Source organism: Bufo bufo, chromosome 5 (assembly GCF_905171765.1).
Source record: "Bufo bufo chromosome 5, aBufBuf1.1, whole genome shotgun sequence".
Taxonomy (NCBI): domain Eukaryota; kingdom Metazoa; phylum Chordata; class Amphibia; order Anura; family Bufonidae; genus Bufo; species Bufo bufo.
Genome location: NC_053393.1, coordinates 228,369,535 through 228,441,623, shown reverse-complemented (window position 1 = coordinate 228,441,623; position 72,089 = coordinate 228,369,535).

Genomic DNA, 72,089 nt, shown 5'->3' with positions numbered 1-72,089 from the left:
GGCCTGTCTCCTGGTAGCGCCTCCATGCTCTGGACACTACGCTGAGAGACACAGCAAACCTTCTTGCCACAGCTCGCATTGATGTAGCATCCTGGATAAGCTGCACTACCTGAGCCACTTGTGTGGGTTGTAGACTCCGTCTCATGTGCTACCACTAGAGTGAAAGCACCGCCAGCATTCAAAAGTGACCAAAACATCAGCCAGGAAGCATAGGAACTGAGAAGTGGTCAGGTCACCACCTGCAGAACCACTCCTTTATTGGGGGTGTCTTGCTAATTGCCTATAATTTCCACCTGTTGTCTATCCCATTTGCACAACAGCATGTGAAATTGATTGTCATTCAGTGTTGCTTCCTAAGTGGACAGTTTGATTTCACAGAAGTGTGATTGACTTGGAGTTACATTGTGTTGTTTAAGTGTTCCCTTTATTTTTTTGAGCAGTGTAGTTTTCTATAAAAAAAAACACAAATAAACAATATAAGAGTATAAATATTTTTATAAAGTGTTATAATATTTATTTATTATTGCTGTATAGCTGGTCAAGTTTGGTATGTATATCACCCTCACGTGTGTCACGTTACACTTCTCACTTGTCACTGTGTTTTGAGCACTTCACGTATCGAGTGTATATACCGGTTGGGTATCTCCATATCATTATTTATACTGTATGATTGTTTTACACTGCATGCATTTCTGGGTTATATTTTTTTTAAATATGTATAATTATATGGTGTTATAACGGAAATTCCTATGTACTGTAGGATTATATGATTATATATAGCTGCCTGTGAAGAATATATGTAGGGGTTATATATTCATTAAGGATCATATTTATTGCTACATGATATGAGACATTCATCTTAGGCTACTTTCACACTTGTGTTCGGGGTTCCGCTTGTGAGATCCGTTTGAAGGCTCTCACAAGCGGCCCCGAACGGATCCGTACAGCCCCAATGCATTCTGAGTGGATGCGGATCCGCTCAGAATGCATCAGTATGGCACCGTTTGGCCTCCGTTCCAATCAGCATGCGGACACCCGAACGCAGCTTGCAGCGTTCAGGTGTCTGCCTGGCCGTGCGGAGCCAAACAGATCCGTCCTGACTTACAATGCAAGTCAATAGGGACGGATCAGATTTGACGCTGACACAATATGGTGCAATTGCAAACGGATCCGTCCCCCATTGACTTTCAATGTAAAGTCAGGAGTCCCTATTAATATACCATCGGATCTGAGTTTTCTCTTGAAGCGTCCCCATCACCATGGGAACGCCTCTATGTTAGAATATACCATCGGATTTTAGTTAGATCATGAAACTCAGATCCGACAGTATATTCTAACACAGAGGCGTTCCCATAGTGATGGGGACGCTTCAAGTTAGAATATACTGAGAACTGTGTAATAACTGCCCCCTGCTGCCTGGCAGCACCTGATCTCTTACAGGGGTCTGTGATCCACACAATTAACCCCTCAGGTGCCGCACCTGAGGGGTAATTGTGTGTATCATATCCCCCTGCAAGAGATCAGGTGCTGCCAGGCAGCAGGGGCCAGACCCCCCTCCCTCCCCAGTTTTAAATTCATTTGTGGCCAGTGCGGCCCCCCTGCCTCCCCAGTATTATATTCATTGGTGTCCAGTGCGGCCCCCCTCCCTCCCCAGTATTATATTCATTGGTGGCCAGTGCGGCCTCCCCTCTCCCCCCCCTAATTAAAATCACCCCATCATCATTGGTGGCAGCGGAGAGTTCCGATCGGAGTCCCAGTTTAATCGCTGGGGCTCCGATCGGTTACCATGGCAGCCAAGACGCTACTGCAGTCCTGGCTGCCATGGTTACTTAGCAATTTTAGAAGCATTATACTTACCTGCGATGTCTGTGACTGCCAGGGCGCTCCTCCTACTGGTAAGTGAAAGGTCTGTGCGGCGCATTGCTTATAGCACAGACCTTTCACTTACCAGTAGGAGGAGCGCCCGGCCGGTCACAGACATCGCAGGTAAGTATAATGCTTCTCCAATTGCTAAGTAACTATGGCAGCCAGGACTGCAGTAGCGTCTTGGCTGCGATGGTAACCAATCGGAGCCCCAGCGATTAAACTGGGACTCCGATCGGAACTCTCCGCTGCCACCAATGATGGGGGGTCGATTTTAATTAGGAGCGGGGGGGAGAGGGGAGGCCGCACTAGCCACCAATGAATATAATACTGGGGAGGGAGGGGGGCCGCACTGGCCACCAATGAATATAATACTGGGGAGGGAGGGAGGGGGGCCGCTCTGGCCACCAATGAATATAATACTGGGGAGGGAGGGGGTGCCGCACTGGCCACCAATAAATATAATACTGGGGAGCGAGAGAGGGGGGCCGCACTGGCCACCAAAGAATATAATACTGGAGAGGGAGGGGGGGCCGCACTGGCCACCAATGAATATAATACTGGGGAGGGAGGGGGGCTGCACTGGCCACCAATGAATATAAAACTGGGGAGGGAGGGGGGGCCGCACTGGCCACCAATGAATATAATACTGGGGAGGGAGGGAGGGGGGGCCACACTGGACACCAATGAATATAATACCGGGGAGGGAGGGGGGCCGCACTGGCCACCAATGAATATAATACTGGGGAGGGAGGGGGGGCCGCACTGGCCACAAATGAATTTAAAACTGGGGAGGGAGGGGGGTCTGGCCCCTGCTGCCTGGCAGCACCTGATCTCTTACAGGGGTCTATGATACGCACAATTAACCCCTCAGGTGCGGCACCTAAGGGGTTAATTGTGCGGATCACAGCCCCCTGTAAGAGATTGGGTGCTGCCAGGCAGCAGGGGGCAGTCATGTACACAGTTCTTTTAGTATATTCTAACTTGAAGCATCCCCATCACTATGGGAACGCCTCTGTGTTAGAATATACTGTTGGATCTGAGTTTTCACGAAGTGAAAAATCAGATCTGAAAAAAACTGTTATACAGACGGATCCGTTCTGAACGGATGCTAGCGTTTGCATTATAGGAGCGTTTGCATTATATGTGAAAGTAGCCTAAGATGTATTTATCTCCATGCCACTTCGTTTTAACATACCAGTATTATGGTGTTTATCCAGTTGTCTATAATCCAATTTTTAAAATATCTGTAGATCTGTGTCACACAGCACACTGCGTTCTCCTAATTTGGGCATAGTTTTAAAAGATGTTCCTGTTTCCTATTAGATTACTTGTCTGGCCATGTCCGTCTCCTCTTTTAATTAGGGGTCATCTGACCTGTTTTGGTCACGTGACTTTGTCACGTTATCGCAGGTCTTTTGTATGTTTTTTGTGTTTTAAGAAGGTCTTTACTAGTAAAGGACCTTTTGACTATGGGTCATATGACCTGCTGTGGTCACGTGACTCAGTCACATGATCGTAACTTTTATGTATACTGCCTGTGTACCACGAATGTCTCTACCGGTGAAGGATCTTCAGCACCTCCCCCTATGATGTGGAGTGGAGGATCTCGTGTTGCAATTAAACAAGTGGTCATGTGACAAGGAGCCGGACACATCAAGACATGTGCACCAATGACCGCTTAGATTTAGCGGTCATGTGTTGGGGAGTGGGGGATGTGGTTTGGCATGAATCACGCCCCTACTTGTCTCTTTAAGTTCCAATTGGATACTTCTAGGGTTTCAGGATTCTTTTTGCCTATTGATTACATGCTGGGAGGCGTGGCTGTGTGTCCACATAACTTGTGAGTCTCAGACGCCGCACAGGTGTCTGTAATTCAGCATTATGTACTGGATATAAATAAGACATCCACCTCACTGCTCCTCACTTCCCCTGACGAAGCCATTTGGCGAAACACGTAGGGTAAGTGAGGGACACTGGATGGGTGATGTGATGGTTAATAGGTTTGTTTACAATTGAATGAGCTATAATGTGTGGTTCCTGGTTTACCTGAGGCACTATTGCTATGTACTTTACTACGCTCTTTGCCTGTGTGTGGAAACCTGCTATAGTATCTATTTCCTTCATTTTCTGTTGGGGCAACGTTTACACTACATTTGCTGCTTCCCCCTATATGTATTCACATCTATCGGTCCCCTCCCCCCTGTGTCCCTCTTTTATACCTGTTATACTCTATCCAATGATGTAAGACTCCATTATATGTGTTTTATTGTATTGTTCTAATAAAATATATATTTTTTGCTTACATATGGTCGTTTTTTCTTTGGTGATCTGGGTATGCAAATAGTGTTATAGGTTGTGATTTAATCAATATATGTGGCCCTCATAGGTCGTCTGTGTAGGTTTTTGTTTTTTTTAAATATATTATGGCTTAAGTATGCAAAGTTGCATCTAAAAGCACCACGAGAATTATTGAACAATGATATTTGAGCAGGTGAGACCAAAGTGGAGATGTTTGTCCATATTGCACATCAGCACAAACACCTCATACCAACTTTCAAGCCGAGGTGGAGGGGTGAGGATTTCAGCTTGTTTTGTAGCCACAGCCTCCTGCATACGAACGTTTTTGTTTTCCGTTTACGGGCCGTTTTTTTTGCGTTCCGTATACGTAATCATTCATTTCAATGGTTCCGCAAAAAAAACGTAATGTACTTCGTATGCATTCCGTTTCCGTATTTCCGTTTTTTCCGTTCCGTTAAAAGATAGCACATGTCCTATTATTGCCCGCAAATCACGGTCCGTGGCTCAATTCAAGTCAATGGGTCCGCAAAAAAAAAAACACATACGGAATGTACTTCGTATGTCTTCCGTATCCGTTCTGTTTTTGCGGAACCATCTATTGAAAATTTTATGCCCAGCCCAATTTCTTTTATGTAATTACTATATATGCCATACGGAAAAACAGAACGGAAAAATGAAACATAAACAAAAAACGGAACAACGGATTCATAAAAAACACTGAAAAAGCCATACGGTCATGTGCAGGAGGCCTTATTGTGGAATGCAATTATCCAGACATATGCCATAATCCTCATCATCCCAAAATTCAGCACCCATATACATGGCAGCTTGTTTGTTGGCTGATCGGATCCTTCATGTGGGCATAAAAATGCTTGCTGGTTAGAAGCACAACTCCCCATGTAAAAAGTGTGCCACCAACAATATGTAAACTAAACGATCATTCGTCAGCCTTTCAGTTTGCACCGGCCCGCATGAAATGGCCTTTTAACAAGCACCAATTGACTTTTTATATCATCACTCATCATCTATTCTGGGCTAAACTCAGCTCATGGAAAAACATAGGGGGTCATTTACTAAGTGATATGTACTAGTTTTCTGGTGTATATCTGTCGCAGATTGTGTCACAAAGGTTATTTGCGCCACAAGCTGCGACTTTTGCCCTCTCACGCCAGATCTAAAAAAGAGTGCGTGGCACGGGCTGGGAAGGGGACGGGCTGGAAGGCCCATCTCATTTATCATTTTCTACGCCTGTCTACACCGGTCTTAATTTATGATCCCCGTATTTGCTAACCTGGGCATTCTAGCGATTGACTCTACTATTACAGTTATTATGGTATCCAATTGTTGATGCACATCTTTTATTTTTATTTATATTTTTTTTTGCGGTAAAAGCACCAATTCCAGATGTGAGCTGAAGGTCTATGGGAAATATAAAATGCAGGACAAACAAGCATTTTTTGCTACTGGTGTTTTTGTTTATTAGGTCTTGTTTTTTGTTTTCCTGCCTTTATTTTCAAAAATGCGGCACGCTGTAGCACAGGCATTTTTTTTCTGGCAATTTTAAATCTTTTTTTACTGTAGGGAAAAAAAGCTAAAAAATGCAGTTCACAGTTATTTAGAACAAAAAATGCCACTAAAAGAACTACACAAACTGCAGCAAAAACACAGATGCCCTATAGGCATGAGAGTATTTAGACATTTTTTTTTAGAGCTCAAGCACACGAATGTATTTTTTGTCCGTGTCTATTTTTAGTTCTTTTTTATGCGGACCCATTCACTTCAATGACAGCGCAGAAATATGGAAATTACACTATGTGCATTCTGTGTCCGTATGTCTGCCTAAAAAAAATATATATATAGAATCGGACAAGGATAGGACTGTTTTATTGCTGGCTGTTTCGTTCCTCAAAATGCGAAATGCACATGGCCGGTATCCGTGTTTTGAGGATCCGCAATTTGCGGACCGCAAAACAACGGTCTTGTGCATGAGCCCTTACACTGATCAAAAGAACAGGGCAAAATGTATGTGTGTGTAAGGACTTTTAACCCTTTAACGCATAATGCCATACATGTGTGCTATTATGTGCCAGCAATTGGATAGAGCGGTCTGCTGCAGTGAGCCATACACAGAGGGGGGCAGCTGTATAATACAGCAGGCCACAATGACAGGAAATGGCGGTTGTGCCGAACTCTCTAATTTAACTGTTTACATGCGGCGATCAACAGCGGCATCTATGAGGTAAAGGAGAGGGATGCGGCTCCCCAGGACTGTCACAGTAAGCCTACCCTGCTGAGGCTTCCCAGGGCTCTCATAGTAACTTCCCTGCCAACCAGGGAGTATGTCAAAATCCTATTCACCCTAATAGATCGCTATTAGGGTGAATAGGACAAGGGATCACAAGATCCCATGTACTAGCCCCCTAAGTGGGCTAATAATTACCGTACTAAGTAAAAAGTAAGATTTAAAAATAAAACACAAAAATATTAAAAGTTTACTGCCCTTTCCTGATTTTACACATAGAAATATATAATCAATAACACATAATAATAAGACATATTAGGTATTGTCGCATCTGAAAATGTCCGAACTATTAAAATATTTTTTTACTGTCCTGTGCGGTGAACTCCATAAAGGAAAAAAATGAATGAACACATGTTTCGCCATTTTTTAGTCACCTTGTCCCCCCCCCAAAAATTGAATAACAGTGTTCAAAAAGTTGTACGTACCACAAAAATGGTACATATAAAAATTAGTTTGTTCTGCAAAAAATGGTGATGTAAAGAAAATTTCTAATTTTTCCAAAGGTTTTTATTAAAACTATATAAAAACTATACAAGTTTGGTATCGCCCTAATCGTATTGAGCTGCAGAATAAGGATGCAATGTAATTTTAGTGCACATTGAATGCCGTTATGTCAAAACCCCAAAAACCTTGGTGGAATTGTTTTTGTTTTTTTTCCGGAATGGAGTGGATGCGTACAAAAAACATGCGGTCATGTGAATGGCCCCTTACAATGTTGCTATATGTTACCATTGACCCTGTTGTGGAGGCAATTCCACAAGATGTTGAACAGTTATGTGACTATTACAGCTGAGGACATGCCAGCTTTGCACTGTTACGTTTATTGAATGCTATTACGTATATATCCCCGCACATAAGTGCACAATGTACACAGCACAATGTATCATATGCCATATGATTTGGTCTTGTGATGTGCTTTCAATCTGTTGTTAGATGCCAGTAAGGATATGGTAACTATTGTGGGGGAAATACCCTGCATACTATGGCCATGGTAAATATGTCTATTGCTTACACGCTACCTGTGATAGTACTCTGGAAGTCATACACCCAGGGCAGGAGGTTGATGGGTGCTGTAGACCAGAAAAATGTACAGTACAGACCAAAAGTTTGGACACACCTTCTCATTCAAAGAGTTTTCTTTATTTTCATGACTATGAAGGCATCAAAACTATGAATTAACACATGTGGACACATATTGTCACAAGCAGACAGCTGAGAAGTTCTGACAGGAGCCGTTCAGATCCTCCCCCTTGAGTTTCTTTGTTTTGGTTTCTGTTCCTCACCTCGTTAGGCTATCTCAGCTGTCATGCAGTCAGACTCATTACCTCCCTTTATATTCTCCCCCATAAGGTAGTTGGGTGTGGCTGATACAACTTCCTGGAATGAGTGTGCATGCTGTCTTCAGCTCCCAACTACCAGTTCTCAGTTCGTCTGCAGATAAGTGTTGTTTTAGTATTTATGATTTTCTGTTGTCTGGATCCAGGTGACCCTGACTTCCTCCGTGTCTGTGTAGGGAGCCGGTGGTCGTGTCCCCTCACTATTGTAGGGCCTTCAGGTTCAGATAGCCGAGGTACGTGGATATGCGCCCATTCACCTTTAGAGTGGTCGCATAGGCTGAGCAATAAGGGAGAGCGGCAGGTCGATTGCAGGGGTCTCCCTTTTTGTTCCTTAGTTGTGGATCCAGTGAGTCATCGTATGTTATTTGTATCATCTTGTTTCCTGTACACCATCCGTGACATTATCAGCCACCAAAACCGTCTAGCATGGATCCGGTTTCACTTTTGGCTGAACGCTTTCAGGGTCTTGCTTTGGAGGTAGCTGATCTCCGTAAGACTTTTTCTCAGTTTCAAGTGACCGGTTCAGCTTGCGTTCATGGAGTTTGTGCTGAGCCTAAGATTTCGCTCCCGGATACGTTTTCCGGGGGTAGTGAGAATTTTGTACGTTTTAGAGAGGCCTGCAAACTCCATTTTCGCCTTCTTCCCCATTCTTCCGGTGATGAAGAACGAAGGGTGGGCATCATTATATCGCTGCTCAGGGGTAATGCTCAGTCCTGGGCCTTTTCGCTGCCGGAGAGGGCACAACCCCTCCGTTCAGTGGATGAATTCTTTTTAGCCCTGGGTCAGATATATGATGATCCGGATCGTATTGCTCTGGCTGAGTCTAGACTACGTCTGTTATGCCAGGGTAAACAATCCGCAGAGATATACTGCTCTGAATTTCGGAGATGGGCAGCAGATACGGGTTGGAATGATGCTGCACTCCGAAGTCAATTTTGTTATGGTCTTTCTGAGGGATTGAAAGATGCATTTGCCTTTCATGAAAGACCTACCTCCTTGAATTCTGCTATGTCTCAGGCTGTTCGTATTGACAGGCGTCTTAGAGAAAGAGGAGAGATTTCTCCTTCTTATCATGCTCAGTCCCGGGACAGTGCAGCGGTGTCATTCTGTGCACAGGGGTCTCAGTCGCTGTCAGCCCCTTCTGAGCAGGAGCCCATGCAGCTGGGGTTGATTGCCTCTGACAATAGAGGATTCAGCCCGCAGGGGAGGGTTTGCTTTTGTTGTGGAGGTATAAATCATCTGGCAAATGTTTGTTCCTCTAGGAGATTCAGGCAGTTTTCTGGGAGTAATAAAGAGACAAAAAGGAAGAAATCTTTTAAGAATATTCCGTCTGTTACTATTGGCAGGGTTGAGGCGGAAATTGAAGAATTGTCTTTTGCTTGTAGTTCCTGTTTTGTCCTGCCCGCTAGGGTGGCGCTAGAGAGCAAGAGCATTTTTTGTGAGATTTTTGTGGATAGTGGAGCAGCTGTCAACCTCATTGATAACCAATTTGCAATAACTCATGGTTTCCAGGTTTGCACTTTGCGAAAAAATATTCCTGTTTTTTCTATTGATTCAGCTCCACTTTCTCAGAAATCATTAAAGGGCATAGTTCACAATATCCGTTTAATTGTGAATGATACTCATGTTGAGGATGTGTCATGTTTCGTCCTTAGCGGTTTGCCTACTCCTCTAGTGTTGGGGCTACCCTGGCTCTCTAAACATAACCCCACCATTGATTGGCCAGCGAGGCAAATAAATGGTTGGAGTGACTTTTGCAGAGAGAATTGCCTCATAACATCTATTTCTGAGGTTTCTACTAAAACTGTACCACCTTTCCTCTCTGAATTTTTGGATGTTTTCTCTGAGAGTGGAGTTCAGGATTTGCCTCCGCACAGGGAGTATGATTGCCCTATTGATCTCATCCCAGGTGCCAAGCTGCCTAAATCTCGTTTATACAATCTTTCCCAACCTGAGAGGGTCGCGATGCGTGCTTATATCTCTGAGAGTCTGAGAAAAGGACACATACGACCCTCAAAGTCACCTGTTGCCGCTGGTTTTTTCTTTGTTAAGAAAAAAGATGGTTCTTTAAGACCTTGTCTGGATTTCAGGGAGCTGAACAGTATCACTATTCGTGATCCGTATCCGCTTCCTTTAATCCCAGATTTGTTTAACCAGGTTGTTGGGGCGAAAGTCTTTTCCAAATTAGACCTAAGAGGGGCATACAACCTGGTTAGGGTCAGAGAAGGAGACGAATGGAAGACGGCTTTCAATACCCCTGAGGGCCATTTTGAGAATTTAGTTATGCCTTTTGGTTTGATGAATGCCCCAGCCGTTTTTCAGCATTTCGTCAACAGCATTTTTTATCATTTAATGGGAAAATTTGTATTAGTGTATTTGGATGACATTTTGATTTTTTCTCCTGATTTCAAATCTCATAAGGAACACTTATGTCAGGTCTTACTCATCCTGCGGGAGAATAAATTATACGCGAAACTGGAAAAATGTGTGTTTGCGGTTCCAGAGATCCAATTTCTGGGGTTTCTTGTCTCCGCTTCTGGTTTTCGCATGGACCCCGAGAAGGTCCGCGCTGTGCTTGAGTGGGAGCTTCCTGAGAATCAGAAGGCGCTGATGCGTTTTTTGGGCTTTGCTAATTATTACAGGAAATTTATTTTGAATTATTCCTCTGTTGTTAAACCACTCACGGATATGACCAGAAAGGGGGTAGATTTTTCTTCCTGGTCGGTAGAGGCGCGTAAGGCCTTTTCTGATATCAAGGAGAGTTTTGCTTCTGCTCCCATCCTAGTACAACCTGATGTTTCCTTACCCTTCATAGTTGAGGTTGATGCTTCTGAGGTAGGGGTGGGGGCGGTCTTGTCTCAGGGTTCCTCTCCTGCCAAATGGCAACCGTGTGCCTTTTTCTCAAAGAAGCTCTCCTCCGCAGAGAGAAATTATGATGTGGGAGATAGGGAATTGTTGGCCATCAAGTTGGCTTTTGAAGAATGGCGCCATTGGCTAGAGGGAGCCAGACACCCTATTACCGTGTTTACTGACCATAAAAATCTGGCCTACTTGGAGTCAGCCAAGCGTCTGAACCCGAGACAGGCCAGATGGTCTTTGTTCTTTTCAAGGTTTAATTTTGTTGTTACGTTCCGCCCTGGGGTTAAGAATGTGAAGGCAGATGCCCTGTCACGTTGTTTCCCGGGAGGTGGGAATTTTGAAGACCCGGGTCCCATTTTAGCTGAAGGTGTGGTGGTCTCTGCTCTTTTTCCTGAATTGGAGGCAGAGGTGCAGGCAGCCCAGTCAGAAGCTCCTGATCTTTGTCCTCCTGGGAGGTTGTTTGTGCCTCTCGCTTTGAGACACAAGATTTTTAAAGAACACCATGATACGGTCCTTGCTGGGCACCCGGGGACAAGAGCCACACTGGATCTCATTGCTCGGAGATTCTGGTGGCCTGCGCTTCGTAAGTCGGTTGAGGGTTTTGTGGCAGCTTGCGAGACTTGCGCTCGTGCCAAGGTCCCTCACTCACGGCCATCAGGTCCTCTCCTTCCTTTGCCCATTCCTTCCCGTCCTTGGACACATCTGTCCATGGACTTCATAACGGACTTGCCTCGTTCCTCGGGGAAGTCTGTGATTCTGGTGGTGGTGGACCGTTTTAGCAAAATGGTGCACTTTATCCCTTTTCCCGGTTTGCCCAATGCTAAGACGCTGGCGCAGGCATTTGTTGACCACATTGTCAAATTGCATGGGATTCCTTCTGACATAGTCTCTGATAGGGGCACGCAGTTTGTTTCCAGATTCTGGAAGGCTTTCTGTTCTCGCTTGGGGGTTCGCTTGTCATTCTCTTCTGCTTTCCATCCGCAGTCGAATGGCCAGACAGAGCGTGTCAATCAGAATCTGGAGACATATCTGCGCTGTTTTGTGGCGGAGAATCAGGAGGATTGGTGTTCGTTTTTGTCCCTTGCTGAGTTTGCTTTAAATAACCGTCGTCAGGAGTCCTCTGATAAGTCACCATTTTTTGGTGCATATGGGTTTCATCCGCAGTTTGGGACTTTCTCTGGAGAGGGCTCTTCTGGTTTGCCTGATGAGGACAGATTCTCCTCGTCTTTGTCATCTATTTGGCAAAATATTCAGGATAATCTAAAGAATATGAGTGAGAGATATAAGCGTGTGGCGGATAAGAGACGTATGCCTGGTCCGGACCTGAATGTTGGTGATTTGGTGTGGCTGTCTACCAAGAATATCAAATTGAAGGTTCCCTCCTGGAAGTTGGGTCCTAGGTTTATTGGGCCTTACAAGATCCTGTCTGTCATCAATCCTGTTGCCTACCGTCTTGATCTTCCTCAGACTTGGAAGATCCATAATGTTTTCCATAAGTCCTTATTGAAACCTTATGTTCAACCTATTGTACCCTCACCTTTGCCTCCTCCTCCGATTATGGTTGATGGGAATCTTGAATTTCAGGTTTCTAGGATTGTGGATTCTCGTCTTGTCCGCGGTTCCCTCCAGTACCTCGTTCATTGGGAGGGTTATGGTCCTGAGGAGAGGATGTGGCTCCCAGTGACGGACATTAAGGCCTCTCGCCTCATCAGGGCTTTCCATAGGTCCCATCCTGAGAAGGTGGGCCCTGAGTGTCCGGAGTCCACTCCTAGAGGGAGGGGTACTGTCACAAGCAGACAGCTGAGAAGTTCTGACAGGAGCCGTTCAGATCCTCCCCCTTGAGTTTCTTTGTTTTGGTTTCTGTTCCTCACCTCGTTAGGCTATCTCAGCTGTCATGCAGTCAGACTCATTACCTCCCTTTATATTCTCCCCCATAAGGTAGTTGGGTGTGGCTGATACAACTTCCTGGAATGAGTGTGCATGCTGTCTTCAGCTCCCAACTACCAGTTCTCAGTTCGTCTGCAGATAAGTGTTGTTTTAGTATTTATGATTTTCTGTTGTCTGGATCCAGGTGACCCTGACTTCCTCCGTGTCTGTGTAGGGAGCCGGTGGTCGTGTCCCCTCACTATTGTAGGGCCTTCAGGTTCAGATAGCCGAGGTACGTGGATATGCGCCCATTCACCTTTAGAGTGGTCGCATAGGCTGAGCAATAAGGGAGAGCGGCAGGTCGATTGCAGGGGTCTCCCTTTTTGTTCCTTAGTTGTGGATCCAGTGAGTCATCGTATGTTATTTGTATCATCTTGTTTCCTGTACACCATCCGTGACAATTATATACATAACAAACAAGTGTGAAACAACTGAAAATATGTAATATTCTAGGTTCTTCAAAGTAGCCACCTTTTGCTTTAATTACTGCTTTGCACACTCTGGGCATTCTCTTAATGAGCTTCAAGAGGTAGTCCCCTGAAATGGTCTTCCAACAGTCTTGAAGGAGTTCCCAGAGATGCTTCGCACTTGTTGGCCCTTTTGCCTTCACTCTGCGGTCCGGCTCACCCCAAACCATCTCGATTGGGTTCAGGTCCAGTGACTGTGGAGGCCAGGTCATCTGGCGCAGCACCCCATCACTCTCCTTCATGGTCAAATAGCCCTTACTTTCAACGTTTTCCCAATTTTTCGGCTGACTGACTGACCTTCATTTCTTAAAGTAATGATGGCCACTAGTTTTTCTTTACTTAGCTGCTTTTTTCTTGCCATAATACAAATTCTAACAGTCTATTCAGTAGGACTATCAGCTGTGTATCTACCTGACTTCTCCTCAACACTACTGATGGTCCCAACCCCATTTATAAGGCAAGAAATCCCACTTATTAAACCTGACAGGGCACCCCTGGGAAGTGAAAACCATTTCAGGGGACTACCTCTTGAAGCTCATCAAGAGAATGCCAAGAGTGTGCAAAGCAGTAATCAAAGCAAAAGGTGGCTACTTTGAAGAACCTAGAATATGACATATTTTCAGTTGTTTCACACTTGTTTGTTATGTATATAATTCCACATGTGTTAATTCATAGTTTTGATGCCTTCAATGTGAATCTACAATTTTCATAGTCATGAAAATAAAGAAAACTCTTTGAATGAGAAGGTGTGTCCAAACTTTTGGTCTGTACTGTATATTGCATGGTTTTATGTGTAAATCACACTTTGGGCAGGAAATCGAAAAAAAATTCTGTCATGTACAACGGAACCAAACAAAACTGTTATGTGTCCCCATAGACATGTATTAGGACAGAGCAAAACTGAATGCCTCTTAAGGGCTTCTGTTATGCATTTTGTCCTAAAATTCTGTTATATTCAGTTGGATCCTATAACGGAATTCCGTAACATCAATGCAAACCCGCCCAAAGTAAAAACCTTTAGAAACAACAGTTTTGGACACGGCTGCGCTGGTTGGAGGACATGTACAGTTCCTTTGCACATAGCATATGATAGAATTCTAAATATTTACAGATGAATGACGTCCAGATATTCTTTTATGTGCTGAATAAGCCTTGTGTCTCCTGCACTTCTTCCTGCTCAGCATTAAGATATGCCATTCCCATAGATTATAAGCCCACACATAAATTCTACATATACAAATGAAAATAATTAATGACTCAATTATCTTAACTCACAATGGCAAAGCCTTCCTTCCGTGTTTTCTTATTCAGATGCAGCCAAATGGTCACACGTTCAGAGATGTTTTGTGATCTGTATTAGTGATGAGCACTAATTGGCCTATACTGAATAAGCAATGTCAAATTTTGGCACCATTTATAAAACATAGCCGGATGTCTTTATTGAAAAAAAAAAAATGGTTAACTTTACATTAATAATTAGCACTATCTAAATGTTTATGCCTATGTGTCAAAATATTTACAGTGTAGTAAAGATATGACATGAAAATCTAGAGAGTCTATTTAGCAACAAAAGCACATCATTTTTCTTGCAGACTATTGTGAGCATAAATATGATAGAAGTCAGAAAGCAGTTGTCATGAATATTGCATTTTTATTCAATAAAAAACTACAAAATAATTCATAGTCAGGACATAACCATGAAATCATTACCTATGTGGCCATTACTTAAAGAACATCTGTCAGCATGCTCAACCCTATTAAACCAGGCCTATTGCCTGGTACGGTTGATTATACTGAGTAAAATGATACCCATATTTTGTCTCGTGGTTCAATAGCTGCAGATATTTAATACTTTTTATAGTTACAAAAACAACCTATTTCAAGCACGGAGGGACTGGCCATAGCGCTTGGAGCGCCGCAACTGCTACGCCCACTCGATGCCCTGTGTACTCCCCCCTTCCCTTTGATTGACAAGGCTAAACATCTTGTCTCGCTCTATCCTCTGATGCTTCTGCTTTGGTTCACTTAGTTATTAGTGGTCCAGCATTATTATGGTTTAAAAACAGTAATTTGCATCAGTGTGTTTTAGCAAAATCATGCATTCATCTAGGAATGCATGATTTTGTTAATGTGCTGTGGCCAAAATGTAGGTGCTGGTAGCACAGGAGCTTCTGGAGAAGGGAGAGAGCACTATACGGGGAGAGGAGAATACATACTGAACTTTCTATCCTCCTAGTGGTTGCGCTCCTCCATTGTCTGTGAACTTGTCATCAGTCCACCTAGAAGTGGTAGTGGTGCTCCAAGCACACAACTCAGTGCTCGAAATAGGTAATTTGCACAAATTTAAAAAGTATTATATCTCTGTAGCTATTGAACCTAGAGACAAAATTAGTGTATTATTTAAATCAGCATGATCAATCCTAACAGGCAATGTGCCTGGTTTAATAGGGATTATGCTGACAGATTATTTTAAAAGGATGTCTATTTTGGACCTTTGGACAATAACATTTTGGCTACATGCACACAACCGTGGTGTGTTTTGCGGTCCGCAAATCGCTGATCCGCAAAAACATGGATGTTGTCCGTGCGCGTTCCGCAATTTGCGGAACGGCACAGACAGCCTTTAATATAACTTCCTATTCTTGTCCACAAAGCGTGGACAAGAATAGGACATGTTATATATTTTTTGCTGGACCATGGAACAGAGCAACAGATGCAGACAGCACGCGGAGTGCTGTCCATATCTTTTGCGGCCCCATTGAAGTGAATGGGTCCGCATCCGAGCCGCCAAAACTGCTGCTCGGATGCGGATCAAAACAACGGCCATGTGCATGAGGCCTAAGTCACAAGCTGATGAGAAAGTGTCCTGCTACTGAGACCCTAGCTGAGAACCAAATGAACAACCGTAATCTTTGTGGAAATATCATGCATTTACTGTGTGACTCCTCCACAGTACCACCACAGGAGAATTTAAGCATTAAAGAAAGCTTCTTTTTATAGTCTCTCTTGACAAATTGAGACCTAGGATCATATTATTTAACCATAAGAAGAAAATGAACCAACTTGATAACATGAGGGCTACCTGGATAGTGCATCCTATGGGTTAGAGGGAAAAAAGAGACAATGCAGCAGCACCCTGCAAATCAGATAAAGTACAACAATGCCATAGTCACAAAAATAATGATTACAAAAATTATGGTGCTAATGCTACGCTTATTTATAAAGTGAGATGCTTGGCCAATGCATTTTGTACAAAACCATCTGAGCCCGTCTGCCATACGTCAAGGCGATCTCTGTTAGACGGGTCCTAACACTAAATACTACCTGTTATGCGCCATAATGACCGCCATAAAATTCAGGGAGTGTTGGATCCACTCTGCCTTTTTCCATTTTTTGTGCCATAATGGCCTCCATTACAAGGGATGCAGGTACCAACATGCATGCTGAGCCCACTCTATACCCTTCCTGGTGCTAGACAGCTTCCAATGAATGTAGTGAGAGCAGGCTACAGCTTTATACTGAAAGTATTTACAACAATGCCATAGTCACAAAAATAATGATTACAAAAATTATGGTGCTAAATCTGTAGCCTGCTCTCACTACATTCATTGGAAGCTGTCTAGCACCAGGAAGGATATAGAGTGGGCTCAGCATGCATGTTGGTACCTGCATCCCTTGTAATGGAGGCCATTATGGCACATAAAATGGAAAAAGGCAGAGTGGATCCAACATGCATGTGGATCCAACACTCCCTGAATTTTATGGCGGTCATTATGGCGCATAACAGGTAGTATTTAGTGTTAGGACCCGTCTAACAGAGATCGCCTTGACGTTCGGCAGACGGGCTCAGATGGTTTTGTACAAAATGCATTGGCCAAGCATCTCACTTTATAAATAAGCGTAGCATTAGCACCATAATTTTTGTAATCATTATTTTTGTGACTATGGCATTGTTGTACTTTATCTGCAGGGTGCTGCTGCATTGTCTCTTTTTTTCCTCTAGGTCTTTGCCTTGGCAGCGTGCACCTGCGCACTGGGAGGTGCTGACTAACCCCTTTTTTTTGCGCATCCTATGGGTTACCACAGATGGAGGACAGTGCCTCTGGTTTTGAGTCCATGGTCAACAGCTGATGTGAGTAGAACCAGCTCACAGTATCAAAATCAGGACAAAATTTTGATTTTCAAGTAGAAAGTCAGGGAAGGTAGAATTCATGCAAAAACAATAATCCAAGTCAAAGGCAATTGTCAATCCCAGCAATACAGGCGCTAACAAACCAACCTGGTTGCTCAGGAAAAGAGCAGAAGGGAGAGAAGTCATTAAATATCCATAGAGTTTAGTGCTGCATGAGTTAATGACTGTTTAGTTACTGAACTAGGTGGGGTCAAATAACGTAGTAATGTCAGTGAGCACAGAAATCAAAACTGAATTTGATGTATGACATCCCATCAGAGGCAACGGACATACTGGGCAGAAATTGTGACAGTACTCCAAACTTTAAGACCCCTCTTCTAATGGCCATGAATAAATTTACAAATGAGATCAGGCAAATCGATCTTCTGCACAAGTTGCCAGGATCTGTCCACAGAACCAGAGTTCTTTCAGTCCACAAGATGGAAAAGTTTCCCCCTGTATCTTTTAACATAAAGAATGTCTTTAACTTCAAATTCAAAGAATGCCATAATCCAGCAGTTTTTTTGTACATTTTTTGTTCAAAAGTTGTGCAGGCTGCAGCAAACTTTGATGTCAGGAGCCAACTTATGCCACTAATAATGGTAAGAGACAAAATTCAAGGTCTTGCATAATCCTGGTTGACCTGTTAATTTAGAGGAGTGGCCCGGGAATTTAGGGACAAAAATCTTTCCTGGAGGGATGTCACGAACTTGGAGTGGAGCAAAAGGTAAATTGCAATTTGGATCAAAGATATACTGAGGTTCAGTAGTCATACCAGACAAATCATAGAATTGAAACAGTTCACGGCCCTTGACATTTTTACCTGCAGGGTGAAAATGAAGATAAAAGTCATCAGGAGAAAACTAAAGACCAACAGGCTTGACAGCGATGGTGATGAGCAGACTATAGATATGGTAAATTTTTATGGTCTGTATAGATGGTCACTGAGTGTGAGCAGCTTTCAACAGGTGTCTTCATTCTCCCAAGGCCAAAAGCAGTACATTGTCTCCAATACTATAATTCTTCTCTGCTGGAGAAAATTCTTTTAGAGAAGAAACCATAGGTAAAGTTTCTCCCGTTTTGTGACAGAACTGCTCCGACACACACAGAAAAAAACATCAGTCTCTACAAAAAAGGGCTTAGTGGTATCAGGACAATGAAGAAATGATGTAGATGAGAAGGTTTTAATTAGCTCTAAAAAGGCAACTTCAGCTTGAGTTAGTTCATGGAGTGAATTCCTTTCTTGGTTAGAGTAGTAATAGGTGCAATCGGAGAATAATAATTAGCAAATTACAAATAGCATTGTATCACCCATAGACACAGAGGATGAGCCCATTTGAGAATAGCAGACAGTTTTTCTGGGTCGATTTGCAGGCCCTGGTCAGCAATTCTTCCTACAAAAGGCAGTTGAATCTTCTCAAAGAGGCATTTCTCCAAATTAGCATAGAGGTGGTTTTAAGGAGATGCTGTAAAACAGAACAGACTTACTTGGTGGGAATTTAAATAAGGAGAAAAAACTAAATATCATCTAAGTACACAACCACACAAACATAAAGAAGAGTTCAAAATATGTCATTCTAATGGGGCAGTTGGGCATTTACCCACTGTGCTAACTAATCCTTTTGTCTTTGGGCTTAACCTAAGAATGTTGTCCTGGTGGTCACCCTTTAACTTGTATACAGGCCCGAGACCTACAGTGCTTACAGAAAACACTGCTGGACCACCACCGGTAAGATGGAGACAGAGAACCAAACCGGGCCACAGGTCAGTAGGGGAAGCAGAGCAGAGTGGCACCCATACCCGCCAGTATTAGCAGAGCAGTGGTGGGCAAGGGACACCAGTGCAACAGTTATTGAGGAACTCTTGAAAGATCCTGAAACCAAAGGTAATTACCAAGTACCAAAAAGTACATGCATGTAATGAAGGCTGTCTTACATTACTTTTATCACAGATCCATCCATCCTTTATTTTTTAGTTAAAAAAGACTAATGGGCATCTGTAAAGCATACAAAGAAATATGTTCTTTGTGGAGGGCCTGTACATACAGGGTAAGAGGAATGATGGTAATTTAAATTACCTTAGATAGAGCTTTACCATTCACAGAATCAGTGGATAAGAATTGTTTGCAAAGAAGTAGTTGGTATATTGAACTTGGAGATCAGGGACTGATGTAGGACGTTCTTAATTGACCCAGAATCCAAGAAGACTTGTACAGTAAAGCTAAATCCAGGAACAGACAGGGTGATAGGAATTAAGAATTTATGAGTGGAAGAGTTTCCAACTTTTCCTACTAGCACTAGGAACTGGAGTTTCCTAGCCTAATGAGGCAGTCCAGGAGAAAATGAGACTTATGTCTGCAGTACAAGGACATCGTGACACTTGTCTACACCTCTGCTGGTGCTCTTCTACAGAGAGATTCAGCCAACATCCATAGGTTGTTCTTAAGAAGTAGGTACAGAAAACTGAAAAGGTCTTTAGATATTTCCGAGGCATGAAGAGTATCATCAGGTTCCTGTTTTCTTTCATGGAAACTGATGTCAATACAGTTGTCTAGAGATACCCGAACTACATAGTTTGGGTCCGTACCGATCTTTGCAAGCTCGGGTACCCGGACCGAACCCGAATTTTGCCGCAAAAGTTCAGGTTCGAGTTCGGACATTTAATAAAGCTTGTTGAAGGGCTGAAGAGCAGCCAATCAACAAGCTTTTAAGCTGTAGGCAACAGGACTTTGAGCGTTATTTTGTAGACCTGAATACCGGTGTACGAAAGGCGAGGCCAGAACAAGTAGAGGCGGTAATAGATTGGATGGCTGACAGTGCCACCAGTTCCTTCACATTGTCTCCCACCTGGTCCCCTGCTGAAAGTGAAGAGTTGGCACCAGCAGCCCATGGGCATCTGTCTTTCACCTCACCGCCTTGCAAATCAGCCAAGCAGTCTTAGCCCCAAGTCATGCAGCAGTCTCCTATGCTTTTTGATGACTCTGCTGGTAGGGTGACCACATTTCCTAACTGCCATTCAGGGACACTTACTTTCACAAGTGCATTTCGTCAAACCTATACTTGAGACTGGCAAAAACATATCTGCCTATGCAATTTTCAGTATTTCTGCACACATTAACTGGCTACTTAGACATCTCTTAAGAAATATATTTATACTGTATACTGTATATTGTGTGGCACAGTGTAGGCTATATGTGTATAACCTAAACATATGCCACATGGAAACTTACAGTTACTTGGCTTGGCCCTTGGGGATCTCAGACGCCACTTCAACACTTGGCCGGGGACTCGGTGTAGCTGATGTTGTGCTTTATCCTAATGAGAAAGATTTCATAATAAGGATTTGGAGAATGGGCAGAGGGATAGCAGAGCAGGGAGAGGCTGGTCTTGCTACTAGGGGGTCATACCATGGGGGAGTAATAAAGCCCACCATAATGCCCCCCCAGTAGAAATAATTCTCCTTATAATGTGCAAAACATACCCCCTTGTAATGCCCCCAGTTGAGCTAATGTTCCCATAATGTGCCAATATAAAATACCCCTTCTTAGTGGCCCCGTAGATGACTGCATAGTGCTCCTCTCCCCCCTTCCCCATAGAACCCACCATAATGTGTCCCAGTATAAAATGCCCCTATACAGAGCCCCCCATATAAAATACCCCTTCTTTTTAGCCTCAGTAGATGCCCCTATAGTGCCACCCAATAATGTGCCAGTAAAATGTGCCCCCATAGATGCCCCCTAATCATGTGCCAGTAAGATGTGCCCCCATAGATGCCCCCAATCATGTGCCAGTAGCCCCCTTATGTGCCAGTCGCCTCCCCTATCATGTGCCAGTAGCCCCCCTATCAAGTGCCAGTAGCCCCCCATATGTGCCAGTAGCCCCCCCTTATGTGCCAGTCGCCCCCCCTATCATGTGCCAGTAGCCCCCCTATCAAGTGCCAGTAGTCCCCCTTATGTGCCAATAGTCCCCCTTATGTGCCAGTAGTCCCCTTATGTGCCAGTAGCCCCCTTATATGCCAGTAGCCTCCTATCATGTTCCAGTAGCCCCCTTATATGCCAGTAGCCCCCCTTATGTGCCAGTAGCCCCCCTTATGTTCCAGCAGCCCCCCTTATGTGCCAGTAGTCCCCCTTATGTCTGTGCCAGTAGCCCCCCATATGTGCCAGTAGCTCCACTTATGTGACAGCAGCCCCCCTTATGTGCCAGTAGTCCCCCTTATGTCTGTGCCAGTAGCCCCCCTTATGTGCCAGTATTGTAATTTGTACATATATATATAAAAAAACAAAACGTATACTTACCTCCTCCAGGATGCGATGCAGGCCTCCTCTGGCCTGTGTCCCTCGCTGGCTCAGGCGGCGCGATGACGTCATCGCGCCGCCTGCACCGGCCTCTGATAGGCTGCCGGCCTAGTGCTGGAAGCCTATTAGAGGAACAGGGAGGGGACACACCTCTCCCTCCCTTGCCGGCTGCCGCAGCACAGACATTTGTGTCGCCATCCTGAGGACGGCGATACAGATGACTATAGGGATGAGTGAGCGCTTCCACAATGGAAGCACAGCACTCATCTCCTGCTGTGCCCTGCCGGCGCCCCCCTTCTGACAGCACCCCAGGTCATTCCTGAGGGTGACCGGGACCCGGGACAGACTCTCCAAATGCGAGACTGTCCCGGGCGATCCGGGACACGTGGTCACCCTATTTGCTGGCAGGGTTTCCGTGAGCCATCCACCTAGCCCTGCCCCAGAAGTGGAAGAGATTGAGTGCACTGATGCCCAACCACTTATGCTTCAGGATGTGGACATGGGAGGACCACCGCAGCACATCTCTGATGATGACGAAAAACAGGTGCCAACTGCTGTGGCTTTCTGCAGTGTGCAGACCAGCAAGGAGGGCAGGGGTGAGGAGGATGGAAGATGATGTGGAGGATGATGAGGTCCTAGACCCCACATGGAATCAAGGTCATGCGAGTGACGTGTGCAGTTCGGAGGAAGAGGTGGTGGCCAGCAGCACAGCAAAAGAGGGAGCAGGGTGCAAAGTGGCCGTCCCCTAGCCAGTATGCCTTCTGCTGCCCACCGCATCTAGGGACAGAGCACGCCAAAGCCAGCTCCAAGGAGTTCCTTGGCTTGGCAGTACTTCAGACAATGTGCTGATGACAAGACGTGAGTGGTTTGCACACTGTGCAATCAGAGACTGAAGCAAGGCATAAATGTTCTAAACCTTAGCACCACCTGCATGACCAGGCATCTAAATTTAAAGCACGAGCTGCAGTGAAGTACACACCTGAAAAAACACAAAAGATTTCAGGCTCCTCCTGCTTTCTTCTTCTGCTGAAGTCTCAGCCTCTTCCTGCCCTTCTGGAGTGACAGTGGCACTTGCCACCCCGCAAACAGCAACACCATCACCAAGCATCTCCACACTGTCCCATGGAAGCGTTCAGCTGTCCATTCCCCAAACACTGGAGAGAAAGAGGAAGTACCCCCCTACCCAACCGCAATCCCTGACATTTCAAAATTCCTGGCCTTTGAAATGCTGTCATTCCGTCTGGTGGAGAAAGAGACTTTTAAAAACCTTATGGCGGTGGTTGTCCCACTGTACGTGGTTCCCAGCCGCCACTAAAATCAGGTGTGCACTGCTCAAAGCCATCTGTGGCAAGGTCCACATAACCACCGATACATGGACCAGTAAGCACGGGCAGGTACGTTATATCTCCCTAACTGCACACTGGATAAATGCAGTGGCAGCTTGGCCTGAGGTGGGTAGCACTTTGGCGCATGTCCTACCGCCACCAAGTATTGCAGGACGTTTCTCGTTGCCTACTGTTGCCTCCTCCTCCTACTCCGCTTCCTCCTCTACTGCCTCCTCATCCGGTCAGCATAACACCCGCTCCACCAACTTCAGCACAGCCAGGGGGAAACGACACCAGGCTGTTCTGAAACTCATCTGTTTGGGGGGGAAAACCCACACCGCGCAGGAGCTGTGCCATGGAACCAGGGCCGTCTTTATTATTGATTGGACCCTGGGCAAGAATTTCCTTGGGCCCCTGAAATGCTAAGGTCCATCCGTCTTCATGAGTGATTATCGCAGGGAAGGCAGGTTAGTTAGTGTACCCGAGCATTAGATTTGAAGACGCCTGTGGCCACCAGGGGAGCACGGGAGACAGAAGCACAGCTCCCGCACAGCCCGTCTCCCCTTTTCAAATAGAAGACGGGTGGCCCTTAGCAATGCTCATTTCAGAGAGCGCTGCTAAGGGCCATTTCAGCCACAGTTTTCTACAAAAATTAAACGTTTTGGCTAAATAAACTAAATTCTAAAAATGTTACCTATTACTTGCCCTACACTTTAGCAAAAAAAATTATTAAATGGCAGTTACACTTTAAGCTCTTCCAAGCGGCGGTCGTCCGGAGGATCGGTGATAAACGCCTGTCATACGGTTGCTAATCACTGCAGTATTATTTATTTAGGGACTGTAAGCACATGCAGTCTCAGGAGCGGGTCCACACCACACCCCTGCCTTGCAGCCTCACAGGAGTACAGGACCAGTATCTGTACACGTATGTATGGCATAATTAATGGAATGACACATCGCACATGACATGACATGAGTGACACAGGTCATAGACAACAAGTGAATGTGGGAGTCGGGAAACAAAGCTTCCTTGGGCCCCCAGGAGCAACTGGGCCCGGGGCAGCTGCCCCTTTTGCCCTGTGGCAAAGACGGCCCTGCATGGAACAACAGACCGATGAGTGGTTGGTGCCGCTGAGCCTCAAGCCCAGCCTGGTGGTGTGCGATAATGAGCGAAATCAGTTAACAGCTCTGGGCCTAGCCAGTTTGACGCACATCCCTTGCCTGGCGCATGTGCTGAATTTGGTAGTGCACAGGTTCCTGAAAAATTACCCCGATATGTCAGAGCTGCTGCAGAAAGTGCAGGTTTTGTGTGGGTGCTTTCGGCGTTCTCACCCTGCTGCTGCTCGCCTGTCAGTGCTGCAACGTACTTCGGCCTTCCCGCTCACCGCCTCATATGCGATGTACCCACAAGGTGGGGAGACTGGAGAGACTGTGCGAGCAGCAGCAGGCCATAGTGGAGTTTCAGCTGCAGTACCCACGGGTGAGTCGCTCTGCGTTAATAGCACCACTTCACCACCAACTAGTGGGCCTCCATGCGGGATGTGTGTAGTGTTTTACGCTGTTTCGAGTACTCCACCAACAAGGGCAGTGCCGATGGCGCAGTAGTCAGCGTTACTATCCCACTTCTATGTCTCCTTGAAAAAATGCTTTGGGCGATGATGGAAGATGTGGCACAGGAGGAAGAGGAGGAGGAAGAGGCATCATTCCCATGTTCATCAGGCTAGTCATTCACAAGTGGCTCGGAGGGTGGTTTCCTGCACCAACAGAGGCCAGGGCACAGTTCTAGAGGATGTAGGGGAGGATGATGATGATGAGGAGGAACCATGTTCACAGCAGGGTGGCACCCAAAGCAGCTCATGGGCATCACTGGTGCGTGGCTGGGGGGATACAGAGGACACAGACGATATACCTCCCACTAAGGACAGCTTGTCGTTGCCTCTGAGCAGCCTGGCACACATGAGCGACTATATGCTGCAGTGCCTGTGCAACGACCGCCGAGTTTCCCACATTCTAACCAGTGCTGATTACTAGTTGGCCACCCTGCTGGATCCCCGCTACAAGTACAACGTGCCGTCCTTAATTCCGTCACTGAAGCATGATCGGAAGATGCACGAGTACAAGTGCACGCTGGTAGACACGCTGCTGGTAGACGCGCTGACAGCGGGGGCTCAGTGAAATCACAAGGCGAAGGCAGAGGAGGAGGAAGAAGTCGCCAACGCAGCTGGGGCACTGCCAGCACCTCAGAAGGCAGGGTTAGCATGGCCGAAATGTGGAAAATCTTTGTCAGCACGCCACAACAACCAGCACCACCAGCTGATATGGAACGTCTTAGCAGGAGGCAGCATTTCAGCAACATAGTGGAACAGTACATGCGTATGTATACACGTACTGACTGATGGGTCTGCCCCATTCAACTTTTGCGTATCCAAATTGGGCACATGGCCTGAACTTGCCCTTTACGCCTTGGAGGTGCTGGCCGGCCCTGCGGCCAGTGTATTGTCTGAACGTGTGTTTAGCACGGCAGGGGGCGTCATCACAGACAAGCGCAACCACCTGTCCACAGCCAATGTGGACAAGCTCACGTTCATTAAAATGAACCAGGCATGGATCCCACAGGACTTGTCCGTACCTTGTGCTGAATAGATAAGTATACCGGCCGCACCCAGCCATTGTTATACTCCAGCACACTTTCTCTTTGCGTTCTCTTTTCCATTTCCCAATGTTTTAGGGCCTTCCCAAATAAAAAATAAAAATAAATGTTTTGGCTACCTTCACCTCCTCCACCGCCGCTTCCACCTACTCTGAAATGAGATTGTTGAACAATTCTTATACCATTTTGTAATAAAAAAGGTAAATGAGGCGCACAGGAACACACAAGGACCAAGCAGAGGTGCACTCAGTAAAGTGGACTCACCCAGTCCACTAAAATAACGTGAAACTTGTGATAAATGAACTGGGCACTCTCAGGATACAGGGATCACACAGATATTTATTAATATATAAGGCAATAAAAACGACAATAAAAGAGAGAATATGGCCCTCCTGTAGGAAAGCTATGTATAAAACAGCACTTGCTCACTGTAGCTGGCACTCTGAATCTAGATGGGTATTATAACCTACACATGGCATATTCCTGCAATAAAACGACAATAAAAAGGTACATCACAAATTATTCACACAAAAAAAATCGCACAGTAAAAACGCATACATATCGCAGATGCTGAATGTTCACTGGGAAAACTACAATGCGAGTTGTTCCCCAACTCACTGACAAAGTTCTGAAGCTCCAAGGTAACAGTTAGAGGCACCGTGACGTGATAGTCCCACAACAAACAGGTATAGCGGCGTCCCGCTCTATATTCAACCAGTAGCGTCCCACTGGGCTAATAGCATTTAAGTCTTGTTAAATCTCCTGTCCGCAAATATTTGATGAAAAAGATAGTCTTACCGGAAAGGTTCTCCTCACCACTTCGCTGCACACCGTCGCTCTGCTGGGTCGTGTTTTTAATTACCTCCAGACTTTTTTGAGCGGTCAGGTTGTTGAAATCCCACGTAGGTAAAAGTTTGGCATGTGCAGCCCGGTCTCTGCTGTAGGCTGTCACGGATTCCTTATACTTGAACCTTATCGTGGTGTTGAGCAGTATAGTACGAGGTTCCGGCACTATCTGTTGGTCCTCACTCCTTAAAAATTCGGAGTCCTGTTAGAGCTAGACGCGTTTCGGGGCTTAAAATTGCCCCTTCCTCAGTAGCAGAGGAAGGGGCAATTTTATACCACATCTTATACCATTTTGTGTCAACAGCTCCTACTCAGACCCATGTTTCTCATGATTACAGACTACAAACAAACCCTGAATAGCCTGATCCAGCAGTCACGTGTTACCCATTTCCATCTCATCATTCCTTCTTAGGGTATCCGGAAACAAATGATATTCGTTTGCATACGGATTTCCGGATCCGGCAGGTAGTTCCTGCCGGATTCTTCTAAGTGTTAAAGTACCCTAAACCTACTGTCTGTCCATTTTATTTATTAACTGTTCACCTAATATCTTAATATGTTAAAAGGGTTTCCCAAGTTATGAAAAAAAATCAGCAAAGTCAGCATTTGTCAGAAAAATAAATATACTCACCTATTTAATCCTCCACCACTGCCATCACTGCCATTCTGATTCTGCCTGCCACTGCAGCTATGGCATCAACTTCATGGCTACATTGGTGACCTATATCCTGGACATTGCAGCAACCAATCACACCTGGCACATGAATGCTGAAGCCACTGATTGGCTGCAGAATTCGTGGTGTGTATGAGGAAGTAATTACATAGCAAAACACATACAACCCTGCAGGAAGGGTTGGATTTATAGTGCTGGAAGTGGCAGGGTGTATATGCTATTTTATGATTATATAACAGATTCTACATTAGCTGACTTTTTTAGTGACTCAGAAAAACACTTTTACACTATTATACATGCTATGTGATCTAAAATATTTAGGTATATGCTATTTATTTTTTGTGTATGTTATTCAATAAAATTTATAAAAACGTGTTATTTTTTTCCCCTTTACCATTTGCCTATAATATACTGGCATCTAACCCAGCTGTGCGCAATCTGCAGCCTGTGGGCCATATGCAGCCCACAGAGCCACGGTTTGCGGCCCTGTCCTGCAGGACAGAAAAACATCTGATCATGCGATCAGCTATGTTTCTGACGGGAGTGCCTCACAGCCCTGGATTCAAGGTCCTGATCCTGTACTCTATGAGGACCAGTTCGGGTTTTATTGCTTCTGCCTTCTCCTCTATTCGGTGACGAGCGCTAAATAAGGGATTGCCGGGTGTCTCGGAAAAGAGCAGACCTGCAGAGTCTTATCAGATCCTGATCAGCTCTGCCTTGAATAAAGGCGATACTGGGTGCAGAGTGCTCATTGAGGGTTTGCCGGGTGTCTCGGGGGCAGAGCAGGGCTGCAGGATCTTATCAGACCCTGATCAGCTCTGCCTTGTACAAAGCCTCCACTTAATTTCCTTATAACAGGGGTTCCTTTAGATGTCTCAGTTACAGTGGAAATAGTGCAAAATATAAAAAAAAAAGTGTCAGTGTCCCCCAGAGGTCTTTTAATGACCTCTTGGGGGACATATTATGTGGCAAAAATATATTAAAGTAAACAATTATAAAAAATAAAATAAAAAATATAATAAAATAAAAAACAAAAAGGAAAAAGTGCAAAATAAAAATAAGTATCAGTGTTCCCCCAAAATAAAAAAATAAATAAAGAAAAACAACCAAAATCATTGCCCTTATCATACTGTTCACATGAAACTATAAATATAATACAGATGAAACTCGAAAAATTAGAATATTGTGCAAAATTCCATTTATTTCAGTAATGCAAATTAAAAGGAATTGCATTAATGCAGCTTAGAATTTTGTGAAAAGGTTGAATATTCTAGGCTCAAAATGTCACACTCTAGTCAGCTAATTAAGCCATACCCCCTGAGCAAAATTGTGACTTTGGGGTTTCATAAGCTATAAGCCATAATCATCCAAATTATAACAAATAAAGGCTTGAAATATCTCGCTTTGCATGTAATGAGTCTATCTCATATGTTAGTTTCACCTTTTAAGTTGCATTACTGAAATAAATGAACTTTGCACAATATTCTAATTTTTCGAGTTTCACCTGTATATCAAAATTACCAAAACAACATAGGAAACAATTTATTTTGGGGTCAGATTGCATATTTAAAGAATAAGGAGTAGAGTTGAGCGAACACCTGGATGTTCGGGTTCAAGAAGTTCGGCCGAACTTCCCGGAAATGTTCGGGTTCGGGATCCGAACCCGAACCGAACTTCGTCCCGAACCCGAACCCCATTGAAGTCAATGGGGACCCGAACTTTTGGGCACTAAAAAGGCTGTAAAACAGCCCAGGAAAGAGCTAGAGGGCTGCATAAGGCAGCAACATGTAGGTAAATCCCCTGCAAATGTGGATAGGGAAATGAATTAAAATAAAAACTAACAAAAATAAAAATGACCCAATATCAATTGGACAGAGGTCCCATAGCAGAGAATCTGGCTTCACGTCAGCAGAGAATCAGTCTCTTCATGCCATAGCAAAGAATCTGGCTTCATGTCAGCACAGAATCAGTCTCTTCATGCCATAGCAGAGAATCATGTCACCCACCACTGGAACAGGCCACTGTCACACATTTAGGCCCAGGCACCCAGGCAGAGGAGAGAGGTCCCGTAACAGAGAATCTGGCCTTATGTCAGCGCAGAATCTGTCTTCATGTCATAGCAGAGAATCAGGCTTTACGTCACCCACCACTGGAACAGGCCACTGTCACATATTTAGGCCCAGGCACCCAGGCAGAGGAGAGAGGTCCCGTAACAGAGAATCTGGCCTTATGTCAGCGCAGAATCAGTCTTCATGTCATAGCAGAGAATCAGGCTTTACGTCACCCACCACTGGAACAGGCCACTGTCACACATTTAGGCCCCGGCACCCAGACAGAGGAGAGGTTCATTCAACTTTGGGTTGCCCCGCAATATAATGATAAAATGAAATAAAAAATAGTATTGAATGAGGAAGTGCCCGGGAGTAGAATAATATATTGTTAAGGGGAGGTAGTTAATATCTAATCTGCACAAGGGATGGACAGGTCCTGTGGGATCCATGCCTGGTTCATTTTTATGAACGTCAGCTTGTCCACATTGGCTGTAGACAGGCGGCTGCGTTTGTCTGTAATGACGCCCCCTGCCGTGCTGAATACACGTTCAGACAAAACGCTGGCCGCCGGGCAGGCCAGCACCTCCAAGGCATAAAAGGCTAGCTCTGGCCACGTGGACAATTTGGAGACCCAGAAGTTGAATGGGGCAGAACCATCAGTCAGTACGTGGAGGGGTGTGCACAGGTACTGTTCCACCATGTTAGTGAAATGTTGCCTCCTGCTAACATGTTCCGTATCAGGTGGTGGTGCAGTTAGCTGTGGCGTGTTGACAAAACTTTTCCACATCTCTGCCATGCTAACCCTGCCCTCAGAGGAGCTGGGCGTGACACAGCTGCGTTGGCGACCTCTTGCTCCTCCTCTGCCTTCGCCTTGGGCTTCCACTGGTTCCCCTGTGACATTTAGGAATGCTCTCAGTAGCGCGTCTACCAACGTGCGCTTGTACTCGCGCATCTTCCTATCACACTCCAGTGTAGGAAGTAAGGTGGGCACATTGTCTTTGTACCGGGGATCCAGCAGGGTGGCAACCCAGTAGTCCGCACACGTTAAAATGTGGGCAACTCTGCTGTCGTTGCGCAGGCACTGCAGCATGTAGTCGCTCATGTGTGCCAGGCTGCCCAGAGGTAAGGACAAGCTGTCCTCTGTGGGAGGCGTATCGTCATCGTCCTGAGTTTCCCCCCAGCCACGCACCAGTGATGGGCCCGAGCTGCTTTGGGTGCCACCCCGCTGTGAACATGCTTCATCCTTATCCTCCTCCACCTCCTCCTCATCCTCGTCCTCCTCGTCCTCCAGTAGTGGGCCCTGTCTGGCCACATTTGTACCTGGCCTCTGGTGTTGCAAAAAACCTCCCTCTGAGTCACTTCGAAGAGACTGGCCTGAAAGTGCTAAAAATGACCCCTCTTCCTCCTCTTCCTCCTGGGCCACCTCCTCTTCCATCATCGCCCTAAGTGTTTTCTCAAGGAGACATAGAAGTGGTATTGTAACGCTGATAACGGCGTCATCGCCACTGGCCATGTTGGTGGAGTACTCGAAACAACGCAACAGGGCACACAGGTCTCGCATGGAGGCCCAGTCATTGGTGGTGAAGTGTGTCTGATCCGCAGTGCGACTGACCCGTGCGTGCTGCAGCTGAAACTCCACTATGGCCTGCTGCTGCTCGCACAGTCTGTCCAGCATATGCCAGGTGGAATTCCACCTGGTGGGTACGTCGCATATGAGGCGGTGAGCGGGAAGGCCGAAGTTACGCTGTAGCGCAGACAGGCGAGCAGCGGCAGGGTGTGAACGCCGGAAGCGCGAACAGACGGCCCGCACTTTATGCAGCAGCTCTGACATGTCGGTGTAGTTGCGAATGAACTTCTGCACCACCAAATTCAGCACATGCGCCAGGCAAGGGATGTGCGTCAAACCGGCTAGTCCCAGAGCTGCAACGAGATTTCGCCCATTATCGCACACCACCAGGCCGGGCTTGAGGCTCACCGGCAGCAACCACTCGTCGGTCTGTTGTTCTATACCCCGCCACAACTCCTGTGCGGTGTGGGGCCTGTCCCCCAAACATATGAGTTTCAGAATGGCCTGCTGACGTTTACCCCGGGCTGTGCTGAAGTTGGTGGTGAAGGTGTGTGGCTGACTGGATGAGCAGGTGGAAGAAGAGGAGGAGGAAGCTGAGTAGGAGGAGGAGGAGACAGGAGGCAAAGAATGTTGCCCTGCGATCCTTGGCGGCGGAAGGACGTGCGCCAAACAGCTCTCCGCCTGGGGCCCAGCCGCCACTACATTTACCCAGTGTGCAGTTAGGGAGATATAGCGTCCCTGGCCGTGCTTACTGGTCCACATATCTGTGGTTAGGTGGACCTTGCCACAGATGTCATTGCGCAGTGCACACTTGATTTTATCGGACACTTGTTTGTGCAGGGAAGGCACGGCTCTCTTGGAGAAGTAGTGGCGGCTGGGAACAACATACTGTGGGACAGCAAGTGACATGAGCTGTTTGAAGCTGTGTGTGTCCACCAGCCTAAATGACAGCATTTCATAGGCCAGTAGTTTAGAAATGCTGGCATTCAGGGCCAGGGATCGAGGGTGGCTAGGTGGGAATTTACGCTTTCTCTCAAATGTTTGTGAGATGGAGAGCTGAACGCTGCCGTGTGACATGGTTGAGATGCTTGGTGACGCAGGTGTTGGTGTTGGTGGTACATCCCATGTTTGCTGGGCGGCAGGTGCCAACGTTCCTCCAGAGGCAGAGGAAGAGGCCGAGGCGGCGGCAGCAGCAGCAGCAGAAGAGTCCGAGGCGGCGGCAGCAGCAGAAGAGGCCGAGGCGGCAGCAGCAGAAGAGGCAGCAGGGGGAGCCTGAGTGACTTCCTTGTTTTTAAGGTGTTTATTCCACTGCAGTTCATGCTTTGCATGCAGGTGCCTGGTCATGCAGGTTGTGCTAAGGTTCAGAACGTTAATGCCTCGCTTCAGGCTCTGATGGCACAGCGTGCAAACCACTCGGGTCTTGTCGTCAGCACATTGTTTGAAGAAGTGCCATGCCAGGGAACTCCTTGAAGCTGCCTTTGGGGTGCTCGGTCCCAGATGGCGGCGGTCAGTAGCAGGCGGAGTCTCTTGGCGGCGGGTGTTCTGATTTTGCCCACTGCTCCCTCTTTTGCTACGCTGTTGGCTCGGTCTCACCACTGCCTCTTCCTCCGAACTCTGAAAGTCAGTGGCACGACCTTCATTCCATTTGGGGTCTAGGACCTCATCGTCCCCTGCATCGTCTTCCACCCAGTCTTGATCCCTGACCTCCTGTTCAGTCTGCACACTGCAGAAAGATGCAGCAGTTGGCACCTGTGTTTCGTCATCATCAGAGACGTGCTGAGGTGGTATTCCCATGTCCTCATCATCAGGAAACATAAGTGGTGAAGAGCTAGGTGGATGCCCTTGGGAAACCCTGGCAGCAGAGTCTTCAAACAGCATAAGAGACTGCTGCATAACTTGAGGCTCAGACAGTTTCCCTGATATGCATGGGGGTGATGTGACAGACTGATGGGCTTGGTTTTCATGCGCCATCTGTGCGCTTTCTGCAGAAGACTGGGTGGGAGATAATGTGAACGTGCTGGATGCACTGTCGGCGACCCAATTGACTAATGCCTGTACCTGCTCAGGCCTTACAATCCTTAGAACGGCATTGGGCCCCACCAAATATGGCTGTAAATTTTGGCGGCTACTGGGACCTGATGTAGTTGGTACACTAGGACGTGTGGCTGTGGCAGAACGGCCACGTCCTCTCCCAGCACCAGATGGTCCACTAACACCACCACGACCATGTCCACGTCCGCGTCCCTTATTAGATGTTTTCCTCATTGTTCCCGTTCACCACAATTTTGAGAATGGCAAATTTGGAAATAGTTTTTCAACCCAGAACAAAAAATGTGCTTTTACGGTCACTACAAATAACTTGACCAGCTAAAACAGTACAGATTTGGTTGAATAGAAATGTGAGGCCTGTTTTTTTTTTGCGCTGTGTGACAGGTATAGGTTTAATCACAGAATTAGACTTCTATCTGCACGGTAGCGTGTGTCTTAGGTTTTTCTGAATGACACTATCAGCACCTTCAATGTAAGATATCCTTTTTGGGATAGATTTCAAGTAGGCCTCATATACCAGAAACTAGTTATTTTGAGAATGGCAAATTTGGGAATAGTTTTTCAAGCCAGAACAAAAAGTCTGCTTTTACGGTCACTACAAATAACTTGACCAGCTAAAACAGTACAGATTTGGTTGAATAGAAATGTGAGGCCTGTTTTTTTTTTTGCGCTGTGTGACAGCTATAGGTTTAATCACAGAATTAGACTTCTATCTGCACGGTAGCGTGTGTCTTAGGTTTTTCTGAATGACACTATCAGCACCTTCAATGTAAGATATCCTTTTTGGGATAGATTTCAAGTAGGCCTCATATACCAGAAACTAGTTATTTTGAGAATGGCAAATTTGGGAATAGTTTTTCAAGCCAGAACAAAAAGTCTGCTTTTACGGTCACTACAAATAACTTGACCAGCTAAAACAGTACAGATTTGGTTGAATAGAAATGTGAGGCCTGTTTTTTTTTTGCGCTGTGTGACAGGTATAGGTTTAATCACAGAATTAGACTTCTATCTGCACGGTAGCGTGTGTCTTAGGTTTTTCTGAATGACACTATCTGTAACAGTACAGCCTGGATCGCAGCGGCTCCCTGTGACTCCGCCCACTTACCTCCGGGCCTTAAATAGAAGACAGGTGCTAAGCAGGGTGTTCCACTAATGGAGTGCGCACCCTGCTAGCTCCATTGCATCTGAGGACTCTGTCCACATATCCAGACCTGGATCCCTAACAACATTGTGAAGGACTGCCTACCTTCTTGCCACTGGCTTCCCCACTGCTGGCTTCCTAGCCAGGACCAACTAACCGCAAGTATATGCCTGTTACCTGCTCTGATTAAGGTCCTGGAACTCAGAGTGGGGTGGTTCCTGCTGGTGTGAGGCGATATTCCCAAACCAACACTGAACTCAGGACATGCTATACAAACTCTGAACCTACTGCATATTATATACTAAACTGAGGACATGCTATACTAACTCTGAACCTGCTGCATATTATATACTAAACTGAGGACATGCTATACTAACTCTGAACCTGCTGCATATTATATACTAAACTGAGGACATGCTATACTAACTCTGAACCTGCTGCATATTATATACTAAACTGAGGACATGCTATACTAACTCTGAACCTACTGCATATTATATACTAAAACTGAGAACATGATATATACTAACCCTGAACCTATGGCATACTATAGACTAAACTGAGGGCATACTATATACTAACTCTGAACTGTGCACAAGCTTATACTAACTTGTGACTCCTGTAATACTGGGGGACCTTCCTTTCCAGCAGTAACTAATTAGATGGATAGCGGTAAATGATTTTGTTACCCCAAACTCTCCGCCCAAGACTGAGAGAGACGCCTGGGGTACATACTGAGTAACCGCGAATCCCACAGCCAAAAACAAGGGCGGTGGGATAATAGTGGATGTCCATTGCTTCTGCAGTTGAGATCCTAACTGATCAACTAGGTGCGTTACATATTAGTGGAACCCACATGGATCCAGCGGAGGTTGCAGGTCACCTCGCCACCCTCACTAAGAGGGTGGAGACCCTCAACGTGACTGTACAACATCTCCAGCTAGAAAACCAGGCACTACGGAAACTTGTCACTCAGGGGCCAGGACACCCCCGTGATGGACCAGAACCCAAGGTCAGCCCACCTGAGATATTCTCGGGTGACCGAAGGCAGTTCAGGGATTTCCTGAACGCGTGCAAACTAATGTTTGAGCTGCAGCCCCGGACTTACCCAACTGACAGAACAAAAGTACTTACCATGATCTCTTACCTCAGGGGGGAGCCCAGAGCATGGGCCAATACTTATTTAGAAAAGGAAGACCCAGTCCTGGATTCCTTCCCTCTGTTCCTTTAAAAAATGGCCCTTCTCTACGAGGACCATAGTAAACAGCTGACCGCTGAGACCGCTATACGCAGCCTTAAACAAGGGAGACGACCTGTAGAGGACTTTATTGCGGAATACACTCGCTGGGCCCGGGAGACTGAATGGAATGACCTCACTCTTAGGAATCAGTTCCGCCTAGGTCTTTCCGAGGCCCTGAAGGACGAATTAGCCCAAGGAGAATTACCACTTACACTTAATGCCTTGATGCAGAAGGCCACCACCATTGACAGACGGCTGAGGGAACGCAGAGCCGAGAGAGTCTCAGGCTCACACCCAACCCAAGACCATCCAGCCAGGGTCCTGCTGTAGAGATGATGGAGATTGGGGCGATCCGAGGACCTCTGACCGAGAGAGAGAAAGCCAGGAGACGTAACCTCAACCTCTGTTTATACTGTGCGTCTGCTGACCATACCGTTGACGGATGCCCCACGATACGTAAGAAGTGCGAAGGTAAGAGCGGCACGTTTTGTACCTTAGGCAGTACAAAAAATAGTACTGGTGGTTACATATACACGTCTCTCACTTTACAGTGGGACCAAAACCGGATTATCGTTGAAGCCATGGTGGACACGGGAGCATCGGGGAATTTTATCGACATGCATCTGGTTGAGCGAAATAAAATTCCCCACATGAGAAAAAACGTTCCGATATCCGTGAGTTTTATTGACGGTACCACTTCTAGTCCTATCCACAGTCAGACTCAACCCCTCATGGTGACATGTGAAAATAACCACACAGAATTCTTATCCCTTGATATCATACACTCTCCATTGTTTCCCGTGATTCTTGGGTTGCCATGGTTGCAAATACACCAGCCAACCCTCCTATGGAAACAGGGGAGAGTTCAGTTTACGTCACCTTATTGTATGGAGACCTGCTTTCCTCTCAAATCTCTCATGCACGTGGGAGTGAACCAGGTTCCCAGCCAATACGCAGACTTTGCTGAGGTATTCAGCGCAAAGAAGGCGGAATCTCTTCCGCCCCATAGATCTTACGATTGCCCCATAGACTTTCTGCCGGGTAGTGAGATACCCACGGGTAGAATTTATCCATTGGCACAACCAGAACTTGTTCACCTCAAACAGTACCTAGAAGAGAATTTACGAAAAGGTTTTATTCAGCCTTCAACCTCCCCGGCAGCAGCAGGGATGTTCTTCGTGAGAAACAAAGACTCAAGCCTAAGGCCCATCATAGATTACAGAGCCTTGAACAAAGTAACAATCAAAAATCGGTACCCCTTGCCGCTAATATCCGAACTCATAGAAAGATTACAAACAGCAACAATCTACACCAAGCTGGATTTGAGAGGCGCATACAACTTAATTAGGATCAGAAAAGGTGATGAATGGAAGACAGCCTTCCGCACTCGGTATGGACTCTTCGAGTATACAGTGATGCCCTTTGGGTTGTGCAACGCCCCTGCCACATTCCAAAATTTTATTAACGACATCTTTAGGGATCTACTGGACGTATGTGTAATCATCTATCTTGATGATATACTAGTGTATTCCGATAACTTACACGATCACAGGAAACATGTCCGTTGGGTTCTTGCACGGTTAAGTGTTCATCGCTTATACGTCAAACAGGAAAAATGTGTGTTCGAGACTACTTCTCTTCCCTTCCTCGGATACATAATTTCACCCAAGGGTATCCAGATGGATCAGTCAAAAATCACTTGCATCCAAAATTGGCCGATCCCGGATTCCAGGAAAGCTCTTCAACGGTTCCTGGGGTTCTCAAACTTCTATAGGAAATTTATTAAAGATTTCTCCGCTACCACTAAACCACTAACCCGCTTAACTAGTGTCAACACGAAGTTCGTTTGGTCCAAGGACGCCCAATCAGCTTTTGAGTTATTAAAGAACAGGTTCACTACGGCACCGATACTGACTCTCCCAAATCCGAACCATCACTACGTGCTGGAAGTAGACGCATCCCAGGCAGCCATAGGAGCCGTTCTGTCCCAGCGAAGCTCTTTTTCAACTCCGTTACATCCTATCGGGTTCTACTCCCGGACGATAAATACCGCCGAATTCAATTACCCCATAGGCGAAAAGGAACTCCTCGCCATAAAATGCTCCCTGGAAAATTGGAGGCATTTACTTGAAGGATCAATACACCCCATCACAATTTATACGGATCAACGTAATCTACAATACCTGAAAACCAATAAAACACTATCAGGCCGCCAAGTACGGTGGAGTTTTTTTTCCGACAGGTTTAACTTCCAAATTACATACCGACCAGGCTCAAAAAATGGGAAGGCCGACGCCTTGTCACGACTGGCTGAAATTCGCACCTCAGACACGGCCCCCACATGGATCATTCCACCGAAGAAACTCGTCCTTGCCACCATAACGTTGGAAACCCAGCTCAAGGATGCTCTAATTAATGACCATGCTAATACCCCCCCTGGTCTTTCGCAGAACCAACAGGGTCTCCTTTACAAGGACAGCCAACTGTATATACCACCCTCCCTCACCAATCAGGTGATCAAACTTTGCCATGATTTACCCCTCGCGGGACATCCCGGCATTGCTAAAACCACAACCCTGATACGCAGGAACTTCTGGTGGCCAAAGATGACCAAACAAATTGAGGAATACGTTTCCACGTGCGTGACCTGTGCCTCATGTAAAACTGACAGGAACCGACCTTATGGTCTCCTAATGAGTCTTCCCATCGCCAACAGACCCTGGGAATGGGTCTCGATGGATTTCATAGTTGAACTTCCCCTTTCCAGAGGAAACAACACCATCATGGTGGTAGTGGATTTGCTGACTAAGATGGCACACTTCGTACCCCTCAAGAAGTTACCCTCCTCCAAGGAAACGGCCGTGGTATTCCTGTCTAATATTATTAAGTTACATGGAATTCCTAGCCAGGTCATATCAGACAGCGGTTCGCAATTCGTATCCAAATTCTGGAGAGCACTTTGTTCCAGACTTCAAATCGACCACAGAATGTCTACCGCCTATCACCCCCAAACTAATGGGCAGACTGAAAGGGTGAATCATTGTCTGGAACAGTTTCTCAGATGTCACTGCTCATTTCTCCAGGATGACTGGGAGGGCCTACTTCCTCTCGCTGAATTCGCCTATAATAATTCTACGAATTCCTCCACATTACATACTCTATTCTTTGCTAATTACGGATTTCACCCTAGGTCTCTTTCTCAAACCAGCCTTCCCACAAACGTTCCAGCCACAGACGATTATCTGACCACTTTGCAAACTACCGTTAAGACACTAAAAGACAACCTTCAACGGGCAAAGGAAAGACAGAAGTTTTACTACGACCGTCGTAGGAGAGAAAATCCTCCCTACCAGGTCGGAGACTCGGTTTGGTTATCAACAAGAGACCTTCGGTTGGGGGTACCTTCCAAGAAATTGGGAAGACAATTCCTGGGTCCTTTTCCGATAGATAGGATTATTAGCCCCAACACGGTGAGACTCACCCTTCCTCCTCGATTACAGGTACATCCCACATTCCACGTGTCACTACTGAAGCCGTTTAGACCTAGGCCGTTCCCATCAAATGATCCTCGACCCTTGCCGCCGATAGAGGTCCAAGGAGAAGAAGAATTTGAAGTTGAGCAGCTCATTGATTCCAGAAGAAGACGGAGGAAGATCCAGTATCTCGTTAGATGGAAGGGGTATGGTCCCCAGGATGACTCTTGGGAAGATGTGCAAAACGTTCATGCTCCCAGACTCCAAAGATTGTTCCATAGAAGATTTCCCAACTGACCCTCTCCTAGTGGGGTACCCCGGAGGGGTCCCTTAAAAGGGGGGTACTGTAACAGTACAGCCTGGATCGCAGCGGCTCCCTGTGACTCCGCCCACTTACCTCCGGGCCTTAAATAGAAGACAGGTGCTAAGCAGGGTGTTCCACTAATGGAGTGCGCACCCTGCTAGCTCCATTGCATCTGAGGACTCTGTCCACATATCCAGACCTGGATCCCTAACAACATTGTGAAGGACTGCCTACCTTCTTGCCACTGGCTTCCCCACTGCTGGCTTCCTAGCCAGGACCAACTAACCGCAAGTATATGCCTGTTACCTGCTCTGATTAAGGTCCTGGAACTCAGAGTGGGGTGGTTCCTGCTGGTGTGAGGCGATATTCCCAAACCAACACTGAACTCAGGACATGCTATACTAACTCTGAACCTGCTGCATATTATATACTAAACTGAGGACATGCTATACTAACTCTGAACCTGCTGCATATTATATACTAAACTGAGGACATGCTATACTAACTCTGAACCTGCTGCATATTATATACTAAACTGAGGACATGCTATACTAACTCTGAACCTGCTGCATATTATATACTAAACTGAGGACATGCTATACTAACTCTGAACCTACTGCATATTATATACTAAAACTGAGGACATGCTATATACTAACCCTGAACCTATGGCATACTATAGACTAAACTGAGGGCATACTATATACTAACTCTGAACTGTGCACAAGCTTATACTAACTTGTGACTCCTGTAATACTGGGGGACCTTCCTTTCCAGCAGTAACTAATTAGATGGATAGCGGTAAATGATTTTGTTACCCCAAACTCTCCGCCCAAGACTGAGAGAGACGCCTGGGGTACATACTGAGTAACCGCGAATCCCACAGCCAAAAACAAGGGCGGTGGGATAATAGTGGATGTCCATTGCTTCCGCAGTTGAGATCCTAACTGATCAACTAGGTGCGTTACACTATCAGCACCTTCAATGTAAGATATCCTTTTTGGGATAGATTTCAAGTAGGCCTCATATACCAGAAACTAGTTATTTTGAGAATGGCAAATTTGGGAATAGTTTTTCAAGCCAGAACAAAAAGTCTGCTTTTACGGTCACTACAAATAACTTGACCAGCTAAAACAGTACAGATTTGGTTGAATAGAAATGTGAGGCCTGTTTTTTTTTTGCGCTGTGTGACAGGTATAGGTTTAATCACAGAATTAGACTTCTATCTGCACGGTAGCGTGTGTCTTAGGTTTTTCTAAATGACACTATCAGCACCTTCAATGTAAGATATCCTTTTTGGGATAGATTTCAAGTAGGCCTCATTTACCAGAAACTAGTTATTTTGAGAATGGCAAATTTGGGAATAGTTTTTCAACCCAGAACAAAAAGTCTGCTTTTACGGTCACTACAAATAACTTGACCAGCTAAAACAGTACAGATTTGGTTGAATAGAAATGTCAGGCCTGTTTTTTTTTTTGCGCTATGTGACAGGTATAGGTTTAATCACAGAATCAGACTTCTATCTGCATGGTAGCGTGTGTCTTAGGTTTTTCTGAATGACACTATCAGCACCTTCAATGTAAGATATCCTTTTTGGAATAGATTTCAAGTAGGCCTCATATACCAGAAACTAGTTATTTTGAGAATGGCAAATTTGGGAATAGTTTTTCAACCCAGAACAAAAAGTCTGCTTTTACGGTCACTACAAATAACTTGACCAGCTAAAACAGTACAGATTTGGTTGAATAGAAATGTCAGGCTGTTTTTTTTTGCGCTGTGTGACAGGTATAGGTTTAATCACAGAATCAGACTTCTATCTGCATGGTAGCGTGTGTCTTAGGTTTTTCTGAATGACACTATCAGCACCTTCAATGTAAGATATCCTTTCTGGGATAGATTTCAAGTAGGCCTTATATACCAGAAACTAGTTATTTTGAGAATGGCAAATTTGGGAATAGTTTTTCAAGCCAGAACAAAAAGTCTGCTTTTACGGTCACTACAAATAACTTGACCAGCTAAAACAGTACAGATTTGGTTGAATAGAAATGTCAGGCCTGTTTTTTTTTTGCGCTGTGTGACAGGTATAGGTTTAATCACAGAATCAGACTTCTATCTGCACGGTAGCGTGTGTCTTAGGTTTTTCTGAATGACACTATCAGCACCTTCAATGTAAGATATCCTTTTTGGGATAGATTTCAAGTAGGCCTCATATACCAGAAACTAGTTATTTTGAGAATGGCAAATTTGGGAATAGTTTTTCAAGCCAGAACAAAAAGTCTCCTTTTACGGTCACTACAAATAACTTGACCAGCTAAAACAGTACAGATTTGGTTGAATAGAAATGTGAGGCCTGTTTTTTTTTTGCGCTGTGTGACAGGTATAGGTTTAATCACAGAATTAGACTTCTATCTGCACGGTAGCGTGTGTCTTAGGTTTTTCTGAATGACACTATCAGCACCTTCAATGTAAGATATCCTTTTTGGGATAGATTTCAAGTAGGCCTCATTTACCAGAAACTAGTTATTTTGAGAATGGCAAATTTGGGAATAGTTTTTCAACCCAGAACAAAAAGTCTGCTTTTACGGTCACTACAAATAACTTGACCAGCTAAAACACTACAGATTTGGTTGAATAGAAATGTCAGGCCTGTTGTTTTTTTTTGCGCTATGTGACAGGTATAGGTTTAATCACAGAATCAGACTTCTATCTGCATGGTAGCGTGTGTCTTAGGTTTTTCTGAATGACACTATCAGCACCTTCAATGTAAGATATCCTTTTTGGAATAGATTTCAAGTAGGCCTCATATACCAGAAACTAGTTATTTTGAGAATGGCAAATTTGGGAATAGTTTTTCAACCCAGAACAAAAAGTCTGCTTTTACGGTCACTACAAATAACTTGACCAGCTAAAACAGTACAGATTTGGTTGAATAGAAATGTCAGGCTGTTTTTTTTGCGCTGTGTGACAGGTATAGGTTTAATCACAGAATCAGACTTCTATCTGCATGGTAGCGTGTGTCTTAGGTTTTTCTGAATGACACTATCAGCACCTTCAATGTAAGATATCCTTTCTGGGATAGATTTCAAGTAGGCCTCATATACCAGAAACTAGTTATTTTGAGAATGGCAAATTTGGGAATAGTTTTTCAACCCAGAACAAAAAGTCTGCTTTTACGGTCACTACAAATAACTTGACCAGCTAAAACACTACAGATTTGGTTGAATAGAAATGTCAGGCCTGTTTTTTTTTTTTGCGCTATGTGACAGGTATAGGTTTAATCACAGAATCAGACTTCTATCTGCATGGTAGCGTGTGTCTTAGGTTTTTCTGAATGACACTATCAGCACCTTCAATGTAAGATATCCTTTTTGGAATAGATTTCAAGTAGGCCTCATATACCAGAAACTAGTTATTTTGAGAATGGCAAATTTGGGAATAGTTTTTCAACCCAGAACAAAAAGTCTGCTTTTACGGTCACTACAAATAACTTGACCAGCTAAAACAGTACAGATTTGGTTGAATAGAAATGTCAGGCTGTTTTTTTTGCGCTGTGTGACAGGTATAGGTTTAATCACAGAATCAGACTTCTATCTGCATGGTAGCGTGTGTCTTAGGTTTTTCTGAATGACACTATCAGCACCTTCAATGTAAGATATCCTTTCTGGGATAGATTTCAAGTAGGCCTCATATACCAGAAACTAGTTATTTTGAGAATGGCAAATTTGGGAATAGTTTTTCAACCCAGAACAAAAAGTCTGCTTTTACGGTCACTATAAATAACTTGACCAGCTAAAACAGTACAGATTTGGTTGAATAGAAATGTCAGGCCTGTTTTTTTTTTGCGCTGTGTGACAGGTATAGGTTTAATCACAGAATTAGACTTCTATCTGCACGGTAGCGTGTGTCTTAGGTTTTTCTGAATGACACTATCAGCACCTTTAATGTAAGATATCCTTTTTGGGATAGATTTCAAGTAGGCCTCATATACCAGAAACTAGTTATTTTGAGAATGGCAAATTTGGGAATAGTTTTTCAACCCAGAACAAAAAGTGTGCATTTACAGTCACTACAAATAACTTGACCAGCTAAAACAGTACAGATTTGGTTGAATAGAAATGTGAGGCCTGTTTTTTTTTTTGCGCTGTGTGACAGGTATAGGTTTAATCACAGAATTAGACTTCTATCTGCACGGTAGCGTGTGTCTTAGGTTTTTCTGAATGACACTATCAGCACCTTCAATGTAAGATATCCTTTTTGGGATAGATTTCAAGTAGGCCTCATATACCAGAAACTAGTTATTTTGAGAATGGCAAATTTGGGAATAGTTTTTCAACCCAGAACAAAAAGTCTGCTTTTACGGTCACTACAAATAACTTGACCAGCTAAAACAGTACAGATTTGGTTGAATAGAAATGTCAGGTCTATTTTTTAGGCGCTGGGTGACAGGCTCAACTTGCCCCTAATGTAGTATATGGCCAAAAAATAACCACACTGTTGATGGTTAAATGCACTTTGGTGACACAGGCTCAGCCTGCACCAGATGTAGTATATGGCCAAAAAATAACCAGACTGTTGATGGTTAAATGCACTTCGGTGACACAGGCTCAGCCTGCAGCTGATGTAGTATATGGCCAAAAAATAACCAGACTGTTGATGGTTAAATGCACTTCGGTGACACAGGCTCAGCCTGCAGCTGATGTAGGATATAGCACAAAATAACCACACTATTGATGGTTAAATACACTTGGTGATAGCTTGTGCTGGCGCACCACAAGTCACAAAATGGCCGCCGATCACCCCAGAAAAAAAGTGATCTAAAAACGCTCTGGGCAGCCTCAAAAAAGTGAGCAAGTCAATATTAGCACTTCAATGATCCACAGCTGCAGATCGATCACAGAATGAAGTCTTTTGGAGGAGTTAATCTGCCTAATCTCGCCCTAACGCCGCAGCTGCAACCTCTCCCTATGCTTGAATCAGCAGAGTGACGTGCAGCGCAACGTGACCCAAGCTTATATAGAGGCTGGGTCACATGCTGCACTGGCCAATCACAGCCATGCCAATAGTAGGCAAGGCTGTGATGGCCTCTTGGGGCAAGTAGTATGACGCTTGTTGATTGGCTGCCTTTCAAAAAGTGGCAAGAAAGCGCCGAACACCGAACCCGAACCCAGACTTTTACGAAAATGTTCGGGTTCGGGTCCGTGTCACGGACACCCCATAATTCGGTACGAACCCGAACTATACAGTTCGGGTTCGCTCATCCCTAATAAGGAGCTATAGTTTGACACAGTTTCCCCCCAAAAAATGTTAAAAAATATATTACTATGAGTCACGTAAAAAACATTGCATTACATTATAGTCATATTTAATATAAACACAGTCCAGGGACTGTTCTGTAATTGGCATATGACTACAACCCCCCTCATCCATAGGAATCCACCCATGTACTGCAGTATATGAGTGGATTCTTATGGATGAGGGGGGTTATAGTCTTATTTAATATAAACACATGCTAATTACAGAACAGTCCCTGGACAGTGTTTATATTAAATATGACTACAACCGCCCTCATCCATAGGAATCCACTCATATACTGCAGTATATGAGTGGATACCTATGGATGAAGGGGGTTATAGTAATTTATGATACACATTTATAGCCCCTGAGCTGGACTCACCCAGGGACTAGATCTAAAACCACCATACACAACAAGAGCAGAGCTGGTACTGCGGGAGATAGCAAGGAGGCTGATTGGTGGAGGTGTGGGTAGCGGGATACACTCTCCACCAATCAGCTGAATGAAGCGCGGGCTGTTGGAAGCGGAGCGCAGTAAGTGAAGCTGCCAGCCCGCCCAAAGGTGGCCTCAGGAGCTCCTGGGTAAGATGGATGTGCGGGTTGGCGGCAGCGGAGCACAGTAAGTGAAGCCGCTAGCCCGCCCAGCGCTGTACTATCCATGGTGGAGATCAGTTGATGTGCCGCCTGGCGGCATACCGAGCACATTAAGTGAAGCCGCCAGCCCGCCCAATGCTTTACTATCCATGGGGGAGATCAATGGATGTGCGGGCTGGCGGCATACAGAACACATTAAGTGAAGCCGCCTGCCCGTAGTGCGGACTTAAGGATGAGTGGGTCAGCCCGCTCAACAGTTTAATGGCAGGCTCAGGAGCTGGTAATGAGAGCTCCTGAGCCACCTAATTTACGCCATGTTCGTTTTATAAGAGGCAGTGACTTTTTCCCCCGCTTTGGAAGGAAAAAAAGTGTGTCTTATAAAACGAAAAATACGGTAACTACCAGATCCCCCACTGCCTCTCCTGTTCTCCCAGCTAAGCCTCAGTGGTGTACCCAAAGAGGCCAGTGATTGGCTACAGCGGTCACGTTTTGTCGGCATGATGTCACAGCTACAGGCAGGTAAATAGACCCTAGCCAGGAGGACTGGAGCCTCGGTGTGGTATTCAGCAGATAAGCACTTACCCGTACTTCAATGTAGCTTGATCTGGAGGGTTGACCTGTTTCATCCTGAAATTGCACAAACCTTTTAAGCTCCTATTACAGTCCACGATTTTTGGGCCAATAACTGGGAACAAGTGTTCATAGGAATGCTCATTCATAACTGGCCTGTAAAAGCATGCAGCTGATCAGCCAATAAACACGTTAATCATTTGTCGGCTGATTTGTATCAGAATGAAAGATGTATGATTATCGGTAGTACATCTCTCTGTGTAATCAGGGATGTGCTGTTGATAATCAACAGAACTGAATGAGGGAGGAATGACTGCGGTAGTGATCATTCTTCCCCATTCACTTTCCATTGGCTTGTGTAATAGGCTAATGCAAATGAGCGCTGATCGACATTTTTTTGTGTCCCTTGAAATAGAGCGATGTGACTATGCAGCCCCCAAACCAAAATAAGTTGTGCACTCCTGTACTTGCGTATCTCTGCATGCCAGGAATACCCTTCCTTTGTATACACTCCTTACAGAAAAAGATGCACACATAGTCACAGAAAAGTATGTACAAAGAAAATGTTCAAACTCAGGGGGTCATTTATTAAAGGGGTTGTCCCACCAAAAGTATTCTACAGTTTTCAATCCAGCACCTGGATCTGAATACTTTTGTAACTGCATGTAATTAAAAATTCTGGATAGCTACTGAGTTATTTAAAACGTATCTGTACAGTGCTACATGTTTTCTTATTTGAGCAACTCATTAAGAAGGTCACGCATGCTTATTTTCATCTTTCAACTGCCCCCTGAGCTGTGATAGGGAGAGAGCTCCAGCAGAATGGACACGCCCCCTGAGGTGCAGCAGAAAAGACACTCCCCTTGAGCTGCCAGCTTGATATCAATCTAGCAGAGCATTGAATGGGGAGATCTCTGGATCCATGTGATGTACAGGGCTGGTTCTAGCTTTGTTAGAAAGAGGTTGTCATGTACTATATGATGTCTGCAGAGGCGGACACATACAGCAGAGGGCCCCCACAAAGTAATTATTACCCCTTTGCACCTGCACATAGTAGTAATGCCCACACTGTGCCCACTTCACAGTAGCTATGCCCAGATGTGCCCCTTCACAGCACCTATGCCCAGATATGTGCCCCTTTCACAGCACTTATGCCCAGATATGCACCCCTTCACAGCAGTTATGCCAAGATCTGTGCCCATTTCACAGTAGTTATCCCCAGAGATGCCCCCTTCACAGCAGTTATGACCCAGATATGTGCCCCCTTCACAGTAGCTATGCCCAGATATGTGCCCCCTTCACAGTAGTTATGCCCAGATATGTTCCCCCTTCACAATATTTTTGTCCAGATATGTGCCCCCTTCACAGTAGTTATGTCCAGATATGTGCCCACTTCACAGTAGCTATGCCCAGATATGTGCCCACTTCACAGTAGCTATGCCCAGATATTGTCCCCCCTTCACAGTAGCAGTGTGATGTCTGACACTACATTGTGCTGCTGCTATGGAGCCAGGGCCATATTTAGATTTTATGCTGCCGTAGGCACTTTAGTGCCAGCTTCATCCCCCACTGAAGTCCATATTTGTTAGATAGCCGACAGTAAAATGCTATCCTTCAGGACTCCCTCATATGCTTGGGCTGACCTGTTACATTTGCGCTTGGCAGCTGAAGGCATCTGTGTTGGTCCCATGTTCATATCTGCCTGCATTGCTGAGAAAAATTATGTTGTATTATATGCAAACGGGGGCTTTACCATTACACCTATAGGCTCCGCTCTCTCTGCAACTGCCATGCCCTCTGCATTTTGACATGGCCAGTTGTGATGACATTTTCGCTGCCAGGCCCTGTCAAAGTAGACAGGAAGCGAAAGTTGCAAAGAAACCGGAGTCTCTAGGTGTAATGGCAACGCCCCCATTGCTCCTAGAGGCTCATTTGCATCAATCAAAACATTATTTTTTTCAGCAATGTGGGTACATATGAACATGGGACCCACACAGATGCCTTAAGCTGCCAAGCACAGATGTTACAGGTCAGCCGGTTTCATAGGTACAAATCTGCTGACAGATGTCCTTTAAAGCAGTTGTCTGGGTTCAGAGCTGAACCCGGACATATCCCCTTCTCCCCCTACTCAGCCCCCTCTGACATTTCATGCTCCAATTCTCTCCCTTGGTCTGAGCTGTAAAGCGTAGGGCAAGGGCTGTTTTGTTTACAGCCCTAGCAGTGTTCCCGGCACTGATGGGCAGCTTTACAGGCTAAGGCAGCGCTAAAGCCCGTCCATTTGTCCCAGTGATGTCACCGGGCTCACTGCTAGGTGGAGGCCCCCCCTCCATAGTACCCCTACAGTGCCCTCAGTACTAATAAGGCACCCCTAATAGAAATAAGGCCAATCTATAAGACACTCCTATAGAGCCCTCAGTAGTAATGCCCTCCGGCACTGCCCACAGTATTTATAATGCCCCCTGTAATTATAATACCTCCTGCCGTACCCCCTGGAGTTATAATCTTCTCTGTAGTGCCCCCATAAATTATAATCCCTGTCCTCTCCCTCTAGTCTTCTATACAATACAGTCCCATGTAAATAACATCACTCCTCTCCCTCCAGTCTTTTATACCACGCAGTCCCATGTAAATAACACCAGTCCTCTCCCACCAGTCTTCTATATGATACAGTCCCATGTAAATAACTTAAATCCCCTCCTTCAGCCTCTCCAACACATAGTCCCATGTAAATAACATCACTCCTTACCCTCCAGTCTTCTATAATATCCAGTCCCATGTAAATAACACCAGTCATCTCCCCCCAATCTTCTGTAACATACAGTCCCATGTAACTAACACCCATCCCCTCCCTCCAGCCCCTGTAACATATAGTCCCAGTTAAATAACATATTTCCCTCCCACTAAGCAGGGAGGCGGTATAATAGGGAGAACCACATCTCCCAGCATTTCTCTGGCACTTACATTCATTCCACTGCTAAGCGCTGCCTCTTTCTGCACTGGTCACATGATGGTGACCTCATCACAGGTCCTACCTCCACTTCCACTGCTGAAAAGATCACATGACTAAGATGTCATCGCAGTTCCTCCAGCTATGGAGTATAGGCAGAACGGGCAGCAGATTCAAAGTCCTAATCAGCCCCGCTCTGCGCCCCCCCCCCCCCCCCCAAAAAAAAAAAAAGCACCACCCCCACCCCAAGGTCACCAAGTTACCCTGGCAGAGGAAAGAAGGGGAAAAAATTATATATAAAAAAAAAAAAAAAACCTGCTGGCACTGGGAGCCATATGTCCTCCCCTGGATGTCTGATAATAATTTTTTACATTAATCATAGGATAACCCCTTTAAGACCAGCGTTTTAGATTCCGGTCTTAATAAGCCCCTGCGTTCGTGGTGTATCCGCCGAAGCTATGTGTAGGTGCAGGCCTCTACATAACTTTGGCACATCCACCGCCAGTTTAAATGTAAACCAGCTGCCTTTCAGGCTTAAATTTAAACCATTTTCTATGCCTAAAACAGACCACGCCCTCTTTTTTAGATGCTGCATGAGAAAAGTCGCAGATTGCGGCTCAAAAAATAACATTTGTGCCGCAATCTGCGCCAGATATACGCCTAATATTGGCCATCTTTTGAGGATCATGCCAACTTTAAAATTCCCCAAAAATAGAGAAAAAAGCATGGATCACACATCCCCATGCTATGCATTAATTTATTATTAGCGCTTCTCAGCACAATTGATTTAGCTTCTCAGCATAAATAATAGTATACCAAGCCCTAATCTACATAACATACATGAGACATTAGAATACGTTTTGATCAAAATGCATAGGCCCAGTCTCCACACCAAGGTTGTCTCTACGAGTGGGTTTTAAAAGCTCACCTTTCTATGTGGTCTCAGGAACTACAAACTTGGTATCCTGCAGTATCCTGCTAATTAAATGCAACTGGGAAGAATTGTTGCTGTGGTGCTGTGCCTGTGGGTTGGTGCAGCCCAGTGCCAAGGGGTCTTAGTCTGACAGCAGGGGTGCTGTTGGACTGCAGGTTCGCGCCGCCTGCTGGCATGGTGTTGTGGTGGTCACCATGTGGAGCTTGTAACAGCGGCTGCTGTGCGCCGCTGTTCCCCTGACTACTGCCGCGATTCCGGGCGCCGTGTTTAGCGGTGATCTGCTGCCAGTGTTTCCTTTCAGCACTGGCAACAGCATGCTTGCTGCTTGTTTCCTGCTGCATTTCCTTAAGGGCCGTCACGCGTCAATCTCTGTGTTTTATGGGTTGGATCATATGACCTCGCTAACCAATCCTAGCCCTCCTGCACATATATAAGTGGCTCAGCCCCCTTCCCAGATGCCTCAGTATCAAGGTCCTTGTGTCCTGCTAAGGTTCCTGATATCCGCTTGTGTTCCTGGATTCTGCTACCCGTTTGATCCCTGCCTGCTTGCCTTGACTCTCCTGTTGCCGACCCGGATTGCCTGACCTGTACCTGTGCCGCCTGCCTTGACCTATTGCCTGTCTGACTTCGCCTCTGTCTTATCCTTTGGTCCTGCCCTGTTGCTCCTGGTTAAGACTCAGCCTGCTGACAACGCCTGTACCTCTGGTACCTTTCTCAGGTACCTCCTGGTCCGCCTGGACCAGCTGCCTCGTGTACCCCTATGGGCCTATGCATTTTGCTCAAGGCGTATACTAATGTCTCATGTGCGGTATGTAGATTAGGGCTTGGTAAACTTTTATTTACTCTGAGAAGCTATAAGAATTGTGCTGAGAAGCAATAACAGATCAATGCATAGCATGGGGATATGCTATTTTTCTCTTTTTTTAGAGTCATGCCAATTTTGGCCTTAATTTTCTTTTTAAAGTGTGCTTCTTTGCATTGTCACGGTAATAACTTTTATTTTTTTTTGGTTCCAACAACCGGTAAATTAGTACATCAGTACAAAACTATATATACACAAAACTTTATATATATATCTGAGCGGTTTCAGTGTATGAACCTTGCAGAAAAACGCCAATACTACTAGCCAAAGGTCTTATCTATTCATTTGGAGTACTCCAGCTGTATAGGTGTGTGCGTGAGCTCCGCACTGTTTATATCTATACATGTATTTATGCTGATATGTTGATACTAAACTAAGTTTATTTTAAGTGAGGTAATAAATTTTATATACGCAAAAATACTGTGAGACAGCCTAAATTATTATTGATCTGCTTGTTTTTATCAGTTGGTAACTGAAAGGCTGGGCTCCAGTAGCTTGCTGGTAGAGCTTTTTCTAAATATATATTATTAGCTTTTTTTTTTGGTTGAAGTGTTTGTAAAAGCATATGTAAATCCAACTGCACTGCAACAACCCTGTTTATTGATAACATGTTAAAGCTTGTTTTTCTGTATGATGTTTTAACATGTTATCAATAAAGGCTACATATTCCGGGATTGCTGCAGTGCTATAGTTCCTGTGCGCCCGACACTTCCGAGCATCCATTTATCCTGAATGCTCAGGGGGAAGACGTAGTATCGCTAGCATTAACATTCCAAATTACACATGGACTATTGCACAAGGCTTTGTTTTTTGCAGGATAAGTTGTTCTTTATTTTTACATATTCATCTCTGATTTCTGCCATTAAAATTGAGCTGCTGCTGTGTATTATAACAATTGCCCCACACCTGATACGTGTAAAGGACAGATACAACTTCTCTGTTTTGAATTTACTCCGGGTTTTGGTTTCCAAAACTGCATCAGGAAACCTGACCACGTGACCTGACACAGAATAGGGTGTAACTATTAGAATAGTGGGGTCAGACTGCTGAGAGTGGTGTGTGGGTCCCTGGAAATTAATGGAGCAGCTAGTTCAGCATGCGCAGTACTACTCCTTTCATTCTTTATGGGACTGCTAGAGATAACAAGCTATTTGTAGCAGTCTCATATAGGATAATTGGAACAGCATGGTGCATGCTAATTTAGGGGGTTCTAAACCCCCCATTCTCCTGATCACGGGGTCCCAGTGGTCAAGCACCTACCAGTCTAATAGATATCTCCTGTCCTGTGGGTAGGAGATAAGAATATAAGCAGAACACCCCTTTAACTGTTTCCAAGGACATGTGTATATGCAGAATGTAATATACACTTACTCACAAAAAGTTTGGGATATTTGGCTTGTGGGTGAAATTTCAGGATGAACCTAAAATGCACTCTAACCATTAGAGGTGAACTTAATGCGACCTTCTCTAAACTTCTGAATGCACATGTCCAACTGTTCAATGTTTCAGTACTTTTTGCACAAATTGCTGTTCTCTAACAAGGAGCTTTTAACGGCAAAATTCACAACAAGTGTTTGATCCATGAATCGCCCAATAAATTTCCTGGTTCAATTAGAATTGGTATTTAAACAGTCCTCTTCGTCATGCAGTTCACATTTTGACATCATGAGACCAAGACAACACCTAATAATGGATCAACAGTACCTCGCCATTGCAAGGCATTTAAGCAGGATGACTAGTGAGCTTAGATGGTCATGGACTGTTATCAGCAGGTTGCAACAGAGATACAAAGAGACTGGAAGAGTCACAAAAAGGAATAGAAGTGGACATCCTTTGGCCACATCTCACACTGACAACCGCTTAATTGTGAACAATGCCCCGTGGAACCGGATGATGAATGCCACACAACTCCAGGCACATTTAAGGGAGGTGAGAGATCACGTCAGACCATTTTAAACCATTTACATCAGCGTGGTCTGCTTGCTAGATGACCTGGAAGGGTACCTGACTACAAACGTCATAGTCTTGCATGGGCCAGGGAGCATCTACGCTGGACTCAGTGCTGTTCACTGATGAAAGTTGATTCACGCTAAGCAGAAATGATGGCTTCCAACGATGTTGGAGACATCAAGGAGAGCACTATGCATCAGCAGCTGTTTGCCTTCGGTGGTGGTGGTGTTACAGTATGGGTAGGTGTGTCTAGTCAATGCAGAACTTTGTGAATGTTACAGTGACAAGTCCATACTACTTGAATAACATCATTAATCCAGTCATTGTGCTTCTACATGAACAACACAGGCTTAATTTCAACTTCATGGACGACAATGCGCAAGCTCATCGAGGTTGCATCATTAGGGAATGGATGCTGGAGACTGGGGTACCTCAAATGGAGTGGCCTGCACTTTTTTTACAGGCCTGAATCCCATTAAAAACCTATGGGATCAGCTGAGTCTCAGTGTAGAGGCTCGTAACTCTGTACCCCAGAACCTCAATGACCTAAAGGGCCACCCTTCAAGAAAAATTTAATGCATGCCTCAGCAGACAATAAGTCGACTTGTGAATAGTAGTGTTGATTGAGCACCAAAGTGCTCGGGTGCTCTGGCCGAACACATCTTTATGCTCGTGTACTTTACCGAGCACCCGAGCACAATGGAAGTCAATGGGAGAACCCCAGGCACCCCCTGCTCGGAAGAGAAGAGGGTGTCTAGTTCACAAAAAAAGGTTAGAAATTGATGGAAACCCCATCAAAATGGTTTGGAAACAGCATTAGGAGGATAGCTGGATGCGTCTTGGACTTGAATTTTCCATGCAAAAGGCTACACTAATAGTCTTGTATAAGACTATGAAACCAATAGATGGTGCTGTTCATGACTCAAATTTTCCATGCAAATGGTTTTTCAGCTGAAAAACAAGGCAGATTCTGCTAATTTCCATGTATATCCCATATTCACGTGTTTATGCAAATTCGTTTTTACATGACAAAACTGTATAGAAAGGTTATTGAATATTATGTTAGGACAATCAGAAAACTTTTTGTCACCCTAATGATATTGATCTATGTGCGCAAGTCCACCCAAGCCATCCAACAGTTATGAAGCAACTTTGAGGCTTACTGGCTCTCAGTCAGATGAAAGTTGGTTTGGAATGTCTCATAGTGCACAAGGCTGCCATTGTAAGGTATGCTGATTAGTCTGTCATCTATTTCATGGATAGATTGATGGCTTGCATATACCTGGCTTTTGGCATATAGCCTTTGTGTGGTTTTCTATTTTATGCCGTAGATAATAGGAGTCCAAGACACATCCAGCCATCCTCTTAATGCTGTTTCCAAACCATTTTGATAGGATTTCCATCAATTTCTGACCTTTTTTTATTAATCAGACACCCTCTCTTCTTCATAGCAGGGGGTGCCTGGTTTGATGCTCGGGTCTCCCATTGACTTTCATTGTATTACTCGAGCACCCGCAGTATTCGGCCGAGCACTCACTCAACACTAGTGAACAGCATGAGACGTCGTTATCAAGCTGTAATTGATGCTCAAGGCCACATGACAAGTTATTGAGACATTGACATTTTTGTGGGGTTATACCCACCACTGTTGTTGGCTTTTGTTTCAATAAATTGTTTTAGATGAGGAAATCACCATTGCATGCTTCTAATTAAATGCCCTTCTTTCATGATATAATATCCCTGTAGCATGAACTTTTTATATTTTCCATAAATTTCACCTGAAAGCCAAATATCCCTAACTTTTTGTGGTAGTGGTATGTTTGTGTGGTTCTATTTCTACACGCTTTCCAACATAACATTAGTGACTTTTCATGAAATGCATTGGTTTTCCCTGTGGTTTCATTTTCAGAAATTTGTTTAGAAGAGTTGCTCTGTATACTGCAGTTATCTAATACTTGACAAAGAAAATGTTAAATGAAAAGCAAAAAGAACAGCAACTGAATTGTCTAGGCTTGTGAATTTAACGATTTATATTTTTCCTTGCCAAAATATAGGCAAGATGAACTGAATTTAATTAATATACTGCTATAAAACATGAGGTTTTCTAAAGCATTTATCTCACAATCATCAACTCAGGGATATTTGTTGCATGAAGCAATTCTGGAAAACACTAAATTGAGTTTAAAGGGGTTGTCTGAGACATATTTTGGCAGTAAACTGATCTGATTAATAAAAAAAATGTTATATTTACAATCCCAAACCCTGTCTATTTCAGTGCCTCCTCTCTGTCCATCCTGCTGGAGTTTCTTGTTCTGAATGCAGCAATGACATGCCCGTATACCACATGTGACAGCTGCAGCCAAGCACTGGCCTCAGTGGTCTCATGCCGCATAATGCTAAGGTCAGTGATTGGCTGCACAAGTACTATATAAGGCCATAATCAAAATAGTATGCCATGGCTGTGGCAGCGGGCAGTAGAGGTGGTACAGGAAATTAGTGAATTGGGCAATAACTATAAAATGTTTTATTAATACAATAAGTTCCCTGCCATTTTATTTTTTAATATACTGTATTTCAGACAACCTCTTTAAAGGGGTTATCCCATCATTAATGTAAACAAGGAAAATAAGACCTCAGAAGGACATGTTCTTTCTCAGGGGGTGTCTCTTCTCTGCTGCAGCCCTCCTCCTGTAACTGTCACAGCTTCTTACAGTAGATAGACCTGGTGGCAGTTGAAGGATGGAACTGAGCATGTACGACCAACTCAGCAAGGTGGACAGAGAAATAATGAAAAGAACAAAGAGAAGGTGGTGTTCAGGCTTGAGCAAATCGAGCTTTGGATCATAGATCTGAAGTCGATTTCTTAAAATACTTTGTAATGCTGTCTTCGTACAGCATTAAAATGTATGGGCTCCATGTAGCAAAACTTAATCTCCTCTGAAGTTGCACGAGACTTCGGTAAATGACTTCAGTATTCCTATCTATTTATTTGAAAAAATATTGAAATAGGAATCCAAAGTCAGCTTTGGTACAGAGTTACCAACCAGTACCGAAGCCCAGTTTCCTATTTTAAAATGTTTTTAAATACGGAGATAGGAATACCAAAGTCATTCACCAAGTCTCGCGCAACTTTGGCCGAAACTGTGCGGAAACAGCATTACAAACAAAGGTTTTTAACAAATCGACTTCGGATCTATGATCCAAAGCTTGACAACACCTATAAGATGCAAAATATTGGGAATCCTCCCACTGTCAATGATTTGAACATAACACGCCAACACAATTCAAAGCAAAGGGACATTTGTGTCACTAAATGATTTAGATTTACCCTTCCACCTTAAAGGAGTTCTCCGGGCTTTTAATATTGATGACCTATCCTTAGGATAGGTTATCAATATCTGATCGGCGGGGGTCCGGAACCCGGACCCCCGCTGATCAGCTGTTTGAAGAGGAGGCGCGTGCCGTGCCAGCGCTGCCTCCCCTTCACTGTTTACCTTCTCGCCGTCGCCTCTGCAGCGGTGAGCAGGTGTAATTACACCTAACCGTCCCATTCATTTCAATGAGATGGATCATTCCCATACACTTGTATAGGAGCGATCCGTCCCATTGAAATGAATGGGACGGCTGGGGTGTAATTAAGCCTGCTTACCGCTGCAGAGGCGACGGCGAGAAGGTAAACAGTAAAGAGGAGGCAGAGATGGCACGGCGCGCGCCTCCTCTTCAAACAGCTAATCGTGGGGATGCCGGGTGTCGGACCCCCGCCGATCTGATTTTGATGACCTATCCTGATTCCTGAGGATAGGTCATCAATATTAAAAGCCCGGAGAACCCCTTTAACTAGCCTACAACAACGATTTTGGGGTGCCTAAGATGTAAGTGTAAAGGATATAAATTTTGGAGCAGTGTTAATATATATTTTTTTTATTAATTATTTTTGAATAAAGGCTGCAGACAAGATGGTTAGTCTTAGGAAATCCATTAGACTGTCGTATATTCCATCCCAAAAATGGCAATTATCAAAGAATTATCATAGAATACCACTTTATTGTCTCACTTTGAAGACCTTATCTAGTACAAATATCCTCAATTGCTAAAGTGTAACCTTTTGACTAGCACTACCATCCTGCACACTTTTGTACTTTAAAATTTCACTGATGAACTTTGGGGGGTGCGATGAGAAAAAAACAGGGATACTGCCACTGAGTTTTACATATATAACACAATACCTTTATTCTTTGGGTCAGTACGTCTACAGTGATACTAAGTGCATATAGTTTTTTTTTAAGTTTTACTACTTTTACACAATAAAAAAAAGTTTTTCAAAAGTTTTTGCATTGTGACATCCCAAGACGTTGTCTTCAAGATGTTTAGTCATCTGCCCTGAGCCTGACATCTGTCTTTGTAAATGTTTGTATTTCCCCTGAAAAGCAATGCTGGAGCTAATTTTATTAGAACTCAGCATTGTGTTGTTCCTCTGTAATTATGGTCATAGACAGCTTGACATTGTTAGCACTGATTTCCATAGGGCCTATTCAAATGGACAGATTATTGGGCCAATTATCAGGAACGAGCATTCCTATGAACACTCATTCTCAATAAATGACCCATCTAAATGTTCCACCTGTCAAATGAGCAAATGCTCGTTTGATGCACGATGTGATCATTTATGCAACACCTAAAAGCACAGCTGCCAGCAACACATTGTCCTGTGTAAACAGGGATGTGCTGCAGTAGCGATCGTTCGTCCCCATACAGAAAAGATGATTGCTGCCTGTACAATCATTACAAAAACAAAGTAGACCCTGCTTGAATTCTATGGTTTTAAAATAAGGTAAATACAACCTCAGGTGAACAATGAGACGTAACAAATTTTTATTGTGTCATTATTTGCCCAAAACTAGGCCAAAAATGCAGAAGTTGTGTGTGAAAAATTAAGTAAACCCTTACTGCTTCCTTAGCAATTAAGAGGGTAAGTAGCAGCCAGGTGCCGCTAATCAAATGCCCTTGATTAACTGATCATCAGCAATGTGACCGCCTCTGTAAGGCTGGGGCTGCATGACAAGAAAGTCGCATGGCATTTCATGTAATGTATTTCAATAGTATCATATGTAGTAAATATAGTCCAGCACCGTCATCCATACTATCGGCGTAAATTCCTAATGTTTGGACAATAAAGGTTTCAAGATTTTAATCTTCAGAGTGCTAGACTATATTTACTACGTATGACTATGCCTATTGGGGGCTGAATCCATGCACAGGACTGAAATAGTCTGCAACACTGGCTGGCATAAGTGTCTTTTTTCTATTTCAATGGTGTCACAATGTGACATTTGACATGCTGCTACTGCGACATGATGGTCACAGAAAAAAATCCAACTTGGATGAATTTTATGCGACTATAGCATCGCAGTCACAGCGTGTTGCATGTCGTATTGCGACACCACTGAAATACATTACATGAAATGTTGCATGACAGCCTATCCTAAAAACTGTTTTCAGGTCTGGAGCATTTGAGTGAGCAGGCGATTGAAGGGAAATGCTACCCTCCCAACAACTGACTGGCTGATCTGTCAGTGTAATAGTACCTTTAGACTCTACAGGCCTCAGGTAGCATGTTAAATGTACAAGTTCATGATAGCACAATTAGGAGAAGACTGAGCAAGTATGGCTTGTTTGGAAGGGTTGCCAGGAGAAAGCTTCTTCTTTCTAAAATGATAATGAGAGATTGGCTTACAGTACGTTTGCAAAGATGCATCTGAAGAAAACCACAAGGCTTCTGGAACAATGTTTTTTTTACAGACTAGATCAACATGGAAGTGTTTGTCCATCAGCACAAACACCTCATACCAACTGTTAAGCATGGTGGAGCAACCACAAGGCCTGTGACTTTGAACTGGCCCACCAGAGTACCAGAGAATTATCTGGAAGGCCCAGGCTGTGATGTAAAAGTAAGCCCCAAATATCCAGATTAAAAATATATATTTGGGGCCTTCTTTAGAGGTAATAACTTACTACAAGGGTATATTTCTTTGATTCAAAATCTATTACACATTATTGATGACATAGTGATTTGGCCACGACAATAATTTCCTTTGATGGACTCAAGGAACCCCAGTCCGAAACTGCCTTGCAGTCATTGAGTCAATAGATAAAGGTTGGCTGAAACTTGGACATGCAACAGGACAATGATCCCAAGCAAAAACAGCAAATCTGCACCATAATGATTGAAAAAGAAAAGGTGTTGCAATGGCCCAGTGAAAGTCCAGACCTCAACCCAACTGAAACGCTGTGGTCAGGCTTTAAAGAGGTCGTCCCATGAAAAGAGCTATGACAGTTACAGGAATAGAGGCCCTGTTCACATATCAATATACTTATTAAAATAGTTCCTCTAGGAATATACAGTCCCTGACAAAAGTCTTGTCGCTTGTGTACAAATTGACCTGAAGTGCCGCTAAAATATATTTCTAATCAAGATTTTGTTACAAGAAATGGGTCATTTTAATCCCAACAGCTTTTGTAATAATGTTTCAGTGCAAAACGAAACTGACAAAAAGTATTCTAATATTCACAGCTTGGTAAAGCCCATTGAGTCAATTTTTGCCAAGACATAAGTGTTGTCGCCTTTTACTAATAATGGATCAATTAGGTCTCAGGTGTGTATAAAAAGAGCCCCAGTACACTAGACCTTCACATCAACTGCAACTAGACCTCTGCAAACATGCCTAAGATTCACCCGGAGACTAAAGTGTTGATTATCAAGAGGCTGAAGACCAGATCCACTGCTGATGTGGTAGACACCTTCAATGTGTCTCAGCGTCAAGTTCAGAGGATAAAAAAAAGATTTGAAGAGACTGGAGACGTTTTGGAAAAGGCCAGGTCAGGCCGACCCCGCAAGACAACTGCTCGAGAGGACCGTTTGTTGCCTCGGAAATCCAAGGCCAGCCCATTTTCCACTGCAGCAGAGCTCCCTGAGACCTGGTCATCTGAAGTCCCTGTGTCAACCAGAACAGTTTGTCGGATTCTGTCTCGAAATGGCCTCCATGGTCGAATCAGTGCCCGTAAGCCAGCACTAAACAAAAGACAATTGAAAATGCGTGTGGCATTGCCAAGGCCCACAGCCTGCTAAAAGGATGGACGCTGGAAAAGTGGCAGAAGGTGGATTTTTCAGATGAATCTTCTGTTGAATTACACCACAGTCGCCGCAAATATTGCAGAATACCTACTGGAACCCGCATGGAGCCGAGATTTACCCAGAAAACAGTGAAGTTTGGTGGAGGCAAAATCATGACCTGGGGTTACATCCAGTATGGGGGTGTGCGAGGGATCTGCAGGGTGGAAGGCAACATCAATAGTCTAAAATACCAAGAAATCTTAGCTACCTCTTATATTCCCAACCATAAAAAAGGCCAAATTCTGCAGCAGGATGGTGCTCCATCGCATACTTCCATCTCCACATCAAAGTTCCTTAAGGCGAAGAAGATCAAGATGCTCCAGGATTGGCCAGCCCAGTCACCAGACATGAACATCATTGAGCATATGTGGTGTAGGATGAAAGAGGAAGCATGGAAGACGAAACCAAAGAATATTGATGAACTCTGGGAGGCATGCAATAGTTTTCTTTGCTATTCCTGATGACTTCATCAATAAATTGTATGAATCCTTGCCAAACCGCATGGATGCTGTCCTTCAAGCTCATGGAAGTCAGACAAGATATTAAATTTGGATCTCACAGCACCACTACTTAATTTGCTGACATATATTTGGATTTGCAGTAAAGTTGATCAATTTCTGTATAGGCGACAAAACTTTTGTCTTGCCAAAATTTGACCTTTCTGTCTTGATTAAATGATAAATGTTTTTTCGGTGAAACTAATTTATTTCAGTGAATTAAACATCATTTGGGAGGGCTTTAGCTTTTCATACGAGCTATTTCTAACACCAATTGATTAATTAAAAGTCAGGTTAATAGCAGGAGTTTCTACAAAATAGAGAAGCGACAAGACTTTTGTCAGGGACTGTATTATATGATATATTTATTAATCAGGAATATTTGATAATAGAAAATAAAAAATAAAAATATACAAATATAAAATATGTGATATTGATCCAGAACCACAACCGCTGCGGGCCCAGAAGCTAATATAAAATAAATTGATCCATATATGCAAGGTATTATGGTTATTACTGAACAAGAGTCCAATATAAAAATAATCCCCTATAGATATGGAGGCTATAATGGTTCTTTAGATATAATATCCAATGATAGCACAGAATACATAAGTCGCTGTTATTCCAATCAGTAAGGCTACTTTCACAGCAGAGGATCTTAAAACTGGAGGAAAACGCATCCGTTTGAATAGTATAACCGGCTGATTCCCTTCAGAACGGATCCGGTTGTATTATATTGAAAATGAACATGCTGGATCCTGCATGAAATACCATTGTAAGTCAATGGGCACCGGATCAGGTACTATTGACTTACAGGGTTTTTGATGCCGGATCCAGCATGTTCAGTTTCCCAAGCCGCACACAAAAACGCTTCTTGCAGAGATTTTGTGTCTGGCATGGGAACACAACACAATGGAACGGAATACATTGTGTAATGCATTGTGGTGCACTCCGTTCCAGTTTGTTCAGTTTTGTCCCCATTGACAATGAATCTCAAACCGGAAAGGAAAATACAGATGTGAAAGTAGCCTAAGGGTACTTTCACACTAGCATTATTCTTTTCCGGTATTGAAATCCGGTAAAGGGTCTCAATACTGGAAAAAAACGCATCAGTTTTGTCCTAATGCAATCTGAGTGGAAAGCAATCAGTTCAGTATGCATCAGGATGTCTTCCGTTCCGTCCCTTGTACAGTATTTGACCGAACAAAATACCGCAGCCTGCTGTGGTATTTTTTCCTGCCAAAATCCTGAAACAATACCACTCTTGCTGGATCCGGCATTCATTTCCATAGAGATGTATTAATGCCGGATCCGGTAACAAGTGTTCTGGAAATTGCCGCGTCGCCGGTTCCGGTTTTCCGGTCTGGACATGCGCCGGGATATAGAAGGAGTTGGTTTTGCTTTTTATCTTTGAAAAAATTTAAATACCGGATCCGTTATTCCGGATGATACCGGATTAGACAGATCAGGTATTTCACCGAATCCGTCTAACGGATCCGGAAAAAAAGGATGTCAGTTTGCATACTGCCTGCCGGATTCTAACAACGCTAGTGTGAAAGTAGCCTAAGTCAGTGATAGTTCAGTATGTTTACATACAGTTGGTGCGAAATATTTTGTATCATTTAGTTTGCAATAATGTATTCAATTATTTGTCACTGCAGTGCTGGTATCTCAACGTGTTGCTCCTTGTTAGTGTATCACAATAGGGTGGATGACACTGCTATTTCAATTCACTCACCATAGATGTCTTCAGACGGTGTTCGCCTGTATGTGAACACAGTAAAACTTACCGCTCTGTGAGCTTCACACCTTCTCTGCCAATACTTGCCTTCAGATAGAAGTTTACATTCAGATGATACTGAAATTGCACGCATGCGCCGTGTTGATATTTGCATGGCTGAGCTTTGTGGTTCCACAGCTGATTGTGGATTTCCATGGCTGGTGTTTCTTTGTTGTTTGCTGGCTTCTATGATGAGCGAAGATTAGAATCCTGTTAGCAGTAAGTCTTCAATCACCTGTCCGTTTTTTTGACAGACACTTTTATCGTCCTCTCAAGAAATCAGTCTCTTGTTAAGTAGACATAGAATTAGGCTAAATGCGTTTTGGAGCTCCTAGCTCCCTCTTTGTGCAGAATACCTAGAGCAGAAGAAAGACTAGCAAGGTCCAAAAACTAGAGGTCATGTCACGGTAGCGCAAGACAAAATACGGTCAGGTTAGGAGCCAGGGTTAGGAATAACAGATCAGAGGAGCAGAGTAAATAGCAAGCCGAGGTCAAAATCAGGAGAGTTTGTCAGATGCCATATCAGAATCCACAAGCGTAGTCTGGAACACAAGCCAGGTCAGAGTCAGGGATATCAATAGTATCAATAGTGAGGGTCAGAGAAATACCAATCACAGGCAACAGCTCAAGGCAGAATCCTGTTTAAATACCCCGCTACCTGTGCGCGAAGCTTCAGCGCAGAATTCCATTGATCCTGCGTCCCACATGACCTGACGCCGACATCATCACACCTGAGTCAATAGTGCTGGATCTAATTGGTCTGTGGACCACATGACCCCGTCGCAAGGTCAGGCCCTTAGAACCCACCTGGAGATTACAACACCACCGTCCTGTGTCTAGCCCCGTCGTGGGAGCATGGACCTGTAAGTACATGACATGTACATTTGTACCACCGCTGATTCCAAATAATCTGCCTGTGTAAAGGTGCCGCTGATCACCCGATGAATGAGTGAAACTTCAACATCGGGTGAAACGATCTTTCATACAGACACCAAAATCATCATTTCTGGGCAGCAGATCGTGCTGTCCTGGACCAATGACTCTGTCCGGGAACAATAAGTCTATATGGGGATGAGCAATGGCAGTGACTGTTGCTCGTTACTCATCCCCATACAGAGAAGGGAATCTCTGCATGTAAATCGAGTGTTTTAATGAAGAGTAGGCCATTGACGGAAAGACATACTTGCGTCTCGACAATCGCTTGCTCCATCTAAAATACTAAAAATTGTATTCTTTTGAACTCTTGGCAAAGCAGCTCAATCCTCCTACCACTATTAATACAATAATACAGCTGTATATTCTAAATATATATATATATATATATATATATATATATATATATCCATTATGCTGTAAGCTGTCTTTTCCACTCTTGTTTTTTTAATTGATTGCTGGTTCCAGATATTATAAAGCCAATACATTCATTTTGGCGATTAGGCTGCTCCCTTGCTACACTAATATGGCATGCTATTGCATTACTTGTATTTGTAGGAATCTATTTGCATGTCTATTGTGAGGAACAACAGGCCTGGCCAATTATGCGTGTCTACTGTAGATAACAAAGCTCACTAGTTGGCTCCAAATGTTTTCATCACCTGGGTTAATGTAGGTGGCATGCTGTATTTTATTTGGATAATACATTGCTTTGATAAGAAGCCCATGAGAGTGGATCATGGAATCCTGATTTGACATATCCTTGTCAGGGATGAGGGACAGATCTCTGTGGGAGGCTGCCTGTCTCCTTTCCCAAATCTTTTAATTTATTCAGACAACTCCTTGCACAATACTTCCTTCGGCTAGCTCCTTCCAGTCTGACCTAAGCTCATACTGAGTACCACACTATCCCTTAAATATAGAAAATTGGAGCTTTGAATAAAAATAATTATTTGGATTATCCCATCCTTTTTCTAAATGTTCTTAATTTATTTTTTTTACCAGGTTTCATTACATCCACTGATGACACATCCTGTACAGTAATCTGGCAACTGCCAAATGACTGATGTGTCTTTGTGGCAGAGCCAGACTCAAGTGCCCCAATCTTATCTGACATCACCAGACTAATGCAGGCCGTCACCAAAGAAACAAAACATTGTTGTTGGTCCATTCACAACCAGTATGGAACTAAAACAAAGAAAATGTATTTCATATGTTTTTATCAGGATATTATTTTATTTCAGTTATTGCATTTTTACAGACACTTTAGTTTTGATCTGAAGTCCTTTATACCAATTATGGGATTAAACCAACATTTCTGCTAATCCCTTAAACTTTGTTGTCTTTGTTGTTTCCTCTTTGCTTATCTCCTGAAGATAAAAAAAGCTTTTCCTCTCAAACATCATTTTTAGAAAACTTCCTAAGGGTCCTTTTACATAGGCAAGTGTAACAATCCTTGATGATATAGCAGGTCAATCAGCTCTCACTAAAAGGAGCCTTTGCGCTAGGCAATTGTCTGGGGTAAAAGGCTGCACGAATGATCATTCATTATTTACGATCATTCAAGCAGCCTTTTGTTTCCTTTAGTGTCAGCACCACACCTCTTGTTTAGATGGGGGGGATGTAGTGCCGAAAAAGGATCAACATAGGAATGGGTGCTGAAGTGACGACTGGACCTTTAACTATATTGTCTAATGTTCAGAGGGATGTTTTCCAGACTTCCTGATGGACATAGCTCATTTTTATGTACTTCTGCCTGATGCTTGGCTACTGCATGTCTGCTGCCATTTCTTTGCAATTTACTATAGCAGGAGAAGCCTGAAGATCCCTTGGGTATAGAGTTCCTGTTGTAGTCCCAAATACTACCACGCCATACAATACTACAGTTACAGTATAGCATTAGTGAACCATAACAATAGCAGTCTACACTAGAATGTACATACCAATAATAATGTTTTAGTCTTCTGCAACTTTCACTAATGGCCTTAAACAATTGAATGATGTGTGTTTGCATCTTGCAGTTTCTTGATACTGTGATTATATTTTAATAGTACAGAGGTGGGACACCAACATGTTAAAGGGTTGTTTAATTGCCAGAAAATGAAGTGACCGCATATACACATTTTTGGGAATCTAACTATTGAAATTTGTATGATACCTGATGATGTGCAATTAGGATTTTGGCAATCAATAGTTGTAACTAGTGTTGAGCCAATCAAAGCCAAACAAATTCACTTTGATCCGAATTTTAGGAAAAATTTGATTCGCTGCAAAAAGTCTATTTTTCCTAAAATTGCGGTAAAAAAACCAAAACATACTCACCTTATCCATTGCGTGTGAACAGGCCGTCGTGGCCATCTTCATTGCAGGAACAACGCAAAAATCTTGCGTGGGGTGACGTATGACATCACAACGCCTGGGCAGCGCGATGACATCATCACATCACAGCACGAGGTTTCAAGCGGTGTCTTCAATCAAGATGGCTGCAATGGCCTCAACACTTAGCAATTGGTTAAGGTGAGTGTTTATTTATTTATTTTACCCTGATTACCTCCTGAAAGGCCTTAATTGTAGCCTCAGTTGCCGCGATCATCAATGGACGTGGCATCTAAGGGGTTCAATGATGGCGTAATTGCTGTTTCTTGTCACTGCTCTCACTACATACAAAGGAATGCACTTCATGATTAAGTAATTCATCGAATTTATTTGTGAAATTCAGTGAAGGAGACAAATCAAATTTTTCATAACTTTGCTCATCTCTAGTTGTAAGGTACACGTTTTTACATGTTGAGATGATCATAGGGAACAGTCAAAATAGTACTTATCGAAGTATGTTAACACACCCTAAGAGCCCTTTAAGTTAAGGATCCTTTACACAGGCCGAGAATTGAGAAGATCATCGCTAACGAGTGTTCATAGTAACTCTTGTTAGCGATGATCTGGCGGTGTAAATGCACCGCCGATTACTCGATCGTTTGTGCAGCACAAAGAATCCTTGTTTCCCAGTGGCAGATTGTGCTGTGTAAACATGATATGCTGCCCGGAAACAGCGAGTCTGTATGGGCAAGAGCGATAGCTTTAGCGACCGCTCCTTTTTATACTCTGGAGGAGCTGGAGGAAATCTCAGTATGTAAATGCAGCGGTCACCTCCTCTAGCAATCAGTTGATTGTCAGGAAGGAACGCTTTCTTCCCGACAATCTGCTTGTACATCGTCCCATGTTAAGGGATCTTTAGTCATATCTTTCAAACACCAGATGTTACATTTGAAAGTGGCTCCCAAGCTAGAAAAAGTATATTTACTTCTCATCTAGAGATATTCATTTATCATACTCATCATTATTATTGTCATGAACACTAACATTAACCCCTTAAGGACCCATGATGTACATGTATGTCATTTCTTTCCGGGACTTAAAGACCCGTGACGTACATGTACTTCATGGGGATCGGGCGGGCGCAGCAGGGGTCCGGCAGTCACTGATAGCCGGAACCCTGCTGAATGCGCCGGCATCGGTGAAATCACTGATGCCGGAGCATTAACCCTTCATGTGCTGCGGTCAGCGCTGATGTCGAGCGGGGATCGGAGCTGCCATCGGGTCCCCGTGCTGATGTGACGGGAACCCGATGGCATGGAAGACAGCGCAAAGCATTCCTTAGGCATCGGGGCTGCCTTCCGGTGGAGAGCCTGTGAGATCCAGCCCCTTGGATCTCACAGGAAGGAAGCTGTATGAGTAATACACACTGTATTACACATACAGCCAATGCATTCGAATACAGAAGTATTGGAATGCATTGTAAAGGGGATCAGACCCCCAAAAGTTGAAGTCCCAAAGTAAAAAAAAGTTGAAAAAATAAAGTTCCCCCCCCCAAAAAAAATTAAAAGTTTCATGTAAAAAAAAATACTTAATTTTCCCCAAATAAAGTAAAGATAATTTGTAAAAAATTGGGAAAAAATAAAAGTAGACATATTAGGTATCGCCGCATCCGTATCGACCGGCTCTATAAACATATCACATGACCCCACCCCTCAGATAAACACTGTAAAAAAGCCAAAAGTGACTTCAGAGCTGAACTGGTCCTGAAAAAGTGGGTTTTAGAAATTTTCTGAAAAATTTCAAGATTTGCTTCTAAACTTCTAAGCCTTCTAACATCCCCAAAAAATAAAATGGCATTCACAAAATGATCCAAACATGAAGTAGACATATGTGGAATGCAAAGTAATACCTATTTTTGGAGGTATTACTATGTATTATAGAAGTAGAGAAATATAAATTTGTAAATTTGCTAATTTTTCTAATTGTTTTGTAAATTTGGATTTTTTTTTTAAATTAAAATTAATTTTTTTGACTCAATTTTACCACTGTCATGAAGTACAATACATGACGAGAAAACAATCTCAGAATGGCCTGGATAAGTAAAAGCATTTTAAAGTTATCACCATATAAAGTGACACATGTCAGATTTGCAAAAAATGGCCTGGTCCTTAAGGTGAAAAATGGCAGGGTCCTGAAGCGGTTAAACAAAAAACTATTTCATCATTTTTATTTTTGAAGTCTCAGGCCCTGATTTATCATACCTTCACTCCAGAATTCTGGCTTCAAAAAGCCATAAAATGGGGCTTTAGCGACTTTTTGGACTTAATCGCGCGGGTGGGAAAAGAGGGCATGTTTAGCTATGTTAATTAGTTTCACTCCAGATTTATCACTGAGACTTTTTTGAAAAGTCACAAAAAAGTCTCAATCTTACTCCAAGAGGAGGATGGAGTAGGAAAACTGGAGCAGCTTTTCTAGACCAAAGTGTTAGGCTTAAGGATGAGACAAGTTCATCAAACAAAATGGAACATTTGATAAATGTGGTGTTAAATACGCCAAACAGACTCAGGTTGCGACACAGCTCTCTGGCAGGCTGTTCCAGTATAGAAAGCCAGTTACGGGCCTGACAAAACCACAACATATTTGCCAGGGAGTGGCCAGATCTCTGCCAAACCCCATTATAGTCAATGTGGCTGGTAGGCATTCTGATAACACCTGGCAATGCTGGAAACGCCTGGAGGAGAGCTGTGCTGCAAATATGAAACTAGCCTCACGCAAAAGTGACTTCAAATATTCCTCTCATGATAAATTCTCCGCTCTTACTCATTATGGAGGTATTCAGGATTGACATAGGGGGCTCTACTAGATGACAATTGAGAAGCTAACCACTGGTCCTGCTAATACAAAGCAGACTCAGGCCTCATGCACACTTAAAGGGGTTATCCAACCCCTATAATAACCCCCCCCCCCAATGCCTGGGCACTTCATATAGATTATACTTACCCCACTCCCCAGCGCCCGCTTCGCTCCTGATACCCGCACGGCCACCGGAAGTTTTGACCTGCACCACAGGGAGATGCTGCGGCAGCCGTACTGGGATCAGGAGTGACGCGGGTGTCTGGGAGTGGGGTAAGTATAATCTATATGAGGTGCCCAGGCATTGAGGGGGGTTGGATAACGCCTTTAAAATCATGTGCAGATTCTGTTCAGCCTGTGCTGTAATATGGTATGGGCGAAAACATGCCACTTTTTTTTTCTCTCTCAAAGATTCCAGATTTCCAATTTTTTTGTGGCCATTCACAGAGGAATGGAGTAGGTTCTGCAATCTCAGATTTAAATGTTGGTAAGTATGGGATGCCAGTAGTGTAGCCCTGAATTCAAGTGATTCTATTAGCGTTCTGAATAATACATTGGACAACTACGACACAAACTAATAAAAAAAATGTGAAGGCCTATGTTCTATACAGCACTAATCAGAAACCCCAATATAGGGATAGGGATACAATATAGCATGAGCGTAACATGAGCTGATGAGCTGTCAGGCAATGAATCACTACAATTCAGAAGGGAAACTAAACAGTCCGTTGTTTTCTCTTTTGCTACAATGACTATTCCCTGGCCACTGTTAAACTCGTTGGTTTGTTTGCACTGTCTTCTGCTTTCCATGTGACTGCAGTATGTGGGTGGCATCTGCAATCTGTCACTTTTTTTCAGATAACCTGCCACTAAGTGACAGCAGCATTTCAACAGCGGCAGCACAAAGGGGGTGAAGTGTCCATCTTACTTTAACTGAAGCCTGGTTAACTTTTTTTTTTACCTGACACACTACTTCATCAGTACTGTCCTGGTAATTAAACACTCGTAAAACACACAATTGAATCCTTGGTGGGGGCTCCTGAGTGTCTATTGATTGCTATGTTGTTTGAAGCATAATTTACATTAAAGCCAGCCAGGATCCCAAATTGGCTCATTGATTAACATATGAACAATTTTATTGCGGTACTGTATTCTGGAACATCAACACATATCTGTATCCCTTGCCCAAGAACAATGATTATCCAATAAGTCATTAATAACTGAAGTGCTGTTCACACTGGTAGTGTTGCAGTAGTTAGGCAGTCTACTCCCTATAAAGTGTAAATTAAAGTACTGTATATTTTTAAGAAAAACTTAACTTCTTTTATTTGATACAGTGTGAACAATTGCTTAAAGGGGGTATCCAGCTTATTACAAGTGATGACCTGTCCTCAGGATAGGTCCTCACTATCTAAATGGGAGGGTGTGACACTCAGCACCCTCTGCGATCAGCTGTTTCAGTGTAGCTCTGGCACCAAAACTGCATAGCTCTGTCCACTGTGTAGTGGAAGTAGCTGGTTACCGCAGCATTGCTCCCATTCACTTCAGTGGAAGCAGCAGTGCAATAATCAGTTCTGTCCACTACACAGTGGAGGAGCTGTGTACTTTCAGTGCTGACTGCCTGCACTTGAGCTAAGCTGAAACAGCTGATCGGCAGGGGGTGTGGGACATGGGACCCCAGGCAATCAGATAGTGATGGCTTATACTGAGGATAGGCCATCATTTGTAAAAAGTTTGACAACCCCTGTAAGTAATTCAAGAAACACTGCAGTTTACTCTATTAAATGTTTCTTTCATATGCTTTCTTGTCAGTGCAACAGGCCACTAATTGATCACAGTTGTCATGAGGTGGTGTAGAACCATGGTGTCAACCAACAAGTTTTACTTGGGGCTACTCTTAAGGGTGCTATCCGGGCAGCCCCTTGCTTTTCACCCTTCAATCCCTGTACAGGAGTCTGGCCTTTGTTGCAGGGGAACCACCATACCACTATCTCCTGGAGCAGTATCTATATGATTGACAGCTGATCCACGGGGATCAAGAGACACCAATGCAAAACACCAAAGCATCAGGCAAAACTATAGTCAGAAACAGGCTGAGGTCAGGTTAGACAGAGTATGAGCTACACAGAAAACAGTCCAAAGTCATGGGGGGCATTACAGGGTCAATACGGGATACAGGTATAAGTCAGGTCAGTGGAGGGTCAATATCCAGAAAACGGGCAGAACATGGTACATGGCAGACAAACAAAATACATTTCATCTTGGCAGAATCCTAATGGTCTAAGAAGCTATTGCTCAGGCATTCTCCTATAGAGAAAGGTGCCTGAAGTACCCTAAGGTGGTCAGCCATAGGCTGGTGCGAATTAAGGTGTGCATGTGCTTACCCTTAAAGAACTGTAGGTAGCACACATACCCTACGGTCTGAGAAGGAGAAACCTCACCAGCAAGCCAGCAGCAGCTAGCATGGAGGGACAGTGTAACCCTGGTAGATAAGAGTATGAAGTATTTCTATATGTGTATAAAAAATAATGAAAAAAAAAAATTACATAATGATACATTAAACATAGTATAAATAGGTCAAATACATTGCATTTTAGTGTCTAATAAAGAGGCTCTGCTTTTGCGACAAGAAAAATGTTGAAGTCTTACTGAATTTAAAAATTTGCCAGCACTCCACAAGATCCTGAATAAAACAATGCCACATAGTTGCCACACCAGTTATGCAAGAAAGAGATCTAATAAAGTTACTGGGTTCTGGCTTTAGAACAAGTTCAACCTGTGAATCAACTAAGGGCTCATTTACATGGCCCACTGTGGGGCCATAACAGGCACCAAACATGACTCTTGAGTTATAACCCTCAGAGCAGCATCTTTCAGTGACAGTAGGGTGGTGGGTGATTGGAAAATAGTACAATGGATGGCTATGGCTGGGTAAGGCTTTGAATTAAGCTGAGAACATATAAGAAATATAGAGAAATGAGAACATATAGAGAAATTGAACGCATGCTGGAGTGCTTGATGTAATGTTATGGGAGTGCTTGGACACTGGTTAGGTTGGAGATTAACACAGAGTGCAAGGAATGAAGGGATGAACCAGAAAGTTTGCTCATCTATTTTGTAATTACAGTCTATAGCCTGAGTAAAGAAATGGGTTTGGTGTAAATTTACAATGATCCAACGGATTACTACTGTATGTGTTATAGCCCTCCCCTGTGATGTCACAGCTCTATAAAACCCTTATCTCGTGTGGTCTCCTTCATTGTCCTGTGAGCTAAGCATAGAGAGAGACGTGGCAAGCGCCCATGCACTAGGGACAGTGTTGCTGAAAACGATTAATAGAAGAATTCAATACCAATAAGATAGAAGCCTTTATTATTCCAGTGCCCAGTGTGCCAACCAATACAATCCAGTCTGCACCTCTTAGGGGGGACCAGGTCTTAATGATGACCATCCTCATCTTTTGCTGGCTTTACTTCCTAGAAAAGTCACCAAGATGCAGAGAGAGGAGGAGCTGGATGTTCCTAATGACATATTCTCATCGATATTAGATGATGTGGAAAAGGAGGAGAAGCAGATGGCAGAAGAAGGGCTCCCACCTGTAGGACAGGAGAGAGCTGTGGTTGGAGAAGTGGAGAAGTGCCAGAGCTGATTAATATTTTGTGTTTACTGTCGAATAACTTGCAGGAGATTGCAGGCAAGAGCAGCAATAATACGCATATTGTCACCCACCTAACCAGCCAAACCCCATACCAGCAACAGCACCTGTTTAAAGATGCATTAAAGGTGCCGCATAGCCATTAACAATGAAGACTGACTACACAGTGTGGTCTTCAGTATTAAATGAACGGCAGGTGTGGGCTAATTGGCCACGCGGTTCTTCACCGCAGCATGGCTGCAAGCCGCCTGCAGCAAGGCTGCTCCATGTGGCCGTACCCTAAGGCACAGTGGCCTTCGTGACAAATTAATTTGGAATTAATCAAATTCCTTGGCTAACTTAAAAGAGAAAGTTAATACAAGCCACTTACTAATGTATTGTTATTGTCCATATTGCTTCCTTTCCTGGCTGGATAAATTTTTCCATTACATTATACACTGCTCGTTTCCATGGTTACAACCACCCTGTAATCCATCAGTGGTGGCCATGCTTGCACACTATAGGAAAAAGTGCCAGCCTCTCTGTGGTCAGGACCGTGGGAGCTCACGTAAGCTGTTTTTTTTTTATATAGTGTGCACAGCCATGCTCCAGGACTGCAGGGTGGTAGTAACCATGGAAATTTGTCTGCATAATGAATTCTATTTGCTAAAAGGGTAAAACCCCTTTAAGCAAAGTTGCGGAATCAAAATTTTCAAAACTTCGCTCTTCTCTAATCATAATAATGCATTGATTTAAAATAAAATATATCACATTTCTTAATCATTCCAAGTTGTGGATGCTAAAATATCTTAGAGAACTGTAGAAAATAATTAAACATATATAATGTATACATGAAAATTATTGAGTTGATCTTTAAAACATATTTTGTTTTTGAAATGTTAGGGGAAGTGGTCCAT